The sequence below is a fragment of the Camelus ferus genome, chromosome 36 (assembly GCF_009834535.1).
Source record: "Camelus ferus isolate YT-003-E chromosome 36, BCGSAC_Cfer_1.0, whole genome shotgun sequence".
Taxonomy (NCBI): Eukaryota; Metazoa; Chordata; class Mammalia; order Artiodactyla; family Camelidae; genus Camelus; species Camelus ferus.
In genome coordinates this window covers 1,503,958-1,576,046 of record NC_045731.1, presented here as the reverse complement: position 1 = coordinate 1,576,046, position 72,089 = coordinate 1,503,958, and positions in this window count along the sequence as shown.

Sequence of the window (72,089 nt, the reverse complement as noted above, 5' to 3'; positions counted from 1 at the left end):
TTACACTGTAAAACCCTGTTGGAGCTAGTACCAACCTATATATGTATGGAGTGTAGATTGCAACTGAAAAGAAACTTTGCGTTCTCAACAAGCTAAGTGAAGGATGGCTTTCACACACAATTATCTCTCAGAACTGAGCATGTGGAGAGACGTTCGTTCATGTAGCACAAAATAAACGGGTTGCAGGGGAAACTTGTTCCTTGGTTTCTCATTCTGTTTCCTAGTCCCGGTTTGAAGTTCCTGCAGTTTTCACTGTAAAATCGAGTTGGAGCTAGTACCTCCCCATATATATGTATGGAGTGTATTTTGCAACTGACAAGAATCTTTGTGTTCCCAACAAGCTAGTTGAAGTGCGGCTTTAACACACAGTTATCTGTCAGAACTGAGCATGTGGAGACACGTTCGTTCATCTAGGAAAAAGGGAACGGTTTACAGGAGAAACTTTTACTCTTGGTTCTGCGAATGTTTCCTAGTGCCGTTTTCAAGTTCCTGCAGTTTTCACTGTAAAACCTGTTTGAGCTAGTACCTCCCCATATATATGTATGGAGTGCAGTTTGCAACTGAAAAGAAACTTTGTGTTCCCAAAAAGCTAGGTGAAGGTCGTCTTCCACACACAATTATCTCTCAGAACTGAGCATGTGGAGAGACGTTCATTCATCTAGCACAAAGGGAGCAGGTTGCAGGGAAAAGAATTGTCTGGTTTCTCAATCTGTTTTCTAGTTCCGTTTTGAAGTTCCTGCAGTTTTCACTGTAAACCCGAGTTGGAGCTAGTACATCCCCTTATATATGTATGGATTGTGGTTTGCAACTGAATAGAAACTTTGTTTTCCCAACAAGCTAGGTGAAGGACGGCTTTCACACACACTTATCTCTCAAATCTAAGCATCTGGAGAGACGTATATTCATCTAGCACAAAGGGAACGGGTTGCAAGGGAAACTTTTACTCTGGTTTCTCAGTGTGTTTCCTAGTGTCCGTTGGAGGTTCCTGCAGTTTTCTCTGTAAAACCGAGTTGGAGCTAGTAACAACCCATATATATTTATGGAGTGTATTTTGCAACTGAGAAGTATCTTTGTGTTCCCAACAAGCTAGGTGAAGGACGGCTTTCACACACACTTACCTCTCAGACCTGAGCATGTGGAGAGACATTCGTTCACCTAGCACAAAGTAAACGGGTTGCATGAGAAATTGTTTCTCTGGGTTCTGAGTCTGTTTCTTAGTGCCGGTTTGAAGTTCCTGCAGTTTTCACTGTAGAACCCATTTGGAACTAGTACAAACCCATATATATGTATGGATTGTAGATTGCAACTGAAAAGAATCTTTGCGTTCTCAACAAGCTAGGTGAAGGATGGCTTTCACCCACAATTATCTCTCAGAACTGAACATGTGGAGAGACGTTCGTTCACGTAGCACAAAGGAAACCGGTTGCAGGAGAAACTTTTACTTTGGTTTCTCACTCTGTTTCCTAGTGCAAGTTTGAAGTTCCTGCAGTTTTCACTTTAAAAAAGGGTTGGAGCTATTACTTCCCCATATATATGTATGGAGTGTAGTTTCCAACTGAATAGAAACTTTGCATTCTGAACAAGCTTGGTGAAGGATTGCTTTCACACACAATTATCTCTCAGAACTTAGCATGTGGAGAGACGTTCGCTCATGTAGCACAAAGGGAACGGGTTGCAGGTGAAACTTGTACCCTGGTTTCTCAGTCAGTTTCCTAGTGCCGGTTTGACGTTCCTGCAGTTTTCACTTAAAACCCAGTTGGAGATGGTACCTGCCCAAATATATATATGGAGTGTTTTTTACAACTGAAAAGGAACTTTGTCTTCCCAAGAAGCTAGGTGAAGTACGGCTTTAACACACACTTATTTCTCAGAACTGAGCATGTGGATAGACGTTCATTCATTCAGCACAATTGGAACGGGTATCAGGGGAAACTTTTACTCTGGGTTCTCAGTCTGTTTCCTAGAGCCGGTTTGAAGTTCCTGCAGTTTTCACTTTAAATCGAGTTGGAGCTTGTACATCCCCATATAAATTTATGGAGTGTATTTTGCAACTGAAAAGAAACTTTGTGTTCCCAACAAGCTACGTGAAGTGCGGCTTTCACACACACATATCTCTCAGAAATTAGCATGTGGAGAGACATTCGTTCACCTAGGAAAAATGGAACGGTTTACAGGAGAAACTTTTACTCTTGGTTCTGAGAATGTTTCCTAGTGCCGGTTTCAAGATCCTGCAGTTTTCAATGTAAAACAGAATTGGAGCTAGTACCTCCCCATATATATTTATGGAATGTAGTTTGCAACTGAAAAGAAACTTTGTTTTCCCAACAAGCTAGGTGAAGGACGGCTTTCACACACACTTATCTCTCAAACTGAGCATGTGGAGAGACTTTCATTCATCTACCACAAAGGGAACCGTATGCAGGTGAAACTATTCTTTGTTTTATCAATCTGTTTCCTAGTGCCAGTTTGAAGTTCCTGCAGTTTTCATTGTAAACGTGAGTTGGAGCTAGTACCTCCCCTTATATATGTATGGATTGTGGTTTGCAACTGAATAGAAACTTTGTGTTCCCAACAAGCTATGTGAAGTACGGCTTTCACACACATATATCTCTCAGATCTGAGCTTCTGGAGAGACGTTCATTCATCTAGCACAAAGGGAACGGGTTGCAGGGGAAACTTTTACTCTGGTTTCCCAGTGTGTTTCCTAGTGACCGTTGGAAGTTCCTGCAGTTTTCTCTGTAAAACTGAGTTGGAGCTAGTACCTACCCATATATATTTATGGAGTGTAGTTTGCAACTGAGAAGTATCTTTGTGTTCCCAACAAGCTAGGAGGAGGACGGCTTTAACACACACTTATCTCTCAGAACTCAGCATGTGGAGAGATGTTCGTTCATCCAGCACAATGGCAACGGATAGCAGGGGAAACTGTTACTCTGGGTTCTCAGTCTGTTTCCTAGAACCGGTCAGAAATTCCTGCAGTTTTCAGTGTAAAACCGAGTTGGAGCTAGTACCTCCCCATATATAAGTATGGAGTGTATTTTGCAACTGAAAAGAAACTTTGTGTTCCCAACAAGCTAGGTGAAGGATGGCTTTCACACACACTTATCTCTCAGAACTGAACATGTGGAGAGACGTTCGTTCACCTAGCACAAAGTGAACGGGTTTCATGAGAAACTGTTTCTCTGGGTTCTGAGTCTGTTTCCTAGTGCCGGTTTGAAGTTCCTGCAGTTTACACTGTAAAACCCAGTTGGAGCTAGTACCAACCATATATATGTATGGAGTGTAGATTGCAACTGAAAAGAAACTTTGCGTTCTCAACAAGCTAAGTGAAGGATGGCTTTCACACACAATTATCTCTCAGAACTGAGCATGTGGAGAGACGTTCGTTCATGTAGCACAAAATAAACGGGTTGCAGGGGAAACTTGTTCCTTGGTTTCTCAGTCTGTTTCCTAGTGCCGGTTTGAAGTTCCTGCAGTTTTCACTGTAAAATCGAGTTGGAGCTAGTACCTCCCCATATATATGTATGGAGTGTATTTTGCAACTGACAAGAATCTTTGTGTTCCCAACAAGCTAGTTGAAGTGCGGCTTTAACACACAGTTATCTGTCAGAACTGAGCATGTGGAGACACGTTCGTTCATCTAGGAAAAAGGGAACGGTTTACAGGAGAAACTTTTACTCTTGGTTCTGCGAATGTTTCCTAGTGCCGTTTTCAAGTTCCTGCAGTTTTCACTGTAAAATCTGTTTGAGCTAGTACCTCCCCATATATATGAATGGAGTGCAGTTTGCAACTGAAAAGAAACTTTGTGTTCCCAAAAAGCTAGGTGAAGGTCGTCTTCCACACACAATTATCTCTCAGAACTGAGCATGTGGAGAGACGTTCATTCATCTAGCACAAAGGGAGCAGGTTGCAGGGAAAAGAATTGTCTGGTTTCTCAATCTGTTTTCTAGTTCCGTTTTGAAGTTCCTGCAGTTTTCACTGTAAACCCGAGTTGGAGCTAGTACATCCCCTTATATATGTATGGATTGTGGTTTGCAACTGAATAGAAACTATGTTTTCCCAACAAGCTAGGTAAAGGACGGCTTTCAAACACACTTATCTCTCAAATCTAAGCATCTGGAGAGACGTATATTCATCTAGCACAAAGGGAACGGGTTGCAAGGGAAACTTTTACTCTGGTTTCTCAGTGTGTTTCCTAGTGTCCGTTGGAGGTTCCTGCAGTTTTCTCTGTAAAACCGAGTTGGAGCTAGTAACAACCCATATATATTTATGGAGTGTATTTTGCAACTGAGAAGTATCTTTGTGTTCCCAACAAGCTAGGTGAAGGACGGCTTTCACACACACTTACCTCTCAGACCTGAGCATGTGGAGAGACGTTCGTTCACCTAGCACAAAGTAAACGGGTTGCATGAGAAATTGTTTCTCTGGGTTCTGAGTCTGTTTCTTAGTGCCGGTTTGAAGTTCCTGCAGTTTTCACTGTAGAACCCATTTGGAACTAGTACAAACCCATATATATATATGGATTGTAGATTGCAACTGAAAAGAATCTTTGCGTTCTCAACAAGCTAGATGAAGGATGGCTTTCACCCACAATTATCTCTCAGAACTGAACATGTGGAGAGACGTTCGTTCACGTAGCACAAAGGAAACCGGTTGCAGGAGAAACTTTTACTTTGGTTTCTCACTCTGTTTCCTAGTGCAAGTTTGAAGTTCCTGCAGTTTTCACTTTAAAAAAGGGTTGGAGCTATTACTTCCCCATATATATGTATGGAGTGTAGTTTCCAACTGAATAGAAACTTTGCATTCTGAACAAGCTTGGTGAAGGATTGCTTTCACACACAATTATCTCTCAGAACTTAGCATGTGGAGAGACGTTCGCTCATGTAGCACAAAGGGAACGGGTTGCAGGTGAAACTTGTACCCTGGTTTCTCAGTCAGTTTCCTAGTGCCGGTTTGACGTTCCTGCAGTTTTCACTTAAAACCCAGTTGGAGATGGTACCTGCCCAAATATATATATGGAGTGTTTTTTACAACTGAAAAGGAACTTTGTCTTCCCAAGAAGCTAGGTGAAGTACGGCTTTAACACACACTTATTTCTCAGAACTGAGCATGTGGATAGACGTTCATTCATTCAGCACAATTGGAACGGGTATCAGGGGAAACTTTTACTCTGGGTTCTCAGTCTGTTTCCTAGAGCCGGTTTGAAGTTCCTGCAGTTTTCACTTTAAAATCGAGTTGGAGCTTGTACATCCCCATATAAATTTATGGAGTGTATTTTGCAACTGAAAAGAAACTTTGTGTTCCCAACAAGCTACGTGAAGTGCGGCTTTCACACACACATATCTCTCAGAAATTAGCATGTGGAGAGACATTCGTTCACCTAGGAAAAATGGAACGGTTTACAGGAGAAACTTTTACTCTTGGTTCTGAGAATGTTTCCTAGTGCCGGTTTCAAGATCCTGCAGTTTTCAATGTAAAACCGAATTGGAGCTAGTACCTCCCCATATATATTTATGGAATGTAGTTTGCAACTGAAAAGAAACTTTGTTTTCCCAACAAGCTAGGTGAAGGACGGCTTTCACACACACTTATCTCTCAAACTGAGCATGTGGAGAGACTTTCATTCATCTACCACAAAGGGAACCGTATGCAGGTGAAACTATTCTTTGTTTTATCAATCTGTTTCCTAGTGCCAGTTTGAAGTTTCTGCAGTTTTCATTGTAAACGTGAGTTGGAGCTAGTACTTCCCCTTATATATGTATGGATTGTGGTTTGCAACTGAATAGAAACTTTGTGTTCCCAACAAGCTATGTGAAGTACGGCTTTCACACACATATATCTCTCAGATCTGAGCTTCTGGAGAGACGTTCATTCATCTAGCACAAAGGGAACGGGTTGCAGGGGAAACTTTTACTCTGGTTTCCCAGTGTGTTTCCTAGTGACCGTTGGAAGTTCCTGCAGTTTTCTCTGTAAAACTGAGTTGGAGCTAGTACCTACCCATATATATTTATGGAGTGTAGTTTGCAACTGAGAAATATCTTTGTGTTCCCAACAAGCTAGGTGAAGGACGGCTTTAACACACACTTATCTCTCAGAACTGAGCATGTGGGGAGATGTTCGTTCATCCAGCACAATGGGAACGGATAGCAGGGGAAACTGTTACTCTGGGTTCTCAGTCTGTTTCCTAGAACCGGTCAGAAATACCTGCAGTTTTCAGTGTAAAACCGAGTTGGAGCTAGTACCTCCCCATATATAAGTATGGAGTGTATTTTGCAACTGAAAAGAAACTTTGTGTTCCCAACAAGCTAGGTGAAGGATGGCTTTCACACACACTTATCTCTCAGAACTGAACATGTGGAGAGACGTTCGTTCACCTAGCACAAAGTGAACGGGTTTCATGAGAAACTGTTTCTCTGGGTTCTGAGTCTGTTTCCTAGTGCCGGTTTGAAGTTCCTGCAGTTTACACTGTAAAACCCAGTTGGAGCTAGTACCAACCATATATATGTATGGAGTGTAGATTGCAACTGAAAAGAAACTTTGCGTTCTCAACAAGCTAAGTGAAGGATGGCTTTCACACACAATTATCTCTCAGAACTGAGCATGTGGAGAGACGTTCGTTCATGTAGCACAAAATAAACGGGTTGCAGGGGAAACTTGTTCCTTGGTTTCTCAGTCTGTTTCCTAGTGCCGGTTTGAAGTTCCTGCAGTTTTCACTGTAAAATCGAGTTGGAGCTTGTACCTCCCCATATATATTTATGGAGTGTATTTTGCAACTGACAAGAATCTTTGTGTTCCCAACAAGCTAGTTGAAGTGCGGCTTTAACACACAGTTATCTGTCAGAACTGAGCATGTGGAGACACGTTCGTTCATCTAGGAAAAAGGGAACGGTTTACAGGAGAAACTTTTACTCTTGGTTCTGCGAATGTTTCCTAGTGCCGTTTTCAAGTTCCTGCAGTTTTCACTGTAAAACCTGTTTGAGCTAGTACCTCCCCATATATATGTATGGAGTGCAGTTTGCAACTGAAAAGAAACTTTGTGTTCCCAAAAAGCTAGGTGAAGGTCGTCTTCCACACACAATTATCTCTCAGAACTGAGCATGTGGAGAGACGTTCATTCATCTAGCACAAAGGGAGCAGGTTGCAGGGAAAAGAATTGTCTGGTTTCTCAATCTGTTTTCTAGTTCCGTTTTGAAGTTCCTGCAGTTTTCACTGTAAACCCGAGTTGGAGATAGTACATCCCCTTATATATGTATGGATTGTGGTTTGCAACTGAATAGAATCTTTGTTTTCCCAACAAGCTAGGTGAAGGACGGCTTTCACACACACTTATCTCTCAAATCTAAGCATCTGGAGAGACGTATATTCATCTAGCACAAAGGGAACGGGTTGCAAGGGAAACTTTTACTCTGGTTTCTCAGTGTGTTTCCTAGTGTCCGTTGGAGGTTTCTGCAGTTTTCTCTGTAAAACCGGGTTGGAGCTAGTAACAACCCATATATATTTATGGAGTGTATTTTGCAACTGAGAAGTATCTTTGTGTTCCCAACAAGCTAGGTGAAGGACGGCTTTCACACACACTTACCTCTCAGAACTGAGCATGTGGAGAGACGTTCGTTCACCTAGCACAAAGTAAACGGGTTGCATGAGAAATTGTTTCTCTGGGTTCTGAGTCTGTTTCTTAGTGCCGGTTTGAAGTTCCTGCAGTTTTCACTGTAGAACCCATTTGGAACTAGTACAAACCCATATATATGTATGGATTGTAGATTGCAACTGAAAAGAATCTTTGCGTTCTCAACAAGCTAGGTGAAGGATGGCTTTCACCCACAATTATCTCTCAGAACTGAACATGTGGAGAGACGTTTGTTCACGTAGCACAAAGGAAACCGGTTGCAGGAGAAACTTTTACTTTGGTTTCTCACTCTGTTTCCTAGTGCAAGTTTGAAGTTCCTGCAGTTTTCACTTTAAAAAAGGGTTGGAGCTATTACTTCCCCATATATATGTATGGAGTGTAGTTTCCAACTGAATAGAAACTTTGCATTCTGAACAAGCTTGGTGAAGGATTGCTTTCACACACAATTATCTCTCAGAACTTAGCATGTGGAGAGACGTTCGCTCATGTAGCACAAAGGGAACGGGTTGCAGGTGAAACTTGTACCCTGGTTTCTCAGTCAGTTTCCTAGTGCCGGTTTGACGTTCCTGCAGTTTTCACTTAAAACCCAGTTGGAGATGGTACCTGCCCAAATATATATATGGAGTGTTTTTTACAACTGAAAAGGAACTTTGTCTTCCCAAGAAGCTAGGTGAAGTACGGCTTTAACACACACTTATCTCTCAGAACTGAGCATGTGGATAGACGTTCATTCATTCAGCACAATTGGAACGGGTATCAGGGGAAACTTTTACTCTGGGTTCTCAGTCTGTTTCCTAGAGCCGGTTTGAAGTTCCTGCAGTTTTCACTTTAAAATCGAGTTGGAGCTTGTACATCCCCATATAAATTTATGGAGTGTATTTTGCAACTGAAAAGAAACTTTGTGTTCCCAACAAGCTACGTGAAGTGCGGCTTTCACACACACATATCTCTCAGAAATTAGCATGTGGAGAGACATTCGTTCACCTAGGAAAAATGGAACGGTTTACAGGAGAAACTTTTACTCTTGGTTCTGAGAATGTTTCCTAGTGCCGGTTTCAAGATCCTGCAGTTTTCAATGTAAAACCGAATTGGAGCTAGTACCTCCCCATATATATTTATGGAATGTAGTTTGCAACTGAAAAGAAACTTTGTTTTCCCAACAAGCTAGGTGAAGGACGGCTTTCACACACACTTATCTCTCAAACTGAGCATGTGGAGAGACTTTCATTCATCTACCACAAAGGGAACCGTATGCAGGTGAAACTATTCTTTGTTTTATCAATCTGTTTCCTAGTGCCAGTTTGAAGTTCCTGCAGTTTTCATTGTAAACGTGAGTTGGAGCTAGTACCTCCCCTTATATATATATGGATTGTGGTTTGCAACTGAATAGAAACTTTGTGTTCCCAACAAGCTATGTGAAGTACGGCTTTCACACACATATATCTCTCAGATCTGAGCTTCTGGAGAGACGTTCATTCATCTAGCACAAAGGGAACGGGTTGCAGGGGAAACTTTTACTCTGGTTTCCCAGTGTGTTTCCTAGTGACCGTTGGAAGTTCCTGCAGTTTTCTCTGTAAAACTGAGTTGGAGCTAGTACCTACCCATATATATTTATGGAGTGTAGTTTGCAACTGAGAAGTATCTTTGTGTTCCCAACAAGCTAGGTGAAGGACGGCTTTAACACACACTTATCTCTCAGAACTCAGCATGTGGAGAGATTTTCGTTCATCCAGCACAATGGCAACGGATAGCAGGGGAAACTGTTACTCTGGGTTCTCAGTCTGTTTCCTAGAACCGGTCAGAAATTCCAGCAGTTTTCAGTGTAAAACCGAGTTGGAGCTAGTACCTCCCCATATATAAGTATGGAGTGTATTTTGCAACTGAAAAGAAACTTTGTGTTCCCAACAAGCTAGGTGAAGAATGGCTTTCACACACACTTATCTCTCAGAACTGAGCATGTGGAGAGACGTTCGTTCACCTAGGAATAAGGGAACGGTTTTCAGGAGAAACTATTACTCTGGGTTCTGAGTATGTTTCCTAGTGCCGGTTTCAATTTCCTGCAATTTTCTCTTTAAAACCGAATTGGAGCTAGTATCTCCCCATATATATTTATGGAGTGGATTTTGCAACTGAAAAGTAACTTTGTGTTCCCAACAAGCTATGTGAAGTACGGCTTTCACACACATATATCTCTCAGATCTGAGCATCTGGAGAGACGTTCATTCATCTAGCACAAAGGGAACGGGTTGCATGGGAAACTTTTACTCTGGTTTCCCAGTGTGTTTCCTAGTGACCGTTGGAAGTTCCTGCAGTTTTCTCTGTAAAACTGAGTTGGAGCTAGTACCTACCCATATATATTTATGGAGTGTAGTTTGCAACTGAGAAGTATCTTTGTGTTCCCAACAAGCTAGGTGAAGGACGGCTTTCACACACACTTACCTCTCAGACCTGAGCATGTGGAGAGACGTTCGTTCACCTAGCACAAAGTAAACGGGTTGCATGAGAAATTGTTTCTCTGGGTTCTGAGTCTGTTTCTTAGTGCCGGTTTGAAGTTCCTGCAGTTTTCACTGTAGAACCCATTTGGAACTAGTACAAACCCATATATATGTATGGATTGTAGATTGCAACTGAAAAGAATCTTTGCGTTCTCAACAAGCTAGGTGAAGGATGGCTTTCACCCACAATTATCTCTCAGAACTGAACATGTGGAGAGACGTTCGTTCACGTAGCACAAAGGAAACCGGTTGCAGGAGAAACTTTTACTTTGGTTTCTCACTCTGTTTCCTAGTGCAAGTTTGAAGTTCCTGCAGTTTTCACTTTAAAATAGGGTTGGAGCTATTACTTCCCCATATATATGTATGGAGTGTAGTTTCCAACTGAATAGAAACTTTGCATTCTGAACAAGCTTGGTGAAGGATTGCTTTCACACACAATTATCTCTCAGAACTTAGCATGTGGAGAGACGTTCGCTCATGTAGCACAAAGGGAACGGGTTGCAGGTGAAACTTGTACCCTGGTTTCTCAGTCAGTTTCCTAGTGCCGGTTTGACGTTCCTGCAGTTTTCACTTAAAACCCAGTTGGAGATGGTACCTGCCCAAATATATATATGGAGTGTTTTTTTACAACTGAAAAGGAACTTTGTCTTCCCAAGAAGCTAGGTGAAGTACGGCTTTAACACACACTTATCTCTCAGAACTGAGCATGTGGATAGACGTTCATTCATTCAGCACAATTGGAACGGGTATCAGGGGAAACTTTTACTCTGGGTTCTCAGTCTGTTTCCTAGAGCCGGTTTGAAGTTCCTGCAGTTTTCAGTTTAAAATCGAGTTGGAGCTTGTACATCCCCATATAAATTTATGGAGTGTATTTTGCAACTGAAAAGAAACTTTGTGTTCCCAACAAGCTACGTGAAGTGCGGCTTTCACACACACATATCTCTCAGAAATTAGCATGTGGAGAGACATTCGTTCACCTAGGAAAAATGGAACGGTTTACAGGAGAAACTTTTACTCTTGGTTCTGAGAATGTATCCTAGTGCCGGTTTCAAGATCCTGCAGTTTTCAATGTAAAACCGAATTGGAGCTAGTACCTCCCCATATATATTTATGGAATGTAGTTTGCAACTGAAAAGAAACTTTGTTTTCCCAACAAGCTAGGTGAAGGACGGCTTTCACACACACTTATCTCTCAAACTCAGCATGTGGAGAGACTTTCATTCATCTACCACAAAGGGAACCGTATGCAGGTGAAACTATTCTTTGTTTTATCAATCTGTTTCCTAGTGCCAGTTTGAAGTTCCTGCAGTTTTCATTGTAAACGTGAGTTGGAGCTAGTACCTCCCCTTATATATGTATGGATTGTGGTTTGCAACTGAATAGAAACTTTGTGTTCCCAACAAGCTATGTGAAGTACGGCTTTCACACACATATATCTCTCAGATCTGAGCTTCTGGAGAGACGTTCATTCATCTAGCACAAAGGGAACGGGTTGCAGGGGAAGCTATTACTCTGGTTTCCCAGTGTGTTTCCTAGTGACCGTTGGAAGTTCCTGCAGTTTTCTCTGTAAAACTGAGTTGGAGCTAGTACCTACCCATATATATTTATGGAGTGTAGTTTGCAACTGAGAAGTATCTTTGTGTTCCCAACAAGCTAGGTGAAGGACGGCTTTAACACACACTTATCTCTCAGAACTCAGCATGTGGAGAGATGTTCGTTCATCCAGCACAATGGCAACGGATAGCAGGGGAAACTGTTACTCTGGGTTCTCAGTCTGTTTCCTAGAACCGGTCAGAAATTCCAGCAGTTTTCAGTGTAAAACCGAGTTGGAGCTAGTACCTCCCCATATATAAGTATGGAGTGTATTTTGCAACTGAAAAGAAACTTTGTGTTCCCAACAAGCTAGGTGAAGAATGGCTTTCACACACACTTATCTCTCAGAACTGAGCATGTGGAGAGACGTTCGTTCACCTAGGAATAAGGGAACGGTTTTCAGGAGAAACTATTACTCTGGGTTCTGAGTATGTTTCCTAGTGCCGGTTTCAATTTCCTGCAATTTTCTCTTTAAAACCGAATTGGAGCTAGTATCTCCCCATATATATTTATGGAGTGGATTTTGCAACTGAAAAGTAACTTTGTGTTCCCAACAAGCTATGTGAAGTACGGCTTTCACACACATATATCTCTCAGATCTGAGCATCTGGAGAGACGTTCATTCATCTAGCACAAAGGGAACGGGTTGCAGGGGAAACTTTTACTCTGGTTTCCCAGTGTGTTTCCTAGTGACCGTTGGAAGTTCCTGCAGTTTTCTCTGTAAAACTGAGTTGGAGCTAGTACCTACCCATATATATTTATGGAGTGTAGTTTGCAACTGAGAAGTATCTTTGTGTTCCCAACAAGCTAGGTGAAGGATGGCTTTAACACACACTTATCTCTCAGAACTCAGCATGTGGAGAGATGTTCGTTCATCCAGCACAATGGGAACGGATAGCAGGGGAAACATTTACTCTGGGTTCTCAGTCTGTTTCCTAGAGCCAGTTTGAAGTTCCTGCATTTTTCACTTTAAAATCGAGTTGGAGCTTGTACATCCCCATATAAATTTATGGAGTGTATTTTGCAACTGAAAAGAAACTTTGTGTTCCCAACAAGCTACGTGAAGTGTGGCTTTCACACACACATATCTCTCAGAAATTAGCATGTGGAGAGACATTCGTTCACCTAGGAAAAATGGAACGGTTTACAGGAGAAACTTTTACTCTTGGTTCTGAGAATGTTTCCTAGTGCCGGTTTCAAGATCCTGCAGTTTTCAATGTAAAACCGAATTGGAGCTAGTACCTCCCCATATATATTTATGGAATGTAGTTTGCAACTGAAAAGAAACTTTGTTTTCCCAACAAGCTAGGTGAAGGACGGCTTTCACACACACTTATCTCTCAAACTGAGCATGTGGAGAGACTTTCATTCATCTACCACAAAGGGAACCGTATGCTGGTGAAACTATTCTTTGTTTTATCAATCTGTTTCCTAGTGCCAGTTTGAAGTTCCTGCAGTTTTCATTGTAAACGTGAGTTGGAGCTAGTACCTCCCCTTATATATGTATGGATTGTGGTTTGCAACTGAATAGAAACTTTGTGTTCCCAACAAGCTATGTGAAGTACGGCTTTCACACACATATATCTCTCAGATCTGAGCTTCTGGAGAGACGTTCATTCATCTAGCACAAAGGGAACGGGTTGCAGGGGAAACTTTTACTCTGGTTTCCCAGTGTGTTTCCTAGTGACCGTTGGAAGTTCCTGCAGTTTTCTCTGTAAAACTGAGTTGGAGCTAGTACCTACCCATATATATTTATGGAGTGTAGTTTGCAACTGAGAAGTATCTTTGTGTTCCCAACAAGCTAGGAGGAGGACGGCTTTAACACACACTTATCTCTCAGAACTCAGCATGTGGAGAGATGTTCGTTCATCCAGCACAATGGCAACGGATAGCAGGGGAAACTGTTACTCTGGGTTCTCAGTCTGTTTCCTAGAACCGGTCAGAAATTCCAGCAGTTTTCAGTGTAAAACCGAGTTGGAGCTAGTACCTCCCCATATATAAGTATGGAGTGTATTTTGCAACTGAAAAGAAACTTTGTGTTCCCAACAAGCTAGGTGAAGAATGGCTTTCACACACACTTATCTCTCAGAACTGAGCATGTGGAGAGACGTTCGTTCACCTAGGAATAAGGGAACGGTTTTCAGGAGAAACTATTACTCTGGGTTCTGAGTATGTTTCCTAGTGCCGGTTTCAATTTCCTGCAATTTTCTCTTTAAAACCGAATTGGAGCTAGTATCTCCCCATATATATTTATGGAGTGGATTTTGCAACTGAAAAGTAACTTTGTGTTCCCAACAAGCTATGTGAAGTACGGCTTTCACACACATATATCTCTCAGATCTGAGCATCTGGAGAGACGTTCATTCATCTAGCACAAAGGGAACGGGTTGCAGGGGAAACTTTTACTCTGGTTTCCCAGTGTGTTTCCTAGTGACCGTTGGAAGTTCCTGCAGTTTTCTCTGTAAAACTGAGTTGGAGCTAGTACCTACCCATATATATTTATGGAGTGTAGTTTGCAACTGAGAAGTATCTTTGTGTTCCCAACAAGCTAGGTGAAGGATGGCTTTAACACACACTTATCTCTCAGAACTCAGCATGTGGAGAGATGTTCGTTCATCCAGCACAATGGGAACGGATAGCAGGGGAAACATTTACTCTGGGTTCTCAGTCTGTTTCCTAGAGCCAGTTTGAAGTTCCTGCATTTTTCACTTTAAAATCGAGTTGGAGCTTGTACATCCCCATATAAATTTATGGAGTGTATTTTGCAACTGAAAAGAAACTTTGTGTTCCCAACAAGCTACGTGAAGTGTGGCTTTCACACACACATATCTCTCAGAAATTAGCATGTGGAGAGACATTCGTTCACCTAGGAAAAATGGAACGGTTTACAGGAGAAACTTTTACTCTTGGTTCTGAGAATGTTTCCTAGTGCCGGTTTCAAGATCCTGCAGTTTTCAATGTAAAACCGAATTGGAGCTAGAACCTCCCCATATATATTTATGGAATGTAGTTTGCAACTGAAAAGAAACTTTGTTTTCCCAACAAGCTAGGTGAAGGACGGCTTTCACACACACTTATCTCTCAAACTGAGCATGTGGAGAGACTTTCATTCATCTACCACAAAGGGAACCGTATGCTGGTGAAACTATTCTTTGTTTTATCAATCTGTTTCCTAGTGCCAGTTTGAAGTTCCTGCAGTTTTCATTGTAAACGTGAGTTGGAGCTAGTACCTCCCCTTATATATGTATGGATTGTGGTTTGCAACTGAATAGAAACTTTGTGTTCCCAACAAGCTATGTGAAGTACGGCTTTCACACACATATATCTCTCAGATCTGAGCTTCTGGAGAGACGTTCATTCATCTAGCACAAAGGGAACGGGTTGCAGGGGAAACTTTTACTCTGGTTTCCCAGTGTGTTTCCTAGTGACCGTTGGAAGTTCCTGCAGTTTTCTCTGTAAAACTGAGTTGGAGCTAGTACCTACCCATATATATTTATGGAGTGTAGTTTGCAACTGAGAAGTATCTTTGTGTTCCCAACAAGCTAGGAGGAGGACGGCTTTAACACACACTTATCTCTCAGAACTCAGCATGTGGAGAGATGTTCGTTCATCCAGCACAATGGCAACGGATAGCAGGGGAAACTGTTACTCTGGGTTCTCAGTCTGTTTCCTAGAACCGGTCAGAAATTCCTGCAGTTTTCAGTGTAAAACCGAGTTGGAGCTAGTACCTCCCCATATATAAGTATGGAGTGTATTTTGCAACTGAAAGAAACTTTGTGTTCCCAACAAGCTAGGTGAAGGATGGCTTTCACACACACTTATCTCTCAGAACTGAACATGTGGAGAGACGTTCGTTCACCTAGCACAAAGTGAACGGGTTTCATGAGAAACTGTTTCTCTGGGTTCTGAGTCTGTTTCCTAGTGCCGGTTTGAAGTTCCTGCAGTTTACACTGTAAAACCCAGTTGGAGCTAGTACCAACCATATATATGTATGGAGTGTAGATTGCAACTGAAAAGAAACTTTGCGTTCTCAACAAGCTAAGTGAAGGATGGCTTTCACACACAATTATCTCTCAGAACTGAGCATGTGGAGAGACGTTCGTTCATGTAGCACAAAATAAACGGGTTGCAGGGGAAACTTGTTCCTTGGTTTCTCAGTCTGTTTCCTAGTGCCGGTTTGAAGTTCCTGCAGTTTTCACTGTAAATCGAGTTGGAGCTAGTACCTCCCCATATATATGTATGGAGTGTATTTTGCAACTGACAAGAATCTTTGTGTTCCCAACAAGCTAGTTGAAGTGCGGCTTTAACACACAGTTATCTGTCAGAACTGAGCATGTGGAGACACGTTCGTTCATCTAGGAAAAAGGGAACGGTTTACAGGAGAAACTTTTACTCTTGGTTCTGCGAATGTTTCCTAGTGCCGTTTTCAAGTTCCTGCAGTTTTCACTGTAAAACCTGTTTGAGCTAGTACCTCCCCATATATATGAATGGAGTGCAGTTTGCAACTGAAAAGAAACTTTGTGATCCCAAAAAGCTAGGTGAAGGTCGTCTTCCACACACAATTATCTCTCAGAACTGAGCATGTGGAGAGACGTTCATTCATCTAGCACAAAGGGAGCAGGTTGCAGGGAAAAGAATTGTCTGGTTTCTCAATCTGTTTTCTAGTTCCGTTTTGAAGTTCCTGCAGTTTTCACTGTAAACCCGAGTTGGAGCTAGTACATCCCCTTATATATGTATGGATTGTGGTTTGCAACTGAATAGAAACTATGTTTTCCCAACAAGCTAGGTGAAGGACGGCTTTCACACACACTTATCTCTCAAACTGAGCATGTGGAGAGACTTTCATTCATCTACCACAAAGGGAACCGTATGCAGGTGAAACTATTCTTTGTTTTATCAATCTGTTTCCTAGTGCCAGTTTGAAGTTCCTGCAGTTTTCATTGTAAACGTGAGTTGGAGCTAGTACCTCCCCTTATATATGTATGGATTGTGGTTTGCAACTGAATAGAAACTTTGTGTTCCCAACAAGCTATGTGAAGTACGGCTTTCACACACATATATCTCTCAGATCTGAGCTTCTGGAGAGACGTACATTCATCTAGCAAAAAGGGAACGGGTTGCAGGGGAAACTTTTACTCTGGTTTCCCAGTGTGTTTCCTAGTGACCGTTGGAAGTTCCTGCAGTTTTCTCTGTAAAACTGAGTTGGAGCTAGTACCTACCCATATATATTTATGGAGTGTAGTTTGCAACTGAGAAATATCTTTGTGTTCCCAACAAGCTAGGTGAAGGACGGCTTTAACACACACTTATCTCTCAGAACTCAGCATGTAGAGAGATGTTCGTTCATCCAGCACAATGGGAACGGATAGCAGGGGAAACTGTTACTCTGGGTTCTCAGTCTGTTTCCTAGAACCGGTCAGAAATTCCAGCAGTTTTCAGTGTAAAACCGAGTTGGAGCTAGTACCTCCCCATATATAAGTATGGAGTGTATTTTGCAACTGAAAAGAAACTTTGTGTTCCCAACAAGCTAGGTGAAGAATGGCTTTCACACACACTTATCTCTCAGAACTGAGCATGTGGAGAGACGTTCGTTCACCTAGGAATAAGGGAACGGTTTTCAGGAGAAACTATTACTCTGGGTTCTCAGTATGTTTCCTAGTGCCGGTTTCAATTTCCTGCAATTTTCTCTTTAAAACCGAATTGGAGCTAGTATCTCCCCATATATATTTATGGAGTGGATTTTGCAACTGAAAAGTAACTTTGTGTTCCCAACAAGCTATGTGAAGTACGGCTTTCACACACATATATCTCTCAGATCTGAGCATCTGGAGAGACGTTCATTCATCTAGCACAAAGGGAACGGGTTGCAGGGGAAACTTTTACTCTGGTTTCCCAGTGTGTTTCCTAGTGACCGTTGGAAGTTCCTGCAGTTTTCTCTGTAAAACTGAGTTGGAGCTAGTACCTACCCATATATATTTATGGAGTGTAGTTTGCAACTGAGAAGTATCTTTGTGTTCCCAACAAGCTACGTGAAGGACGGCTTTAACACACACTTATCTCTCAGAACTCAGCATGTGGAGAGATGTTCGTTCATCCAGCACAATGGGAACGGATAGCAGGGGAAACTGTTACTCTGCGTTCTCAGTCTGTTTCCTAGAACCGGTCAGAAATTCCTGCAGTTTTCAGTGTAAAACCGAGTTGGAGCTAGTACCTCCCCATATATAAGTATGGAGTGTATTTTGCAACTGAAAAGAAACTTTGTGTTCCCAACAAGCTAGGTGAAGAATGGCTTTCACACACACTTATCTCTCAGAACTGAACATGTGGAGAGACGTTCGTTCACCTAGCACAAAGTGAACGGGTTTCATGAGAAAATGTTTCTCTGGGTTCTGAGTCTGTTTCCTAGTGCCGGTTTGAAGTTCCTGCAGTTTACACTGTAAAACCCAGTTGGAGCTAGTACCAACCATATATATGTATGGATTGTAGATTGCAACTGAAAAGAAACTTTGCGTTCTCAACAAGCTAAGTGAAGGATGGCTTTCACACACAATTATCTCTCAGAACTGAGCATGTGGAGAGACGTTCGTTCATGTAGCACAAAATAAACAGGTTGCAGGGGAAACTTGTTCCTTGGTTTCTCAGTCTGTTTCCTAGTGCCAGTTTGAAGTTCCTGCAGTTTTCACTGTAAAATCGAGTTGGAGCTAGTACCTCCCCATATATATGTATGGAGTGTATTTTGCAACTGACAAGAATCTTTGTGTTCCCAACAAGCTAGTTGAAGTGCGGCTTTAACACACAGTTATCTGTCAGAACTGAGCATGTGGAGACACGTTGGTTCATCTAGGAAAAAGGGAACGGTTTACAGGAGAAACTTTTACTCTTGGTTCTGCGAATGTTTCCTAGTGCCGTTTTCAAGTTCCTGCAGTTTTCACTGTAAAACCTGTTTGAGCTAGTACCTCCCCATATATATGAATGGAGTGCAGTTTGCAACTGAAAAGAAACTTTGTGTTCCCAAAAAGCTAGGTGAAGGTCGTCTTCCACACACACTTATCTCTCAGAACTGAGCATGTGGAGAGACGTTCATTCATCTAGCACAAAGGGAGCAGGTTGCAGGGAAAAGAATTGTCTGGTTTCTCAATCTGTTTTCTAGTTCCGTTTTGAAGTTCCTGCAGTTTTCACTGTAAAGCCGAGTTGGAGCTAGTACATCCCCTTATATATGTATGGATTGTGGTTTGCAACTGAATAGAAACTTTGTTTTCCCAACAAGCTAGGTGAAGGACGGCTTTCACACACACTTATCTCTCAGATCTGAGCATCTGGAGAGACGTATATTCATCTAGCACAAAGGGAACGGGTTGCAAGGGAAACTTTTACTCTGGTTTCTCAGTTTGTTTCCTAGTGTCCGTTGGAGGTTCCTGCAGTTTTGTCTGTAAAACCGAGTTGGAGCTAGTACCTACCCATATATATTTATGGAGTGTATTTTGCAACTGAGAAGTATCTTTGTGTTCCCAACAAGCTATGTGAAGGACGGCTTTCACACACACTTACCTCTCAGACCTGAGCATGTGGAGAGATGCTCGTTCACCTAGCACAAAGTAAACGGGTTGCATGAGAAACTGTTTCTCTGGGTTCTGAGTCTGTTTCTTAATGCCGGTTTGAAGTTCCTGCAGTTTTCACTGTAGAACCCATTTGGAACTAGTACCAACCCATAAATATGTATGGATTGTTGATTGCAACTGAAAAGAATCTTTGCGTTCTCAACAAGCTAGGTGAAGAATGGCTTTCACACACAATTATCTCTCAGAACTGAGCATGTGGAGAGACGTTCGTTCATGTAGAACAAAGGGAACTGGTTGCAGGGGAAAATTGTATCCTGGTTTCTCAGTGTGTTTCCTAGTGCCGGTTTTAAGTTCCTGCAGTTTTCACTGTAAAACCGAGTTGGAGCTAGTACCTCCCCATATATATGTATGGATTGTATTTTGCAACTGAAAAGAAACTTCGTGTTCCCAGCAAGCTAGTTGAAGTACGGCTTTCACACACACTTATCTCTCAGAACTGAGCATGTGGAGAGATTTTCGTTAACGTAGCACAAAGGAAACCGGTTGCAGGGGAAATTTTACTTTGGTGTCTCACTCTGTTTCCTAGTGCAAGTTTGAAGTTCCTGCAGTTTTCTCTTTAAAAAAGGGTTGGAGCTATTACTTCCCCGTATATATTTATGGAGTGTAGTTTCCAACTGAATAGTAACTTTGCATTCTGAACAAGCCTGGTGAAGGATTGCTTTCACACACAATTATCTCTCAGAACTTAGCATGTGAAGAAACGTTCGTTCATGTAGCACAAAGGGAACGGGTTGCAGGGGAAACTTGTACCCTGGTTACTCAGTCAGTTTCCTAGTGCCGGTTTGATGTTCCTGCAGTTTTCACTTAAAACCCAGTTGGAGATGGTACCTGCCCAAATATATATATGGAGTGTTTTTTACAACTGAAAAGGAACATTGTCTTCCCAAGAAGCTAGTTGAAGTACGGCTTTAACACACACTTATCTCTCAGAACTGAGCATGTGGAGAGACGTTCATTCATCTAGCACAAAGGGAACGGGTTGCAGGTGAAACATATACTCTGGTTTCCCAGTGTGTTTCCTAGTGACCGTTGGAAGTTCCTGCATTTTTCTCTGTAAAACTGTGTAGGAGCTAGTACCTACCCATATATATTTATGGAGTGTAGTTTGCAACTGAGAAGTATCTTTGTGTTCCCAACAAGCTAGTTGAAGGACGGCTTTAACACACACTTATCTCTCAGAACTCAGCATGTGGAGAGATGTTCGTTCATCCAGCACAATGGGAACGGATAGCAGGGGAAACTGTTACTCTGGGTTCTCAGTCTGTTTCCTAGAACCGGTCAGAAATTCCAGCAGTTTTCAGTGTAAAACCGAGTTGGAGCTAGTACCTCCCCATATATAAGTATGGAGTGTATTTTGCAACTGAAAAGAAACTTTGTGTTCCCAACAAGCTAGGTGAAGGACGGCTTTCACACACAGTTATGTCTCAGAACTGAGCATATGGAGATACGTTCATTCATCTAGCACAAAGGGAACGAGTTGCAGGGGAAACTTTTACTCTGGTTCCTAGTGTGTTTCCTAGTCTCCGTTGGAAGTTCCTGCAGTTTTCTCTGTAAATCGGAGTTGGAGCTAGTACCTACTCATATATATTTATGGAGTGTAATTTGCAAATGAGAAGTATCTTTTTGTTCCCAACAAGCTAGGTGAAGGACGGCTTTCACACACACTTAACTTTCAGACCAGAGCATGTGGAGAGACGTTCGTACACCTAGCACAAAGTGAACGGGTTTCATGAGAAACTGTTTCTCTGGGTTCTGAGTCTGTTTCCTAGTGCCGGTTTGAAGTTACTGCAGTTTACACTGTAAAACACAGTTGGAGCTAGTACCTCCCCATATATATGTATGGAGTGTATTTTGCAACTGAAAAGAATCTTTGTGTTCCCAACAAGCTAGGTGAAGTGCAGCTTTCACACACAGTTAATTCTCAGAACTGAGCATGTGGAGAGACGTTCGTTCATCTAGGACAAAGGAACGGTTTACAGGAGAAACTTTTACTCTTGGTTCTGAGAAAGTTTCCTAGTGCCGTTTTCAAATTCCTGCAGTTTACACTGTAAAACTTGTTTGAGCTAGTACCTCCCGATATATATTTATGCAGTGCAGTTTGCAACTGAAAGAAACTTTGTGTTCCCAACAAGCTATGTGAAGGACGGCTTTCACAAACACTTATCTCTCAGATCTGAGCATCTGGAGAGACTATCATTCATCTAGCACAAAGGGAACGGCTTGCAGGGGAAACTTTAACTCTGGTTTCTCAGTGTGTTTCCTAGTGTCCGTTGGAAGTTCCTGCAGTTTTCTCTGTAAAACCGAGTTTGAGCTAGTACCTACCCATATATATTTATGGATTGTCATTTGTAACTGAGAAGTATTTTTGTGTTCCCAACAAGCTAGGTGAAGGACGGCTTTCACACACAATTTTCTCTCAGAATTGAGCATGTGGAGAGATGTTCGTTCACATAGCACTAATTGAACGGGTTGCAGGAGAAACTGTTTCTCTGGGTACTGAGTCTGTTTCCTAGTGCCGGATTGAAGTTCCTACAGTTTTCCCTGTAAAACCCAGTTATAGCTAGTACCACCACATATATATGTATATGGAGTGTAGTTTGCAACTGAAAAGAAAATTTGCGTTCTCAAGAAGCTAGGTGAAATATGGCTTTCACACACAATTATCTCTCAGAACTGAGCATGTGGAGAGACGTTCGTTCATGTAGCACAAATGGAAATGTTTGCAGGGAAACTTGTACCCTGGAACCTCAGTCAGTTTCCTAGTGCCTGTTTGAAGTTCCTGCAGTTTTCACTGTAAAACCCAGTTGGAGCTAGTACCTGCCCATATATATGTATAGATTGTAGTTAGCAACTGAAAAGAAACTTTGTGTTCCCAAGAAGCTAGTTGAAGACCGGCTTTCACACACACTTTTCTCTCAGAAATGAGCATGTGGAGAGACGTACGTTCATCCAGCACAATGGGAACGGGTAGCAGGGGAAAATGTTACTCTGGGTTCACAGTCTTTTTCCTAGAGCCCGTTTGAAGTTCCTGCAGTTTTCACTCTAAAACCGATTTGGAGCTAGTACCTCCCCACATATAAATATGGAGTGTATTTTGCAACTTAAAAGAAACATTGTGATCCCAACAAGCAAGGTGAAGTGCGGCTTTCACACACAATTATCTCTCAGACCTGAGCATGTGGAAAGACGTTCGTTCACCTATGACAAATGGACGGTTTACATGAGAAATTTTTACTCTGGGTTCTGAGACTGTTTCCTAGTGCCGGACTGAAGTTCCTGCAGTTTTCACAGTAAAATCCAGTTGGAGCTAGTACCTCACCATATATAAGTAAGGAGTGTAGTTTGCAACTGAAAAGAAACTTTGTGTTCCTAAGTAGCTAGGTGAAGTTCGGCATTCACACACACTTATCTCTCAGAACTGAGCAAGTGGAGAGACTTTCGTTCATCCAGCAAAATTGGAACGATTAGCGGGGGAAAGTTTTACTCCCGGTTCTCAGTCTGTTTCCTAGAGCCGATTTGAAATTCCTGCAGTTTTAACTGTAAATCCGAGTTGGAGCTAGTACCTCCCCATATATATGTATGGAGTGTTGTTTGCAACTGAAAAGAAACTTTGTGTTCCCAACAAGCTAGGTGAAGGAATACTTTCACACAAACTTATCTCTCAGAAGTGAGCATGTGGATAGACGTTCGTTCATCTAGCACAAATGGAACGGTTTGAAGAGAAAATTTTACTCAGCATTCTCAGTTTGTTTCCTAGTCCCGGATTGAAATTCCTTCTATTTTCACTATAAAACCGATTTGAGCTTGTACCTCCGCATGTATATGTATGGAGTGTGTTTTGCAACTGAAAAGAATCTTTGCGTTCTCAACAAGCTAAATGAAGAATGGCTTTCACACACAATTATCTCTCAGAACTGAGCATGTGGAGAGACGTTCGTTCATGTAGCACAAAATAAACGGGTTGCAGGGGAAACTTGTCCCTGGTTTCTCAGTCTGTTTCCTAGTGCTGGTTTGAAGTTCCTGCAGTTTTCACTGTAAAATTTAGTTGGAGCTAGTAACTACCCATATATATGTATGGAGTGTAGTTTGCAACTGAAAAGAATCTTTGTGTTCCCAACAAGCTAGGTGAAGTGCGGCTTTCACACACAGTTATCTGTCAGAACTGAGCATGTGGAGACACGTTCATTCATCTAGGAAAAAGGGAACGGTTTACAGGAGAAACTTTTACTCTTGGTTCTGCGAATGTTTCCTAGTGCCGTTTTCAAGTTCCTGCAGTTTTCACTGTAAAACCTGTTTGAGCTAATACCTCCCGATATATATGTATGCAGTGCAGTTTGCAACTGAAAGAAACTTTGTGTTCCCAACAAGCTAGGTGAAGGACGGCTTTCACACACACTTATCTCTCAGAACTGAGCCTGTGGAGAGACGTTCATTCATCTAGCAAAATGGGAGAAATTTGCAGGTAAAAGTATTGTCTGGTTTCTCAATCAGTTTTCTAGTGCCGGTTTGAAGTTCCTGCAGTTTTCACAGTAAACCCGAGTTGGAGCTAGTACATCCCCTTATATATGTATGGATTGTGGTTTGCAAGTGATAAGAAAATTTTTGTTTCCAACAAGCTAGGTGAAGGACGGCTTTCACACCAACTTATCTCTCAGATCTGAACATCTGGAGAGACATTCATTCATCTAGCACAAAGGGAACGGGTTGCAGTGGAAACTTTTACTCTGGTTTCTCAGTGTGTTTCCTAGTGTCCGTTGGAAGTTCCTGCAGTTTTCTCTGTAAAATCGAGTTGGAATTTGTACCTACCCATATATATTAATGGAATGTAATTTGCAACTGAGAAGTATCTTTGTGTTCCCAACAAGCTAGGTGAAGGACGGCTTTCACAAACACTTTTTTCTCAGAATTGAGCATGTGGAGAGACTTTCGTTCACCTAGCACAAAGTGAACGGGTTGCAGGAAAACTGTATCTCTGGGTTCTGCGTCTGTTTCCTAGTGCCGGTTTGACGTTCCTACAGTTTTCACTGTAGAACACAGTTGGAGCTAGTACCACCCCATATATATGTATGGAGTGTAGTTTCCAACTGAAAAGAAACTTTGTGTTCTCAACAAGCTAGGTGAAGGATGGCTTTCACACACACTTATCTCTCCGAACTGAGCATGTGGAGAGACTTTCGTTCACCTAGGAGAAAGGGACGTTTTACAGGAGAAAGTTTACTCTGGGTTCTGAGACTGTTCCAAGTGCCGGATTGAAGTTCCTGCAGTTTTTACTGTAAAACCGAGTTGGAAATAGTACCTCCCCATATATATGTATGGAGTGTAGTTTGCAACTGAAAAGTAAGTATGTGTTCCCTACAAGATAGGTGAAGGACGGCTTTCACACACACTTATCTCTCAGAACTGAGCGTGTGGAGAGACATTCATTCATCTAGAAAAAGGGAGATGTTTGCAGGAAAAAGTATTGTCTGGTATCTCAATCTGTTTTCTATTGCCGGTTTGAAGTTCCTGCTGTTTTCGCTGTAAACCCGAGTTGGAACTAGTACATCCCCTTATATATGTATGGATTGTGGTTTGCAACTTAAAAGAAACTTTGTGTTCCCAACATGCTAGTTGAAGTACGGCTTTGACACACATTTAACTCTCAGATCTGAGCATCTGGAGAGTCGTTCATTCATCAAGCACAAAGGGAACGGTTTGCAGGGGAAACTTTTACTCTGGTATCTCAGTGTGTTTCCTAGTGTCCGATGGAAGTTATTGCAGTTTTCTCTGTAAAACCGAGTGGAGCTAGTACCTACCCATATATATTTATGGAGTGTAGTTTGCAACTGAGAAGTATCTTTGTGTTCCCTACAAGCTAGGTGAAGGACGGCTTTCACACACACATATCACTCAGAATTGAGCATGTGGAGAGACGTTCGTTCACCTAGCAAAAAATGAACGGGTTGCAGGAGAAACTATTTCTCTGTGTTCTGAGTCTGTTTCCTAGTGCCGGTTTGAAGTTCCTGCAGTTTTCACTGTAAAACCCAGTTGGAGCTAGCAGCACCCCATATATATTTATGGAGTGTAATTTGCAACTGAAAAGAATCTTTGCGTTCTCAAAAAGCTAGGTGAAGGATGGCTTTCACACACACTTATGTCTCAGAAATGAGCAAGTGGAGAGACTTTCGTTCATCCAGCAAAATGGGAACGGGTAGCAGTTGAAAGTGTTACTACGGGTTCTCAGACTTTTTCCTAGTGCCGGTTTGAAGTTCCTGCAGTTTTCACTGTAAATCATAGTTGGAGCTAGTACCTCCCCATATATATGTATGGAGTGTATTTTGCAACTGAAAAGAATCTTTGTGTTCCCAACAAGCTAGGTGAAGTGCGGCTTTCACACACAGTTATCTCTCAGAACTGAGCATGTGGAGAGACTTTTGTTCATCTAGGACAAAGGGAAAGGTTTACAGGAGGAACTTTTACTCTTGGTTCTGAGAATGTTTCCTAGTGCCGTTTTTAAGTTCCTGCAGTTTTCACTGTAAAACCTGTTTGAGCTAGTGCCTCCCGATATATATGTTTGGAGTGCAGATTGCAACTGAAAAGAAACTTTTTGTTCCCAAAAAGCTAGGTGAAGGACGGCTTTCACACACACTTATCTCTCAGAATTGAGCATGTGGAGAGACGTTCATTCATCTAGCACAAAGGGAGAAGTTTGCAAGAAAAAGTATTTTCTGGTTTCTCTATCTGTTTTCTAGTGCCGGTTTGAAGTTCCTGCAGTTTTCACTGTAAACCCTAGATGGAGCTAGTACATCCCCTTATATATGTATGGATTGTTGTTTGCAACTGAATAGAAACTTTGTGTTCCCAACAAGCTAGGTGAAGAACGGCTTTCACACACATTTATCTCTCAGGACTGAGCATGTGGAGAGACGTTCGTTCACCTAGGAGAATGGGACGATTTACAGGAGAAATTTTTGCTCTGGGTTCTGAGAATGTTTCCTAGTGCCGGATTGAAATTCCTGCAGTTTTCTCTGTAAAACCGAGTTGGAGCTAGTACCTCCCCATATATATGTATGAAGTGTAGTTTGCAACTGAAAAGAAACTTTGTGTTCCCAACATGCTTGGTGCTGTACGGCATTCACACACACTTGTCTCTCAGAACTGAACATGTGGAGTGACATTCATTCATCTAGCAAAAAGGGATCGGGGTGCAGGGGAAACTATTCTCTGGTTTATCAATCTGTTTCCTAGTGCCGGTGTGAAGTTCCTGCAGTTTTAATTGTAAACGCGAGTTGGATCTAGTACCTCCCATTATATATGTATGGATTGTGGTTTGCAACTGAATAGAAACTTTGTGTTCCCAACAAGCTAGTGGAAGTACGGTTTTCACACACATTTATCTCTCAGATCTGAGCATCTGGAGAGACGTTCATTCATCTAGCACAAAGGGGACGTTTTGCAGGGGAAACTTTAAATCTGCTTTCTCAGTATGTTTCCTAGTGTCCGTTTGAAGTTCCTGCAGTTTTCTCTGTAAAACCGAGTTGGAGCTAGTACCTACCCATATATATTTATGGATTGTAGTTTGCAACTGAGAAGTATCTTTGTGTTCCCAACAAGCTAGGTGAAGTACGGCTTTCACAGACACTTTTCTCTCAGAATTGAGCATGTGGAAACACATTCGTTCACCTAGCACAAATTGGAAGAATTGCAGGAGAAATTGTTTCTCTGGGTTTTGAGTCTATTTCCTAGTGCCGTTTTGAAGTTCCTGCAGTTTTCACTGTAATACCCAGTTGGAGCTAGTACCACCCCATATATATGTAAGGAGTGTAGTTTGCAACTGAAAAGAAGCTTTGCGTTCTCAACAAGCTAGGTGAAGGATGGCTTTCACACACAATTATCTCTCAGAACTGAGCATGTGGAGAGACTTTCTTTCATGTAGCACAATGGGAACGGGTTGCAGTGGAAACTGTGTCTCTGGGTTCTCAGTCTGTTTCGTAGATCCGGTTTGAAGTTCCTGCAGTTTTCACTGTAAAACCAAGTTGTAGCTGGTGCCACCCCTTATATATGTATTTATTGTATTTTGCAACTGAAAAGAAATTTGTGTTCCCAACAAGCTGGTTGAAGTGCGTCTATTACACACAGTTATCTCTCTGACCTGAGCATGTGGAGAGAGTTTCTTTCACCTAGGACAAAGGGAACGGTTTACAGGAAAAACTTTTACTCTTGGTTCTGAGAATGTTTCCTAGTGCCGGTTTCAAGTTCTTGCAGTTTTCACTGTAAAACCGATTTGAGCTTGTACCTCCCCGTATATAAGTATGGAGTGCAGTTTGCAACTGAAAAGAAACTTTATGTTCCCAAAAAGCTAGGTGAAGGTCGTCTTCCACACACACATCTCTCAGAACTTAGCATGTGGAGAGACGTTCATTCAGATAGCACAAAGGGAACGGGTTGCAGGGGAAATTATTGTCTGGTTTCTCAATCTGTTTTCTAGTGCCGTGTAGAATTTCCTGCAGTTTTCACTGTAAACCCGAGTTGGAACTAGTAGCTCCGTTATATATTTATGGATTGTGGTTTGCAACTGAATAGAAACTTTGTGTTCCCAACAAGCTAGGTGAAGGACGGCTTTCACACACACATATCTCTCAGATCTGAGCATCTGGAGAGACGTACATTCATCTGGCACATAGGGAACGGGTTGCAGGGGAAACTTTTAGTCTGGTTTCTCAGTGTGTTTCCTAGTGTCCGTTGGAAGTTCCTGCAGTTTTCTCTGTAAAAAATAGTTGGAGCTAGTACCTGCCCATATATATGTATGGAGTGTAGTTTGCAACTGACAAGTATCTTTGTGTTACCAACAAGCAATTTGAAGGACGGCTTTCACACACATTTATCTCTCAGAATTGAGCATGTGAAGAGACGTCCGTTCACCTAGCACATAGTGAACAGTTTGCAGGAGAAACTGTTTCTCTGGGTTCTGAGTCTGTTTCCTACTGCCGGTTTGAAGTTCCTGCAGTTTTCACTGTAAAACCCATTTGGAACTAGTACCAACCCATATATATGTATGGAGTGTTGTTTGCAACTGAAAAGAAACTTTGCGTTCTCAACAAGCTAGGTGAAGAATGGCTTTCACACACTAATAACTATCAGAACTGAGCATGTGTATAGACTTTCGTTCATGTAGCACAAATGGAACGGGTTGCAGGTGAAACTTGTACCCTGGTTTCTCAGTTTCCTAGTGCCTGTTTGAAGTTCCTGCAGTTTACACTGTAAAACACAGTTGAAGCTAGTCCCTGCCCATTTATATATATGGATTGTAGTTTGCAACTGAAAAGAATCTTTGTGTTCCTAAGAAGCTAGGTGAAGAACGGCTTTCACACACATTTATCTCTCAGAACTGAGCATGTGGAGAGACGTTCTTTCACCTAGGAGAATGGGACGATTTATAGGAGAAATTTTTGCTCTGGGTTCTGAGAATGTTTCCTAGTGCCGGATTGAAATTCCTGCAGTTTTCTCTGTAAAACCGAGTTGGAGCTAGTACCTCCCCATATATATGTATGAAGTGTAGTTTGCAACTGAAAAGAAACTTTGTGTTCCCAACAAGCTTGGTGATGTACGGCATTCACACACACTTATCTCTCAGAACTTAGCATGTGGAGTGACATTCATTCATCTAGCAAAAAGGGAACGGGGTGCAGGGGAAAGTAATTTCTGATTTATCAATTTGTTTCCTAGTGCCGGTTTGATGTACCTGCAGTTTTCACTGAAAACCAGGTTTGGAGCTAGTACCTCCCCTTATATATGTATGGATTTTGTTTTGCAACTTAATAGAAACTTTGTGTTCCCAAAATGCTAGTTGAAGTACGGCTTTCACACACATTTATCTCTCAGATCTGAGCATCTGGGGGGACGTTCATTCATCTAGCACAAAGGGGACGTTTTGCTGTGGAAACTTTTAATCTGGTTTCTCAGGGTGTTTCCTAGTGTCCGTTGGAAGTTATTGCAGTTTCCTGTGTAAAACTGAGTTGGAGCTAGTACCTACCTATATATATTTATGGAGTGTAATTTGCAACTGAGAAGTATCTTTGTTTTCCCAACAAGCTAGGTGAAGGACGGCTTTCACACACACTTATCACTCAGAATTGAGCATGTGGAGAGACGTTCATTTACCTAGCACAAAGTGAACGGTTTTCAGGAGAAACTGTTTCTCTGGGTTCTGAGACTGTTTCCTAGTGCCGGACTGAAGTTCCAGCAGTTTTCACTGTAAAACACAGTTGGAGTTGTTACCTCCCCATATATAAGTAAGGAGTGTAGTTTGCAACTGAAAAGTAACTTTGTTTTCCCAACAAGCTTGTGAAGGGCGGCTTTCACACACATTTATCTCTCAGAAGTGAGCATGTGGATAAACCTTCGTTCATCTAGCACAAAGGGAACGGTTTGAAGAGAAAATTTTACTCAGCATTCTCAGTCTGTTTCCTAGTCCCGGATTGAAATTCCTGCAATTTTCACTGTAAAACCGATTTGAGATTGTACCTCCGCATGTATATGAATGGATTGTGTTTTGCAACTGAAAAGAAACTTAGTGTTCCCAGCAAGCTAGTTAAAGGACGGCTTTCACACACAATTATCTCTCAGAACTGAGCATGTGGAAAGATTTTCGTTCACGTAGCACAAATGGAACTGGTTGCAGGAGAAAATTTTACTTTGGTTTTTCACTCTGTTTCCTAGTGCAAGTTTGAAGTTCCAGCAATTTTCACTTTAAAACAGATTTGAAGCTATTACCTCCCCTTATATATGTATGGAGTGTAGTTTGGAACTGAATAGAAACTTTGTGTTCCCAACAAGCTATGTGAAGGACGGCTTTCACACACACTTATCTCTCAGATCTGAGCATCTGGAGAGACGTTCATTCATCTAGCACAAAGGGAACGGCTTGTAGGGGAAACATTTACTCTGGTTTCTCAGTGTGTTTCCTAGTGTCCGTTGGAAGTTCCTGCAGTTTTCTCTGTAAAACCGAGTTGGAGCTAGTACCTACCCATATATATTTATGGATTGTAGTTTGCAACTGAGAAGAATCTTTGTGTTCCCAACAAGCTAGGTGAAAGACGGCTTTCACACACAAATTTCTCTCAGATTTGAGCATGTGGAGAGATGTTCGTTCACCTAGCACTAAGTGAACGGGTTGCAGGAGAAACTGTTTCTCTGGGTTCTGAGACTGTTGCCTAGTGCCGGACTGAAGTTCCAGCAGTTTTCACTGTAAAACACAGTTGGAGTTGTTACCTCCCCATATATAAGTAAGGAGTGTAGTTTGCAACTGAAAAGTAACTTTGTTTTCCCAACAAGCTGGTGAAGGGCGGCTTTCACACACATTTATCTCTCAGAAGTGAGCATGTGGATAAACCTTCGTTCATCTAGCACAAAGGGAACGGTTTGAAGAGAAAATTTTACTCAGCATTCTCAGTCTGTTTCCTAGTCCCGGATTGAAATTCCTGCAATTTTCACTGTAAAACCGATTTGAGATTGTACCTCCGCATGTATATGAATGGATTGTGTTTTGCAACTGAAAAGAAACTTAGTGTTCCCAGCAAGCTAGTTAAAGGACGGCTTTCACACACAATTATCTCTCAGAACTGAGCATGTGGAAAGATTTTCGTTCACGTAGCACAAATGGAACTGGTTGCAGGAGAAAATTTTACTTTGGTTTTTCACTCTGTTTCCTAGTGCAAGTTTGAAGTTCCAGCAATTTTCACTTTAAAACAGATTTGAAGCTATTACCTCCCCTTATATATGTATGGAGTGTAGTTTGCAACTGAATAGAAACTTTGTGTTCCCAACAAGCTATGTGAAGGACGGCTTTCACACACACTTATCTCTCAGATCTGAGCATCTGGAGAGACGTTCATTCATCTAGCACAAAGGGAACGGCTTGTAGGGGAAACATTTACTCTGGTTTCTCAGTGTGTTTCCTAGTGTCCGTTGGAAGTTCCTGCAGTTTTCTCTGTAAAACCGAGTTGGAGCTAGTACCTACCCATATATATTTATGGATTGTAGTTTGCAACTGAGAAATATCTTTGTGTTCCCAACAAGCTAGGTGAAAGACGGCTTTCACACACAAATTTCTCTCAGATTTGAGCATGTGGAGAGATGTTCGTTCACCTAGCACTAAGTGAACGGGTTGCAGGAGAAACTGTTTCTCTGGGTTCTGAGTCTGTTTCCTAGTGCCGGGTTGAAGTTCCTACAATTTTCCCTGTAAAGCCCAGTTATAGCTAGTACCACCCCATATATATGTATATGGAGTGTAGTTTGCAACTGAAAAGAAAATTTGCGTTCTCAAGAAGCTAGGTGAAATATGGCTTTCGCACACAATTATCTCTCAGAACTGAGCATGTGGAGAGACGTTCGTTCATGTAGCACAAATGGAAAGGTTTGCAGGGAAACTTGTACCCTGGAACCTCAGTCAGTTTCCTAGTGCCTGTTTGAAGTTCCTGCAGTTTTCACTGTAAAACACAGTTGGAGCTAGTACCTGCCCATATATATGTATAGATTGTAGTTAGCAACTGAAAAGAAAATTTGTGTTCCCAAGAAGCTAGGTGAAGACCGGCTTTCACACACACTTTGCTCTCAGAAATGAGCATGTGGAGAGACGTATGTTCATCCAGCACAATGGGAACGAGTAGCAGGGGAAAATGTTACTCTGGGTTCACAGTCTTTTTCCTAGAGCCGGTTTGAAATTCCTGCAGTTTTCACTCTAAAACCGATTTGGAGCTAGTACCTCCCCACATATAAATATGGAGTGTATTTTGCAACTTAAAAGAAAGTTTGTGATCCCAACAAGCAAGGTGAAGTACTGCTTTCACACACAATTATCTCTCAGACCTGAACATGTGGAAAGACGTTCGTTCACCTAGGACAAATGGACGGTTTACATGAGAAACTTTTACTCTGGTTTCTGAGACAGTTTCCTAGTGCCGGACTAAAGTTCCTGCAGTTTTCACTGTAAAATCCAGTTGGAGCTAGTACCTCCCCATATATAATTAAGGAGTGTAGTTTGCAACTGAAAAGAAACTTTGTGATCCTAAGTAGCTAGGTGAAGTTCGGCATTCACACACACTTATCTCTCAGAACTGAGCAAGTGGAGAGACTTTCGTTCATCCAGCAAAATTGGAACGTTTAGCAGGGGAAAGTGTTACTCCCGGTTCTCAGTCTGTTTCCTAGAGCCGATTTTAAGTTCCTGAAGTTTTAACTGTAAATCCGAGTTGGAGCTAGTACCTCCCCATATATATGTATGGAGTGTTGCTTGCAACTGTAAAGAAACTTTGTGTTCCCAACAAGCTAAGTGAAGGACGGCTTTCACACACACTTACTTCTCAGAACTGAGCATGTGGAGAGACGTTCGTTCACCTAGCACAAATTAAACGTTTTGCAGGAGAAACTGTTTCTCTGGGTTCTGAGTCTGTTTCCTAGTGCCGGGTTGATGTTCCTACAGTTTTCCCTGTAAAACCCAGTTATAGCTAGTACCACCCCATATATATGTATATGAAGTGTAGTTTGCCACTGAAAAAAAATTTGCGTTCTCAAGAAGCTAGGTGAAATATGGCTTTCACACACAATTATCTCTCAGAACTGAGCATGTGGAGAGACGTTCGTTCATGTAGCACAAATGGAAAGGTTTGCAGGGAAACTTGTACCCTGGAACCTCAGTCAGTTTCCTAGTGCCTGTTTGATGTTCCTGCAGTTTTCACTGTAAAACCCAGTTGGAGCTAGTACCTGCCCATATATATGTATAGATTGTAGTTAGCAACTGAAAAGAAACTATGTGTTCCCAAGAAGCTAGGTGAAGAATGGCTTTCACACACACTTTTCTCTCAGAAATGAGCATGTGGAGAGACGTACGTTCATCCAGCACAATGGGAACGGGTAGCAGGGGATAATGTTACTCTGGGTTCACAGTATTTTTCCTAGAGCCGGTTTGAAGTTCCTGCAGTTTTCACTGTAAAACCGATTTGGAGATAGTACCTCCCCACTTATAAATATGGAGTGTATTTTGCAAATTAAAAGAAAGTTTGTGATCCCAACAAGCAAAGTGATGTGCGGCTTTCACACACACTTATCTCTCAGAACTGAGCATGTGGAGTGAATTTCGTCACCTAGGACAAAGGGAACGGTTTACAGGAGAAACATTTACTCTGGGTTCTGAGTCTGTTTCCTAGTGCCGGTTTTAAGTTCCTGCAGTTTTCATTGTAAAACCGAGTTGGAGCTAGTACCTCCCCATATATATTTATGGATTGTTGTTTGCAACTGAAAAGAAACTTTGTTTTCCCACAAGCTAGGTGAAGGAATACATTCACACACACTTATCTCTCAGAAGTTAGCATGTGGATAGACGTTCGTTCATCTAGCACAAATGGAACGGTTTGAAGGGAAAATTTTACTCAGCATTCTCAGTCTGTTTCCTAGTCCCGGATTGAAATTCCTGCTATTTTCACTATAAAACCGATTTGAGCTTGTACCTCCGCATGTATGTGTATGGAGTGTGTTTTGCAACTGAAAAGAAACTTTGTGTTCCCAGCAAGCTAGGTGAAGGACGGCTTTCACACACACTTATTTCTCAGAACTGAGCATGTGGAGAGACTTTCATTCATCTAGCACAAAGGGAACGGGTTGCAGGGGAAACTTTTACTCTGGTTACTAGTGTGTTTCCTAGTGTCCGTTGGAAGTTCCTGCAGTTTTCACTGTAAAATCTGTTTGAGCTAGAACCTCCCCATATATATGAATTGAGTGCATTTGCACTGAAAAGAAACTTTGTTTTCCCAAAAAGCTAGTTGAAGGACGTCTTCCACACACACTTATCTCTCAGAACTGAGCATGTGGAGAGACGTTCATTCATCTAGCACAAAGGGAGCAAGTTGCAGGAAAAAGAATTGTCTGGTTTCTCAATCTGTTTTCTAGTTCCGGTTTGAAGTTCCTGCAGTTTTCACTGTAAACCCGAGTTGGAGCTAGTACATCCCCTTATATATGTATGGATTGTGGTTTGCAAATGAATAGAAACTTTGTTTTCCCAACAAGCTAGGTGAAGGACGGCTTTCACACACACTTATCTCTCAGATCTGAGCATCTGGAGAGACGTATATTCATCTAGCACAAAGGGAACGGGTTGCAGGGGAAACTTTTATTCTGGTTTCTCAGTGTGTTTCCTAGGGTCCGTTGGAGGTTCCTGCAGTTTTCTCTGTAAAACCGAGTTGGAGATAGTACCTACCCATATATATTTATGGAGTGTATTTTGCAACTGAGAAGTATCTTTGTGTTCCCAACAAGCTAGATGAAGGACGGCTTTCACACACACTTATCTCTCAGACCTGAGCATGTGGAGAGACGTTCGTTCACCTAGCACAAATTGAACGGGTTGCATGGGAAACTGTTTCTCTGGGTTCTGAGTCTGTTTCCTAGTGCCGGTTTGAAGTTCCTGCAGTTTACACTGTAAAATCCAGTTGGAGCTAGTACCAACCATATATATGTATGGAGTGTAGATTGCAACTGAAAAGAAACTTTGCGTTCTCAACAAGCTAAGTGAAGGATGGCTTTCACACACAATTATCTCTCAGAACTGAGCATGTGGAGAGACGTTCGTTCATGTAGCACAAAATAAACGGGTTGCAGGGGAAACTTGTTCCCTGGTTTCTCAGTCTGTTTCCTAGTGCCGGTTTGAAGTTCCTGCAGTTTTCAATGTAAACCCGAATTGGAGCTAGTACCTCCCCATATATATGCATGGAGTGTATTTTGCAGCTGAAAAGAATCTTTGTGTTCCCAACAAGCTAGGTGAAGTGCGGCTTTAACACACATATATCTCTCAGAACTGAGCATGTGGAGAGAAGTTCGTTCATCTAGGAAAAAGGGAACGGTTTACAGGAGAAACTTTTATTCTTGGTTCTGCAAATGTTTCCTAGTGCTGTTTTCAAGTTCCTGCAGTTTTCACTGTAAAACCTGTTTGAGCTTGAACCTCCCCATATATATGAATTGAGTGCAGTTGCACTGAAAAAAAACTTTGTTTTCCCAAAAATCTAGTTGAAGGACGTCTTCCACACACACTTATCTCTCAGAACTGAGCATGTGGAGAGACGTTCATTCATCTAGCACAAAGGGAGCAAGTTGCAGGAAAAAGAATTGTCTGGTTTCTCAATCTGTTTTCTAGTTCCGGTTTGAAGTTCCTGCAGTTTTCACTGTAAACCCGAGTTGGAGCTAGTACATCCCCTTATATATGTATGGATTGTGGTTTGCAAATGAATAGAAACTTTGTTTTCCCAACAAGCTAGGTGAAGGACGGCTTTCACACACACTTATCTCTCAGAGCTGAGCATCTGGAGAGACGTATATTCATCTAGCACAAAGGGAACGGGTTGCAGGGGAAACTTTTATTCTGGTTTCTCAGTGTGTTTCCTAGTGTCCGTTGGAGGTTCCTGCAGTTTTCTCTGTAAAACCGAGTTGGAGATAGTACCTACCCATATATATTTATGGAGTGTATTTTGCAACTGAGAAGTATCTTTGTGTTCCCAACAAGCTAGGTGAAGGACGGCTTTCACACACACTTACTTCTCAGAAATGAGCATGTGGAGAGACGTTCGTTCACCTAGCACAAATAAACGGTTTGCAGGAGAAACTGTTTCTCTGGGTTCTGAGTCTGTTTCCTAGTGCCGGGTTGAAGTTCCTACAGTTTTCCCTGTAAAACCCAGTTATAGCTAGTACCACCCCATATATATGTATATGAAGTGTAGTTTGCCACTGAAAAGAAAATTTGCGTTCTCAAGAAGCTAGGTGAAATATGGTTTTCACACACAATTATCTCTCAGACCTGATCATGTGGAGAGACGTTCGTTCACCTAGCACAAAGTGAACGGGTTGCATGGGAAACTGTTTCTCTGGGTTCTGAGTCTGTTTCCTAGTGCCGGTTTGAAGTTCCTGCAGTTTACACTGTAAAATCCAGTTGGAGCTAGTACCAACCATATATATGTATGGAATGTAGATTGCAACTGAAAAGAAAGTTTGCGTTCTCAACAAGCTAAGTGAAGGATGGCTTTCACACACAATTATCTCTCAGAACTGAGCATGTGGTGAGACGTTCGTTCATGTAGCACAAAATAAACGGGTTGCAGGGGAAACTTGTTCCCTGGTTTCTCAGTCTGTTTCCTAGTGCCGGTTTGAAGTTCCTGCAGTTTTCAATGTAAACCCGAGTTGGAGCTAGTACCTCCCCATATATATGCATGGAGTGTATTTTGCAACTGAAAAGAATCTTTGTGTTCCCAACAAGCTAGGTGAAGTGCGGCTTTAACACACATATATCTCTCAGAACTGAGCATGTGGAGAGAAGTTCGTTCATCTAGGAAAAAGGGAACGGTTTACAGGAGAAACTTTTACTCTTGGTTCTGCGAATGTTTCCTAGTGCTGTTTTCAAGTTCCTGCAGTTTTCACTGTAAAACCTGTTTGAGCTAGAACCTCCCCATATATATGAATTGAGTGCAGTTGCAACTGAAAAGAAACTTTGTTTTCCCAAAAAGCTAGTTGAAGGACGTCTTCCACACACACTTATCTCTCAGAACTGAGCATGTGGAGAGACGTTCATTCATATAGCACAAAGGGAGCAAGTTGCAGGAAAAAGAATTGTCTGGTTTCTCAATCTGTTTTCTAGTTCCGGTTTGAAGTTCCTGCAGTTTTCACTGTAAACCCGAGTTGGAGCTAGTACATCCCCTTATATATGTATGGATTGTGGTTTGCAAATGAATAGAAACTTTGTTTTCCCAACAAGCTAGGTGAAGGACGGCTTTCACACACACTTATCTCTCAGATCTGAGCATCTGGAGAGACGTATATTCATCTAGCACAAAGGGAACGGGTTGCAGGGGAAACTTTTATTCTGGTTTCTCAGTGTGTTTCCTAGTGTCCGTTGGAGGTTCCTGCAGTTTTCTCTGTAAAACCGAGTTGGAGATAGTACCTACCCATATATATTTATGGAGTGTATTTTGCAACTGAGAAGTATCTTTGTGTTCCCAACAAGCTAGGTGAAGGACGGCTTTCACACACACTTATCTCTCAGAACTGAGCATGTGGAGAGACGTTCGTTCACCTAGCACAAATAAACGGTTTGCAGGAGAAACTGTTTCTCTGGGTTCTGAGTCTGTTTCCTAGTGCCGGGTTGAAGTTCCTACAGTTTTCCCTGTAAAACCCAGTTATAGCTAGTACCACCCCATATATATGTATATGAAGTGTAGTTTGCCACTGAAAAGATAATTTGCGTTCTCAAGAAGCTAGGTGAAATATGGCTTTCACACACACTTATCTCTCAGAACTGAGCATGTGGAGAGACGTTCGTTCATGTAGCACAAATGGAAAGGTTTGCAGGGAAACTTGTACCCTGGAACCTCAGTCAGTTTCCTAGTGCCTGTTTGAAGTTCCTGCAGTTTTCACTGTAAAACCCAGTTGGAGCTAGTACCTGCCCATATATATGTATAGATTGTAGTTAGCAACTGAAAAGAAACTTTGTGTTCCCAAGAAGCTAGGTGAAGAATGGCTTTCACACACACTTTTCTCTCAGAAATGAGCATGTGGAGAGACGTATGTTCATCCAGCACAATGGGAACGGGTAGCAGGGAAAATGTTACTCTGGGTTCACAGTCTTTTTCCTAGAGCCGGTTTGAAGTTCCTGCATTTTTCACTGTAAAACCGATTTGGAGCTAGTACCTCCCCACATATAAATATGGAGTGTATTTTGCAACTTAAAAGAAAGTTTGTGATCCCAACAAGCAAGGTGAAGTGCGGCTTACACACACAATTATCTCTCAGACCTGAGCATGTGGAAAGACGTTCGTTCACCTAGGACAAATGGACGGTTTACATGAGAAACTTTTACTCTGGGTTCTGAGACTGTTTCCTAGTGCCGGACTGAAGTTCCTGCAGTTTTCACTGTAAAATCCAGTTGGAGCTAGTACCTCCCCATATATAAGTAAGGAGTGTAGTTTGCAACTGAAAAGAAACTTTGTGTTCCTAAGTAGCTAGGTGAAGTTTGGCATTCACACACACTTATCTCTCACAACTGAGCAAATGGAGAAACGTTCGTTCATCCAGCAAAATTGGAACGTTTAGCAGGGGAAAGTGTTACTCCCGGTTCTCAGTCTGTTTCCTAGAGCCGATTTGAAGTTCCTGTAGTTTTAACTGTAAATCCGTGTTGGAGCTTGTACCTCCCCATATATATGTATGGAGTGTTGTTTGCAACTGAAAAGAAACTTTGTCTTCCCAACAAGCTAGGTGAAGGGGGGCTTTCACACACACTTATCTCTCAGAACTGAGCATGTGGAGAGACGTTCGTTCATGTAGCACAAATGGAAAGGTTTGCAGGGAAACTTGTACCCTGGAACCTCAGTCAGTTTCCTAGTGCCTGTTTGAAGTTCCTGCAGTTTTCACTGTAAAACCCAGTTGGAGCTAGTACCTGCCCATATATATGTATAGATTGTAGTTAGCAACTGAAAAGAAACTTTGTGTTCCCAAGAAGCTAGGTGAAGAAAGGCTTTCACACACACTTTTCTCTCAGAAATGAGCATGTGGAGAGACGTACGTTCATCCAGCACAATGGGAACGGGTAGCAGGGGAAAATGTAACTCTGGGTTCACAGTCTTTTTCCTAGAGCCGGTTTGAAGTTCCTGCATTTTTCACTGTAAAACCGATTTGGAGCTAGTACCTCCCCACATATAAATATGGAGTGTATTTTGCAACTTAAAAGAAAGTTTGTGATCCCAACAAGCAAGGTGAAGTGCGGCTTACACACACAATTATCTCTCAGACCTGAGCATGTGGAAAGACGTTCGTTCACCCAGGACAAATGGATGGTATACATGAGAAACTTTTACTCTGGGTTCTGAGACTGTTTCCTAGTGCTGGACTGAAGTTCCTACAGTTTTCACTGTAAAATCCATTTGGAGCTAGTACCTCCCCATATATAAGTAAGGAGTGTAGTTTGCAACTGAAAAGAAACTTTGTGTTCCTAAGTAGCTAGGTGAAGTTCGGCATTCACACACACTTATCTCTCAGAACTGAGCAAGTGGAGAAACGTTCGTTCATCCAGCAAAATTGGAACGTTTACCAGGGGAAAGTGTTTCTCCCGGTTCTCAGTCTATTTCCTAGAGCCGATTTGAAGTTCCTGCAGTTTTAACTGTAAATCCGTGTTGGAGCTTGTACCTCCCCATATATATGTATGGAGTGTTGTTTGCAACTGAAAAGAAAGTTTGTGTTCCCAACAAGCTTGTTGAAGGGCGGCTTTCACACACACTTATCTCTCAGAACTGAGCATGTGGAGAGACGTTCGTTCATGTAGCACAAATGGAAAGGTTTGCAGGGAAACTTGTACCCTGGAACCTCAGTCAGTTTCCTAGTGCCTGTTTGAAGTTCCTGCAGTTTTCACTGTAAAACCCAGTTGGAGCTAGTACCTGCCCATATATATGTATAGATTGTAGTTAGCAACTGAATAGAAACTTTGTGTTCCCAAGAAGCTAGGTGAAGAACGGCTTTCACACACACTTTTCTCTCAGAAATGAGCATGTGGAGAGACGTACGTTCATCCAGCACAATGGGAACGGGTAGCAGGGGAAAATGTTACTCTGGGTTCACAGTATTTTTCCTAGAGCCGGTTTGAAGTTCCTGCAGTTTTCACTGTAAAACCGATTTGGAGCTAGTACCTCCCCACATATAAATATGGAGTGTATTTTGCAACTTAAAAGAAAGTTTGTTATCCCAACAAGCAAGGTGAAGTGCGGCTTTCACACACACTTATCTCTCAGAACTGAGCATGTGGAGTGAAGTTCGTCACCTAGGACAAAGGGAACAGTTTACAGGAGAAACTTTTACTCTTGGTTCTGCGAATGTTTCCTAGTGCTGTTTTCAAGTTCCTGCAGTTTTCACTGTAAAACCTGTTTGAGCTAGAACCTCCCCATATATATGAATTGAGTGCAGTTGCAACTGAAAAGAAACTTTGTTTTCCCAAAAAGCTAGTTGAAGGACGTCTTCCACACACACTTATCTCTCAGAACTGAGCATGTGGAGAGACGTTCATTCATCTAGCACAAAGGGAGCAAGTTGCAGGAAAAAGAATTGTCTGGTTTCTCAATCTGTTTTCTAGTTCCGGTTTGAAGTTCCTGCAGTTTTCTCTGTAAACCCGAGTTGGAGCTAGTACATCCCCTTATATATGTATGGATTGTGGTTTGCAAATGAATAGAAACTTTGTTTTCCCAACAAGCTAGGTGAAGGACGGCTTTCACACACACTTATCTCTCAGAGCTGAGCATCTGGAGAGACGTATATTCATCTAGCACAAAGGGAACGGGTTGCAGGGGAAACTTTTATTCTGGTTTCTCAGTGTGTTTCCTAGTGTCCGTTGGAGGTTCCTGCAGTTTTCTCTGTAAAACCGAGTTGGAGATAGTACCTACCCATATATATTTATGGAGTGTATTTTTCAACTGAGAAGTATCTTTGTGTTCCCAACAAGCTAGGTGAAGGACGGCTTTCACACACACTTACTTCTCAGAAATGAGCATGTGGAGAGACGTTCGTTCACCTAGCACAAATAAACGGTTTGCAGGAGAAACTGTTTCTCTGGGTTCTGAGTCTGTTTCCTAGTGCCGGGTTGAAGTTCCTACAGTTTTCCCTGTAAAACCCAGTTATAGCTAGTACCACCCCATATATATGTATATGAAGTGTAGTTTGCAACTGAAAAGAAAATTTGCGTTCTCAAGAAGCTAGGTGAAATATGGTTTTCACACACAATTATCTCTCAGACCTGATCATGTGGAGAGACGTTCGTTCACCTAGCACAAAGTGAACGGGTTGCATGGGAAACTGTTTCTCTGGGTTCTGAGTCTGTTTCCTAGTGCCGGTTTGAAGTTCCTGCAGTTTACACTGTAAAATCCAGTTGGAGCTAGTACCAACCATATATATGTATGGAATGTAGATTGCAACTGAAAAGAAACTTTGCGTTCTCAACAAGCTAAGTGAAGGATGGCTTTCACACACAATTATCTCTCAGAACTGAGCATGTGGTGAGACGTTCGTTCATGTAGCACAAAATAAACGGGTTGCAGGGGAAACTTGTTCCCTGGTTTCTCAGTCTGTTTCCTAGTGCCGGTTTGAAGTTCCTGCAGTTTTCAATGTAAACCCGAGTTGGAGCTAGTACCTCCCCATATATATGCATGGAGTGTATTTTGCAACTGAAAAGAATCTTTGTGTTCCCAACAAGCTAGGTGAAGTGCGGCTTTAACACACATATATCTCTCAGAACTGAGCATGTGGAGAGAAGTTCGTTCATCTAGGAAAAAGGGAACGGTTTACAGGAGAAACTTTTACTCTTGGTTCTGCGAATGTTTCCTAGTGCTGTTTTCAAGTTCCTGCAGTTTTCACTGTAAAACCTGTTTGAGCTAGAACCTCCCCATATATATGAATTGAGTGCAGTTGCAACTGAAAAGAAACTTTGTTTTCCCAAAAAGCTAGTTGAAGGACGTCTTCCACACACACTTATCTCTCAGAACTGAGCATGTGGAGAGACGTTCATTCATCTAGCACAAAGGGAGCAAGTTGCAGGAAAAAGAATTGTCTGGTTTCTCAATCTGTTTTCTAGTTCCGGTTTGAAGTTCCTGCAGTTTTCACTGTAAACCCGAGTTGGAGCTAGTACATCCCCTTATATATGTATGGATTGTGGTTTGCAAATGAATAGAAACTTTGTTTTCCCAACAAGCTAGGTGAAGGACGGCTTTCACACACACTTATCTCTCAGATCTGAGCATCTGGAGAGACGTATATTCATCTAGCACAAAGGGAACGGGTTGCAGGGGAAACTTTTATTCTGGTTTCTCAGTGTGTTTCCTAGTGTCCGTTGGAGGTTCCTGCAGTTTTCTCTGTAAAACCGAGTTGGAGATAGTACCTACCCATATATATTTATGGAGTGTATTTTGCAACTGAGAAGTATCTTTGTGTTCCCAACAAGCTAGGTGAAGGACGGCTTTCACACACACTTATCTCTCAGAACTGAGCATGTGGAGAGACGTTCGTTCACCTAGCACAAATAAACGGTTTGCAGGAGAAACTGTTTCTCTGGGTTCTGAGTCTGTTTCCTAGTGCCGGGTTGAAGTTCCTACAGTTTTCCCTGTAAAACCCAGTTATAGCTAGTACCACCCCATATATATGTATATGAAGTGTAGTTTGCCACTGAAAAGAAAATTTGCGTTCTCAAGAAGCTAGGTGAAATATGGCTTTCACACACACTTATCTCTCAGAAATGAGCATGTGGAGAGACGTACATTCATCCAGCACAATGGGAACGGGTAGCAGGGGAAAATGTAACTCTGGGTTCACAGTCTTTTTCCTAGAGCCGGTTTGAAGTTCCTGCAGTTTTCACTGTAAAACCGATTTGGAGCTAGTACCTCCCCACATATAAATATGGAGTGTATTTTGCAACTTAAAAGAAAGTTTGTGATCCCAACAAGCAAGGTGAAGTGCGGCTTACACACACAATTATCTCTCAGACCTGAGCATGTGGAAAGACGTTCGTTCACCTAGGACAAATGGATGGTATACATGAGAAACTTTTACTCTGGGTTCTGAGACTGTTTCCTAGTGCCGGACTGAAGTTCCTGCAGTTTTCACTGTAAAATCCATTTGGAGCTAGTACCTCCCCATATATAAGTAAGGAGTGTAGTTTGCAACTGAAAAGAAACTTTGTGTTCCTAAGTAGCTATGTGAAGTTCGGCATTCACACACACTTATCTCTCAGAACTGAGCAAGTGGAGAAACGTTCGTTCATCCAGCAAAATTGGAACGTTTACCAGGGGAAAGTGTTACTCCCGGTTCTCAGTCTGTTTCCTAGAGCCGATTTGAAGTTCCTGCAGTTTTAACTGTAAATCCGTGTTGGAGCTAGTACCTCCCCATATATATGTATGGAGTGTTGTTTGCAACTGAAAAGAAACTTTGTGTTCCCAACAATCTTTTTGAAGGGCGGCTTTCACACACACTTATCTCTCAGAATTGAGCATGTGGAGAGACGTTCGTTCATGTAGCACAAATGGAAAGGTTTGCAGGGAAACTTGTACCCTGGAACCTCAGTCAGTTTCCTAGTGCCTGTTTGAAGTTCCTGCAGTTTTCACTGTAAAACCCAGTTGGAGCTAGTACCTGCCCATATATATGTATAGATTGTAGTTAGCAACTGAATAGAAACTTTGTGTTCCCAAGAAGCTAGGTGAAGAACGGCATTCACACACACTTTTCTCTCAGAAATGAGCATGTGGAGAGACGTACGTTCATCCAGCACAATGGGAACGGGTAGCAGGGGAAAATGTTACTCTGGGTTCACAGTATTTTTCCTAGAGCCGGTTTGAAGTTCCTGCAGTTTTCACTGTAAAACCGATTTGGAGCTAGTACCTCCCCACATATAAATATGGAGTGTATTTTGCAACTTAAAAGAAAGTTTGTGATCCCAACAAGCAAGGTGAAGTGCGGCTTTCACACACACTTATCTCTCAGAACTGAGCATGTGGAGTGAAGTTCGTCACCTAGGACAAAAGGAACGGTTTACAGGAGAAACATTTACTCTGGGTTCTGAGTCTGTTTCCTAGTGCCGGTTTTAAGTTCCTGCAGTTTTCATTGTAAAACCGAGTTGGAGCTAGTACCTCCCCATATATATTTATGGATTGTTGTTTGCAACTGAAAAGAAACTTTGTTTTCCCAACAAGCTAGGTGAAGGAATACATTCACACACACTTATCTCTCAGAAGTGAGCATGTGGATAGACGTTCGTTCAACTAGCACAAATGGAACGGTTTGAAGGGAAAATTTTACTCAGCATTCTCAGTCTGTTTCCTAGTCCCGGATTGAAATTCCTGCTATTTTCACTATAAAACCGATTTGAGCTTGTACCTCCGCATGTATGTGTATGGAGTGTGTTTTGCAACTGAAAAGAAACTTTGTGTTCCCAGCAAGCTAGGTGAAGGACGTCTTCCACACACACTTATCTCTCAGATCTGAGCATGTGTAGAGACGTTCATTCATCTAGCACAAAGGGAGCAAGTTGCAGGAAAAAAAATTGTCTGGTTTCTCAATCTGTTTTCTAGTTCCGGTTTGAAGTTCCTGCAGTTTTCACTGTAAACCCGAGTTGGAGCTAGTACATCCCCTTATATATGTATGGATTGTGGTTTGCAAATGAATAGAAACTTTGTTTTCCCAACAATCTAGGTGAAGGACGGCTTTCACACACACTTATCTCTCAGATCTGAGCATCTGGAGAGACGTATATTCATCTAGCACAAAGGGATCGGGTTGCAGGGGAAACTTTTATTCTGGTTTCTCAGCGTGTTTCCTAGTGTCCGTTGGAGGTTCCTGCAGTTTTCTCTGTAAAACCGAGTTGGAGATAGTACCTACCCATATATATTTATGGAGTGTATTTTGCAACTGAGAAGTATCTTTGTGTTCCCAACAAGCTAGGTGAAGGACGGCTTTCACACACACTTACTTCTCAGAACTGAGCATGTGGAGAGACGTTCGTTCACCTAGCACAAATAAACGGTTTGCAGGAGAAACTGTTTCTCTGGGTTCTGAGTCTGTTTCCTAGTGCCGGGTTGAAGTTCCTACAGTTTTCCCTGTAAAACCCAGTTATAGCTAGTACCACCCCATATATATGTATATGAAGTGTAGTTTGCCACTGAAAAGAAAATTTGCGTTCTCAAGAATCTAGGTGAAATATGGCTTTCACACACAATTATCTCTCAGAACTGAGCATGTGGAGAGACGTTCGTTCATGTAGCACAAATGGAAAGGTTTGCAGTGAAACTTGTACCCTGGAACCTCAGTCAGTTTCCTAGTGCCTGTTTGAAGTTCCTGCAGTTTTCACTGTAAAACCCAGTTGGAGCTAGTACCTGCCCATATATATGTATAGATTGTAGTTAGCAACTGAAAAGAAACTTTGTGTTCCCAAGAAGCTAGGTGAAGAATGGCTTTCACACACACTTTTCTCTCAGAAATGAGCATGTGGAGAGACGTACGTTCATCCAGCACAATGGGAACGGGTAGCAGGGGAAAATGTTACTCTGGGTTCACAGTCTTTTTCCTAGAGCCGGTTTGAAGTTCCTGCATTTTTCACTGTAAAACCGATTTGGAGCTAGTACCTCCCCACATATAAATATGGAGTGTATTTTGCAACTTAAAAGAAAGTTTGTGATCCCAACAAGCAAGGTGAAGTGCGGCTTACACACACAATTATCTCTCAGACCTGAGCATGTTGAAAGACGTTCATTCACGTAGGACAAATGGACGGTTTACATGAGAAACTTTTACTCTGGGTTCTGAGACTGTTTCCTAGTGCCGGACTGAAGTTCCTGCAGTTTTCACAGTAAAATCCAGTTGGAGCTAGTACCTCCCCATATATAAGTAAGGAGTGTAGTTTACAACTGAAAAGAATCTTTGTGTTCCTAAGTAGCTAGGTGAAGTTCGGCATTCACACACACTTATCTCTCAGAACTGAGCAAGTGGAGAGACGTTCGTTCATCCAGCAAAATTGGAACGTTTAGCAGGGGAAAGTGTTACTCCCGGTTCTCAGTCTGTTTCCTAGAGCCGATTTGAAGTTCCTGCAGTTTTAACTGTAAATCCGTGTTGGAGCTAGTACCTCCCCATATATATGTATGGAGTGTTGTTTGCAACTGAAAAGAAACTTTGTGTTCCCAACAAGCTAGGTGAAGGGCGGCTTTCACACACACTTATCTCTCAGAACTGAGCATGTGGAGTGAAGTTCGTCACCTTGGACAAAGGGAACGATTTACAGGAGAAACTTTTACTCTGGGTTCTGAGTCTGTTTCCTAGTGCCGGTTTGAAGTTCCTGCAGATTTCATTGTAAAACCGAGTTGGAGCTACTACCTTCCCATATATATTTATGGATTGTTGTTGGCAACTGAAAAGAAAATTTGTTTTCCCCACAAGCTAGGTGAAGGAATACTTTCACACACACTTATCTCTCAGAAGTGAGCATGTGGATAGACGTTCGTTCATGTAGCACAAATGGAACGGTTTGAAGAGAAAATTTTACTCAGCATTCTCAGTCTGCTTCCTAGACCCGGATTGAAATTCCTGCTATTTTCACTATAAAACCTATTTGAGCTTGTATCTCCGCATGTATATGTATGGAGTTTGTTTTGCAACTGAAAAGAAACTTTGTATTCCCAGCAAGCTAGGTGAAGGACGGCTTTCACACACACTTATTTCTCAGAACTGAGCATGTGGAGAGACGTTCATTCATCTAGCACAAAGGGAAAGGGTTGCAGGGGAAACTTTTACTCTGGTTCCTAGTGTGTTTCCTAGTGTCCGTTGGAAGTTCCTGCAGTTTTCTCTGTAAATCCGAGTTGGAGCTAGTACCTACTCATATATATTTATGGAGTGTAGTTTGCAAATGAGAAGTATCTTTTTGTTCCCAACAAGCTAGGTGAAGGACGGCTTTCACACACACTTAACTCTCAGACCTGAGCATGTGGAGAGACCTTCGTTCACCTAGCACAAAATGAACGGGTGGCAAGAGAAACTGTTTCTCTGGGTTCTGAGTCTGTTTCCTAGTGCCGGTTTGAAGTTCCTGCAGTTTACACTGTAAAACCCATTTGGAGCTAGTACCAACCATATATATGTATGGAGTGTAGATTGCAACTGAAAAGAAACTTTGCGTTCTCAACAAGCTAATTGAAGGATGGCTTTCACACACAATTATCTCTCAGAACTGAGCATGTGGAGAGACGTTCGTTCATGTAGAAAAAAGGGAACGGGTTGCAGGGGAAAATTGTATCCTGGTTTCTCAGTGTGTTTCCTAGTGCCGGTTTGAAGTTCCTGCAGTTTTCACTGTAAAACCGAGTTGGAGCTAGTACCTCCCCATATATATGTATGGAGTGTGTTTTTCAACTGAAAATAATCTTTGTGTTCCCAACAAGCTAGGTGAAGTGCGGCTTTCACACACAGTTATCTCTCAGAACTGATCATGTGGAGAGACGTTCGTTCATCTAGGACAAATTGAACGGTTTACAGGAGAAACATTTACTCTTGGTTCTGAGAAAGTTTCCTAGTGCCGTTTTCAAGTTCCTGCAGTTTTCACTGTAAAACCTGTTTGAGCTAGTACCTCCCGATATATTTGTTTGCAGTGCAGTTTGCAACTGAAAGAAACTTTGTGTTCCCAACAAGCTAGGTGAAGGACGGCTTTCACACACACTTATCTCTCAGAACTGATTCTGTGGAGAGACGTTCATTCATCTAGCAAAAAGGGAAAAATTTGCAGGAAAAAGTATTGTCTGGTTTCTCAATCAGTTTTCTAGTGCCGGTTTGAAGTTTCTGCAGTTTTCACTGTAAACCCGAGTTGGAGCTAGTACATCCCCTTATATATGTATGGATTGTGGTTTGCAACTGAATAGAAACTTTGTGTTTCCAGCAAGCTAGGTAAAGGACGGCTTTCACACAAACTTATCTCTCAGATCTGAGCATCTGGATAGACATTCATTCATCTAGCACAAAGGGAACGGGTAGCAGTGGAAACTTTTACTCTGGTTTATCAGTGTGTTTCCTAGTGTCCGTTGGAAGTTCCTGCAGTTTTCTCTGTAAAACCGAGTTGGAACTTGTACCTACCCATATATATTTATGGAATGTAGTTTGCAACTGAGAAGTATCTTTGTGTTCCCAACAAGCTAGGTGAAGGACGGCTTTCACAAACACTTTTTTCTCAGAATTGAGCATGTGGAGAGACGTTCGTTCACCTAGCACAAAGTGAACGGTTTGCAGGAAAACTGTTTCTCTGGGTTCTGTGTCTGTTTCCTAGTGCCGGTTTGACGTTACTACAGTTTTCACTGTAGAACACCGTTGGAGCTAGTACCACCCCATATATATGTATGGAGTGTAGTTTCCAACTGAAAAGAAACTTTGTGTTCTCAACAAGCTAGGTGAAGGATGGCTTTCACACACACTTATCTCTCCGAACTGAGCATGTGGAGAGACTTTCGTTCACCTAGGAGAAAGGGACGTTTTACAGCAGAAATTTTACTCTGGGTTCTGAGACTGTTCCAAGTGCCGGATTGAAGTTCCTGCAGTTTTTACTGTAAAACAGAGTTGGAACTAGTATCTCCCCATGTATATGTATGGAGTGTAGTTTGCAACTGACAAGAAAGTATGTGTTCCCATCAAGCTAGGTGAAGGACGGCTTTCACACACACTTATCTCTCAGAACTGAGCCTGTGGAGAGACGTTCATTCATCTAGAAAAATGGAGAAGTTTGCAGGAAAAAGTATTGTCTGGTTTCTCAATCTGTTTTCTATTGCCGGTTTGAAGTTCCTGCAGTTTTCACTGTAAACCCGAGTTGGAGCTAGTACATCCCCTTATATATGTATGGACTGTAGTTTGCAACTTAAAAGAAAATTTGTGTTCCCAACATGCTAGTTAAAGTTCGGCTTTCACACACATTTATCTCTCAGATCTGAGCATCTGGAGAGTCGTTCATTCATCAAGCACATAGGGAACGGTTTGCAGGGGTAACTTTTACTCTGGTTTCTCAGTGTGTTTCCTAGTGTCCGATGGAAGTTATTGCAGTTTTCTCTGTAAAACCGAGTTGGAGCTAGTACCTACCCATATATATTTATGGAGTGTAGTTTGCAACTCAGAAGTATCTTTGTGTTCCCTACAAGCTAGTTGAAGGACGGCTTTCACACACACTTATCACTCAGAATTGAGCATGTGGAGAAGCGTTCGTTCACCTAGCAAAAAATGAACGGGTTGCAGGAGAAACTGTTTCTCTGTGTTCTGAGTCTGTTTCCTAGTGCCGGTTTGAAGTTCCTGCACTTTTCACTGTAAAACCCAGTTGGAGCTAGCACCACCCCATATATATTTATGGAGTGTAATTTGCAACTGAAAAGAAACTTTGCGTTCTCAACAAGCTAGGTGAAAGATGGCTTTCACACACACTTATCTCTCAGAAATGAGCAAGTGGAGAGACTTTCGTTCATCCAGCTCAATGGGAACGGGTAGCAGTTGAAAGTGTTACTCCGGGTTCTCAGTCTTTTTCCCTTGTGCTGGTTTGAAGTTCCTGCAGTTTTCACTGTAAAACATAGTTGGAGCTAGTACCTCCCCATATATATGTATGGAGTGTATTTTGCAACTGAAAAGAATCTTTGTGTTCCCAACAAGCTAGGTGAAGTACGGATTTCACACACAGTTATCTCTCAGAACTGAGCATGTGGAGAGACTTTCGTTCATCTAGGACAAAGGGAACGGTTTACAGGAGAAACTTTTACTCTTGGTTCTGAGAATGTTTCCTAGTGCCGTTTTAAATTTCCTGCAGTTTTCACTGTAAAACCTGTTTGAGCTAGTGCCTCCCGATATATATGTATGGATTGCAGTTTGCAACTGAAAAGAAACTTTTTGTTCCCAACCAGCTAGGTGAAGGACGGCTTTCACACACAATTATCTCTCAGAACTGAGCATGTTGAGAGACGTTCATTCATCTAGCACAAAGGGAGAAGTTTGCAGGAAAAAGTATTTTCTGGTTTCTCTATGTGTTTTCTAGTGCCGATTTGAAGTTCCTGCAGTTTTCACTTTAAACCCGAGTTGGAGCTAGTACATCCCCTTATATATGTATGGATTGTTGTTTGCAACTGAATAGAAACTTTGTGTTCCCAACAAGCTAGGTGAAGGACGGCTTTCACACAAACTTATCTCTCAGAACTGAACATCTGGAGAGACGTTCATTCATCTAGCACAAATGGAACTTGTTGCCTTGGAAACTTTTACTCTGGTTTCTCAGTGTGTTTCCTAGTGTCCGTTGGAAGTTCCCGCAGTTTTCTCTGTAAAACCGAGTTGGAATTTGTACCTACCCATATATATTTATGGAGTGTAGTTTGCAAATGAGAAGTATCTTTGTGTTCCCAACAATCTAGGTGAAGGACGGCTTTCACAAACACTTTTCTCTCAGAATTGAGCATGTGGAGAGACGTTCGTTCACCTAGCACAAAGTGAACTGGTTGCAGGAAAACTGTTTCTCTGGGTTCTGAGTCTGTTTCTTATTGCCGTTTTGACGTTCCTGCAGTTTTCACTGTAGAACCCAGTTGGAGCTTGTACCACCCCATATATATGTATGGAGTGTAGTTTCCAACTGAAAAGAAACTTTGTGTTCTCAACAAGCTGGGTGAAGTTTGGCTTTCACACACACATATCTCTCAGAACTGAGCATGTGGAGAGACTTTCGTTCACTTAGGAGAAAGGGACGTTTTACAGGAGAAACTTTTACTCTGTTTCTGAGACTGTTTCCAAGTGCCGGATTGAATTTCCTGCAGTTTTTACTGTAAAACCGAGTTGGAACAAGTACCTCCCCATATATATGTATGGAGTGTAGTTAGCAACTGGAAAGATACTTTGTGTTCCCTACAAGCTTGGTGATATACAGCATTAACACACAGTTATCTCTCAGAACTGATCATGTGGAGAGACGTTAAATCATCTAGCACAAACGGAGCGGTTTGCAGGGGAAAGTACTTTCTGGTTTCTTAATCTGTTTTCTAGTGCCGGTTTGATGTTCCTGCAGTTTTCACCGTAAACCAGTGTTGAAGCTAGTACATCCCCTTATATATGTATGGATTGTGTTTTGCAACTTAATAGAAACTTTGTGTTCCCAACATGCTAGTTGAAGTTCAGCTTTCACACACATTTATCTCTCAGATCTGAGCATTTGGGGAGTCGTTCATTCATCAAGCACAAAGGGAATGGTTTGCAGGTGAAACATTTTCTCTGGTTTCTCAGTGTGTTCCTAGTGTCCGTTGGAAGTTATTACAGTTTTCTCTGTAAAACCGAGTTGGAGCTAGTACCTACCCATATATATTTATGGAGTGTAGTTTGCAACTGAGAAGTATCTTTGTGTTCCATTCTAGCTAGTTGAAGGACGGCTTTCACACACACTTATCACTCAGAATTGAGCATGTGGAGAGACGTTCGTTCACCTAGCAAAAAATGAACGGGTTGCAGGAGAAACTGTTTCTCTATGTTCTGAGTCAGTTTCCTAGTGCCGGTTTGAAGTTCCTGCAGTTTTCACTGTAAAACCCATTTGGAGCTAGTACCTCCCCATATATAATTAAGGAGTGTAGTTTGCCACTGTAAAGTAACTTTGTGTTTTCAAGTAGCTAGGTGAAGGACGGCTTTCACACACACTTTTCTCTCAGAAATGAGCAAGTGGAGAGACTTTCGTTCATCCAGCACAATGTGAACGGGTAGCAGTGGAAAGTGTTACTCCGGGTTCTCAGTCTGTTTCCTAGAGCTGGTTTGAAGTTCCTGCAATTTTCACTGTAAATCCGAGTTGGAGCTAGTACCTCCCCATATATATATATGGAGTGTAGTTTGCAACTGAAAAGTAACATTGTGTTCCCAACAAGCTAGTTGAAGGGCGGCTTTAACACACACTTATCTCTCAGAACTGAGCATGTGGAGAGACGTTCGTTCACCTTGGACAAAGGGAACGGTTTACAGGAGAAACTTTAATTCTGGGTTCTGAGACTGTTTCCTAGTGCTGGTTTGAAGTTCCTGCAGTTTTCTTTGTAAAACCGAGTTGGAGCTAATACCTCCTCATATATATTTATTGATTGTAGTTTGCAACTGAAAAGAAACTTTGCTTTCCCAACAAGCTTGGTTAAGTACGGCTTTCACACACACTTATCTCTCAGAAGTGAGCATGTGGAGAGACGTTCGTTCACCTTGGACAAAGGGAACGGTTTACAGGATAAACTTTAATTCTGGGTTCTGAGACTGTTTCCTAGTGCCGGTTTGAAGTTCCTGCAGTTTTCTTTGTAAAACCGATTTGGAGCTAATACTTCCTCATATATATTTATGGATTGTAGTTTGCAACTGAAAAGAAATTTTGCTTTCCCAACAAGCTAGGTTAAGGACGGCTTTCACACACACTTATCTCTCAGAAGTGAGCATTTGGATAGACCTTCGTTCATCTAGCACAAAGGGAAGAGTTTGAAGAGAAAATTTTACACAGCATTCTCAGTCTGTTTCCTAGTCCCGGATTGAAATTCCTGCTATTTTCACTGTAAAACCGATTTGAGATTGTACCTCCACATGTATATGTATGGAGTGTGTTTTGCAACTGAAAAGAAACTTTGGGTTCCCAGCAAGCTAGGTGAAGGACGGCTTTCACACACACTTATCTCTCAGAACTGAGATTGTGGAGAGATTTTCGTTCACGTAGCACAAAGTAAACGGGTTGCAGGAGAAACTTTTTCTTTGATTTCTCAATCTGTTTCCTACTGCAAGTGTGAAGTTCCTGCAGTTTTCACTTTAAAAAAGGGTTGGAGCTATTACTTCCCCATATATATGTATGGATGTAGTTTGCAACTGAATAGAAACTTTGCGTTCTCAACAAGCTTGGTGAAGGATGGCTTTCACACACTATTATCTCTCAGAAATTAGCATGTGGAGAGACGTTCGTTCATGTAGCACAAAGGGAACGGGTTGCAGGGGAAACTTGTAACCTGGTTTTTCAGTCAGTTTCCTAGTGCCGGTTTGAAGTTCCTGCAGTTTTCACTTAAAACCCAGTTGGAGATGGTACCTGCCCATATGTATGTATGGAGTGTTTTTTACTACTGAAAAGAAACTTTGTGTTCCCAAGTAGCTAGGTGAAGTACGGCTTTCACACACACTTATCTCTCAGAACTGAGCATGTGGATAGACGTTCGTTCATCCAGCACAATTGGAACGGGTATCAGGGGAAACTGTTACTCTGGGTTCTCAGTCTGTTTCCTAGAGCCGGTTTGAATTTCCTGCAGTTTTCACTTTAAAACCGAGTTGGAGCTTGTACCTCCCCATATAAATTTATGGAGTGTAATTTGCAACTGAAAAGAAACTTTGTGTTCCCAACAAGCTAGGTGAAGGACGGCTTTCACACACACTTATCTCTCAGAAATGAGCATGTGGATAGACTTTCGTTCATGTAGCACAAATGGAAAGGTTTGCAGGGAAACTTGTACCCTGGAACCTCAGTCAGTTTCCTAGTGCCTGTTTGAAGTTCCTGCAGTTTTCACTGTAAAACCTAGATGGAGCTAGTACCTGCCCATATATATGTATAGATTGTAGTTAGCAACTGAAAAGAAACTTTGTGTTCCCAAGAAGCTAGGTGAAGAACGGCTTTCACACACACTTTTCTCTCAGAAATGAGCATGTGGAGAGACGTACGTTCATCCAGCACAATGGGAACGGGTAGCAGGGGATAATGTTACTCTGGGTTCACAGTCTTTTTCCTAGAGCCGGTTTGAAGTTCCTGCAGTTTTCACTGTAAAACCGATTTGGAGCTAGTACCTCCCCACATATAAATATGGAGTGTATTTTGCAACTTAAAAGAAACTTTGTGATCCCAACAAGCAAGGTGAAGTGCGGCTTTCACACAAAATTATCTCTCAGACCTGAGCATGTGGAAAGACTTTCGTTCACCTAGGACAAATGGACGGTTTACATGAGAAACTTTTACTCTGGGTTCTGAGACTGTTTCCTAGTGCCGGACTGAAATTCCTGCAGTTTTCACAGTAAAATCCAGTTGGAGCTAGTACCTCCCCATATATAAAGTAAGGAGTGTAGTTTACAACTGAAAAGAATCTTTGTGTTCCTAAGTAGCTAGGTGAAGTTCGGCATTCACACACACTTATCTCTCAGAACTGAGCAAGTGGAGAGACGTTCGTTCATCCAGCAAAATTGGAAAGTTTAGCAGGGGAAAGTGTTACTCCCGGTTCTCAGTCTGTTTCCTAGAGCCGATTTGAAGTTCCTGCAGTTTTAACTGTAAATCCGTGTTGGAGCTAGTACCTCCCCATATATATGTATGGAGTGTTGTTTGCAACTGAAAAGAAACTTTGTGTTCCCAACAAGCTAGGTGAAGGGCGGCTTTCACACACACTTATCTCTCAGAACTGAGCATGTGGAGTGAAGTTCGTCACCTTGGACAAAGGGAACGATTTACAGGAGAAACTTTTACTCTGGGTTCTGAGTCTGTTTCCTAGTGCCGGTTTGAAGTTCCTGCAGATTTCATTGTAAAACCGAGTTGGAGCTAATACCTTCCCATATATATTTATGGATTGTTGTTGGCAACTGAAAAGAAAATTTGTTTTCCCCACAAGCTAGGTGAAGGAATACTTTCACACACACTTATCTCTCAGAAGTGAGCATGTGGATAGACGTTCGTTCATGTAGCACAAATGGAACGGTTTGAAGAGAAAATTTTACTCAGCATTCTCAGTCTGCTTCCTAGACCCGGATTGAAATTCCTGCTATTTTCACTATAAAACCTATTTGAGCTTGTATCTCCGCATGTATATGTATGGAGTTTGTTTTGCAACTGAAAAGAAACTTTATGTTCCCAGCAAGCTAGGTGAAGGACGGCTTTCACACACACTTATTTCTCAGAACTGAGCATGTGGAGAGACGTTCATTCATCTAGCACAAAGGGAAAGGGTTGCAGGGGAAATTTTTACTCTGGTTCCTAGTGTGTTTCCTAGTGTCCGTTGGAAGTTCCTGCAGTTTTCTCTGTAAATCCGAGTTGGAGCTAGTACCTACTCATATATATTTATGGAGTGTAGTTTGCAAATGAGAAGTATCTTTTTGTTCCCAACAAGCTAGGTGAAGGACGGCTTTCACACACACTTAACTCTCAGACCTGAGCATGTGGAGAGACCTTCGTTCACCTAGCACAAAGTTAATGGGTTGCAAGAGAAAGTGTTTCTCTGGGTTCTGAGTCTGTTTCCTAGTGCCGGTTTGAAGTTCCTGCAGTTTACACTGTAAAACCCATTTGGAGCTAGTACCAACCATATATATGTATGGAGTGTACATTGCAACTGAAAAGAAACTTTGGGTTCTCAACAAGCTAAGTGAAGGATGGCTTTCACACACAATTATCTCTCAGAACTGAGCATGTGGAGAGACGTTCGTTCATGTAGCACAAAATAAACGGGTTGCAGTGGAAACTTGTTCCCTGGTTTGTCAGTCTGTTTCCTAGTGCCGGTTTGAAGTTCCTGCAGTTTTCACTGTAAAATCGAGTTGGAGCTAGTACCTCCCCATATATATGTATGGAGTGTATTTTGCAACTGAAAAGAATCTTTGTGTTCCCAACAAGCTAGGTGAAGTGCGGCTTTAACACACAGTTATCTCTCAGAACTGAGCATGTGGAGAGACGTTCGTTCATCTAGGAAAAAGGGAACGATTTACAGGAGAAATTTTACTCTTGGTTCTGCGAATGTTTCCTAGTGCCGTTTTCAAGTTCCTGCAGTTTTCACTGTAAAACCTGTTTCAGCTAGTACCTACCCATATATATGAATGGAGTGCAGTTTGCAACTGAAAAGAAACTTTGTGTTCCCAAAAAGCTAGGTGAAGGACGTCTTCCACCCACACTTATCTCTCAGAACTGAGCATGTGGAGAGACGTTCATTCATCTAGCACAAAGGGAGCAGGTTGCAGGAAAAAGAATTGTCTGGTTTCTCAATCTGTTTTCTAGTTCCGGTTTGAAGTTCCTGCAGTTTTCACTGTAAACCCGAGTTGGATCTAGTACATCCCCTTATATATGTATGGATTGTGGTTTGCAACTGAATAGAAACTTTGTTTTCCCAACAAGCTAGGTGAAGGACGGCTTTCACACACACTTATCTCTCAGATCTGAGCATCTGGAGAGACGTATATTCATCTAGCACAAAGGGAACGGGTTGCAGGGGAAACTTTTATTCTGGTTTCTCAGTGTGTTTCCTAGTGTCCGTTGGATGTTCCTTCAATTTTCTCTGTAAAACCGAGTTGGAGCTAGTACATACCCATATATATTTATGGAGTGTATTTTGCAACTCAGAAGTATCTTTGTGTTCCCAACAAGCTAGGTGAAGGACGGCTTTCACACACACTTACTTCTCAGACCTGAGCATGTGGAGAGACGTTCGTTCACCTAGCACAAAATAAACGGGTTGCAGGAGAAACTGTTTCTCTGGGTTCTGAGACTGTTTCTTAGTGCCGGTAAAAGTTCCTGCAGTTTTCACTGTAGAACCCATTTGGAGCTAGTACCAACCCATATATATGTATGGATTGTAGATTGCAACTGAAAAGAAACTTTGAGTTCTCAACAAGCTAGGTGAAGGATGGCTTTCACACACAATTATCTCTCAGAACTGAGCATGTGGAGAGACGTTCATTCATGTAGATAAAAGGGAACGGGTTGCAGGGGAAAATTGTATCCTGGTTTCTCAGTGTGTTTCCTAGTGCCGTTTTGAAGTTCCTGCAGTTTTCACTTTAAAACCGAGTTGGAGCTAGTACCTCCCCATATATATGTATGGAGTGTATTTTGCAACTGAAAATAATCTTTGTGTTCCCAACAAGCTAGGTGAAGTGCGGCTTTCACACACAGTTATCTCTCAGAACTGAGCATGTGGAGAGACGTTCGTTCATCTAGGACAAAGGGAACGGTTTACAGGAGAAACTTTTACTCTTGGTTCTGAGAAAGTTTCCTAGTGCCTTTTTCAAGTTCCTGCAGTTTTCACTGTAAAACCTGTTTGAGCTAGTACCTCCCGATATATTTGTTTGCAGTGCAGTTTGCAACTGAAAGAAACTTTGTGTTCCCAACAAGCTAGGTGAAGGACGGCTTTCACACACACTTATCTCTCAGAACTGATTCTGTGGAGAGACGTTCATTCATCTAGCAAAAAGGGAGAAATTTGCAGGAAAAAGTATTGTCTGGTTTCTCAATCAGTTTTCTAGTGCCGGTTTGAAGTTTCTACAGTTTTCACTGTAAACCCGAGTTGGAGCTAGTACATCCCCTTATATATGTATGGATTGTGGTTTGCAACTGAATAGAAACTTTGTGTTTCCAGCAAGCTAGGTAAAGGACGGCTTTCACACAAACTTATCTCTCAGATCTGAGCATCTGGATAGACATTCATTCATCTAGCACAAAGGGAACGGGTAGCAGTGGAAACTTTTACTCTGGTTTATCAGTGTGTTTCCTAGTGTCCGTTGGAAGTTCCTGCAGTTTTCTCTGTAAAACCGAGTTGGAACTTGTACCTACCCATATATATTTATGGAATGTAGTTTGCAACTGAGAAGTATCTTTGTGTTCCCAACAATCTAGGTGAAGGACGGCTTTCACAAACACTTTTTTCTCAGAATTGAGCATGTGGAGAGACGTTCGTTCACCTAGCACAAAGTGAACGGTTTGCAGGAAAACTGTTTCTCTGGGTTCTGTGTCTGTTTCCTAGTGCCGGTTTGACGTTACTACAGTTTTCACTGTAGAACACCGTTGGAGCTAGTACCACCCCATATATATGTATGGAGTGTAGTTTCCAACTGAAAAGAAACTTTGTGTTCTCAACAAGCTAGGTGAAGGATGGCTTTCACACACACTTATCTCTCCGAACTGAGCATGTGGAGAGACTTTCGTTCACCTAGGAGAAAGGGACGTTTTACAGCAGAAATTTTACTCTGGGTTCTGAGACTGTTCCAAGTGCCGGATTGAAGTTCCTGCAGTTTTTACTGTAAAACAGAGTTGGAACTAGTATCTCCCCATATATATGTATGGAGTGTAGTTTGCAACTGACAAGAAAGTATGTGTTCCCATCAAGCTAGGTGAAGGACGGCTTTCACACACACTTATCTCTCAGAACTGAGCCTGTGGAGAGACGTTCATTCATCTAGAAAAAGGGAGAAGTATGCAGGAAAAAGTATTGTCTGGTTTCTCAATCTGTTTTCTATTGCCGGTTTGAAGTTCCTGCAGTTTTCACTGTAAACCCGAGTTGGAGCTAGTACATCCCCTTATATATGTATGGACTGTAGTTTGCAATTTAAAAGAAAATTTGTGTTCCCAACATGCTAGTTAAAGTTCGGCTTTCACACACATTTATCTCTCAGATCTGAGCATCTGGAGAGTCGTTCATTCATCAAGCACATAGGGAACGGTTTGCAGGGGAAACTTTTACTCTGGTTTCTCAGTGTGTTTCCTAGTGTCCGATGGAAGTTATTGCAGTTTTCTCTGTAAAACCGAGTTGGAGCTAGTACCTACCCATATATATTTATGGAGTGTAGTTTGCAACTCAGAAGTATCTTTGTGTTCCCTACAAGCTAGTTGAAGGACGGCTTTCACACACACTTATCACTCAGAATTGAGCATGTGGAGAAGCGTTCGTTCACCTAGCAAAAATGAACGGGTTGCAGGAGAAACTGTTTCTCTGTGTTCTGAGTCTGTTTCCTAGTGCCGGTTTGAAGTTCCTGCACTTTTCACTGTAAAACCCAGTTGGAGCTAGCACCACCCCATATATATTTATGGAGTGTAATTTGCAACTGAAAAGAAACTTTGCGTTCTCAACAAGCTAGTTGAAAGATGGCTTTCACACACACTTATCTCTCAGAAATGAGCAAGTGGAGAGACTTTCGTTCATCCAGCACAATGGGAACGGGTAGCAGTTGAAAGTGTTACTCCGGGTTCTCAGTCTTTTTCCTAGTGCCGGTTTGAAGTTCCTGCAGTTTTCACTGTAAAACATAGTTGGAGCTAGTACCTCCCCATATATATGTATGGAGTGTATTTTGCAACTGAAAAGAATCTTTGTGTTCCCAACAAGCTAGGTGAAGTACGGATTTCACACACAGTTATCTCTCAGAACTGAGCATGTGGAGAGACTTTCGTTCATCTAGGACAAAGGGAACGGTTTACAGGAGAAACTTTTACTCTTGGTTCTGAGAATGTTTCCTAGTGCCGTTTTAAATTTCCTGCAGTTTTCACGGTAAAACCTGTTTGAGCTAGTGCCTCCCGATATATATGTATGGATTGCAGTTTGCAACTGAAAAGAAACTTTTTGTTCCCAACCAGCTAGGTGAAGGACGGCTTTCACACACAATTATCTCTCAGAACTGAGCATGTTGAGAGACGTTCATTCATCTAGCACAAAGGGAGAAGTTTGCAGGAAAAAGTATTTTCTGGTTTCTCTATCTGTTTTCTAGTGCCGGTTTGAAGTTCCTGCAGTTTTCACTGTAAACCCGAGTTGGAGCTAGTACATCCCCTTATATATGTATGGATTGTTGTTTGCAACTGAATAGAAACTTTGTGTTCCCAACAAGCTAGGTGAAGGACGGCTTTCACACAAACTTATCTCTCAGATCTGAACATCTGGAGAGACGTTCATTCATCTAGCGCAAATGGAACGTGTTACAGTGGAAACTTTTACTCTGGTTTCTCAGTGTGTTTCCTTGTGTCCGTTGGAAATTCCTGCAGTTTTCTCTGTAAAACCGAGTTGGAATTGGTACCTACCCATATATATTTATGGAGTGTAGTTTGCAAATGAGAAGTATCTTTGTGTTCCCAACAATCTAGGTGAAGGACGGCTTTCACAAACACTTTTCTCTCAGAATTGAGCATGTGGAGAGACGTTCGTTCACCTAGCACAAAGTGAACGGGTTGCAGGAAAACTGTTTCTCTGGGTTCTGAGTCTGTTTCTTATTGCCGTTTTGACGTTCCTGCAGTTTTCACTGTAGAACCCAGTTGGAGCTTGTACCACCCCATATATATGTATGGAGTGTAGTTTTCAACTGAAAAGAAACTTTGTGTTCTCAACAAGCTGGGTGAAGTTTGGCTTTCACACACACATATCTCTCAGAACTGAGCATGTGGAGAGACTTTCGTTCACCTAGGAGAAAGGGACGTTTTACAGGAGAAACTTTTACTCTGTTTTCTGAGACTGTTTCCAAGTGCCGGATTGAATTTCCTGCAGTTTTTACTGTAAAACCGAGTTGGAACAAGTACCTCCCCATATATATGTATGGAGTGTAGTTAGCAACTGGAAAGAAACTTTGTGTTCCCTACAAGCTTGGTGATCTACGGCATTAACACACACTTATTTCTCAGAACTGATCATGTGGAGAGACGTTAATTCATCTAGCACAAACGGAGCGGTTTGCAGGGGAAAGTATTTTCTGGTTTCTCAATCTGTTTTCTAGTGCCGGTTTGATGTTCCTGCAGTTTTCACCGTAAACCAGTGTTGAAGCTAGTACATCCCCTTATATATGTATGGATTGTGTTTTGCAACTTAATAGAAACTTTGTGTTCCCAACATGATAGTTGAAGTTCAGCTTTCACACACATTTATCTCTCAGATCTGAGCATTTGGGGAGTCGTTCATTCATCAAGCACAAAGGGAATGGTTTGCAGGTGAAACATTTACTCTGGTTTCTCAGTGTGTTTCCTAGTGTCCGTTGGAAGTTATTACAGTTTTCTCTGTAAAACCGAGTTGGAGCTAGTACCTACCCATATATATTTATGGAGTGTAGTTTGCAACTGAGAAGTATCTTTGTGTTCCATTCTAGCTAGTTGAAGGACGGCTTTCACACACACTTATCACTCAGAATTGAGCATGTGGAGAGACGTTCGTTCACCTAGCAAAAAATGAACGGGTTGCAGGAGAAACTGTTTCTCTATGTTCTGAGTCTGTTTCCTAGTGCCAGTTTGAAGTTCCTGCAGTTTTCACTGTAAAACCCAGTTGGAGCTAGCACCACCCCATATATATGTATGGAGTGTAATTTGCAACTGAAAAGAAACTTTGCGTTCTCAACAAGCTATGTGAAGGATGGCTTTCACACACAATTATCTCTCAGAACTGAGCATGTGGAGAGACTTTCATTCATCTACCACAACGGGAACCGTATGCAGGTGAAACTATTCTTTGTTTTATCAATCTGTTACCTAGTGCCAGTTTGAAGTTCCTGCAGTTTTCATTGTAAACGTGAGTTGGAGTTAGTACCTCCCCTTATATATGTATGGATTGTGGTTTGCAACTGAATAGAAACTTTGTGTTCCCAACAAGCTAGGTGAAGTACGGCTTTCACACACATATATCTCTCAGACCTGAGCTTCTGGAGAGACGTTCATTCATCTAGCAAAAAGGGAACGGGTTGCAGGGGAAACTTTTACTCTGGTTTCCCAGTGTGTTTCCTAGTGACCGTTGGAAGTTCCTGCAGTTTTCTCTTTAAAACTGAGTTGGAGCTAGTATCTACCCATATATATATATGGAGTGTAGTTTGCAAATGAGAACTATCTTTGTGTTCCCAAAAAGCTAGGTGAAGGACGGCTTTAACACACACTTATCTCTCAGAACTCAGCAGGTGGAGAGATGTTCGTTCATCCAGCACAATGGGAACGGATAGCAGGGGAAACTGTTTTTCTGGGTTCTCACTCTGTTTCCTAGAACCGGTCAGAAGTTCCTGCAGTTTTCTCTGTAAATCCGAGTTGGAGCTAGTACATACTCATATATATATATGGAGTGTAGTTTGCAAATGAGAAGTATCTTTTTGTTCCCAACAAGCTAGGTGAAGGACGGCTTTCACACACACTTAACTCTCAGACCTGAGCATGTGGAGAGACGTTCGTTCACCTAGCACAAATTGAACGGGTTGCATGAGAAACTGTTCCTCTGGGTTCTGAGTCTGTTTCCTAGTGCCGGTTTGAAGTTCCTGCAGTTTACACTGCAAAACCCAGTTAGAGCTAGTTCCAATCATATATATGTATGGAGTGTAGATTGCAACTGAAAAGAAACTTTGCGTTCTCAACAAGCTAAGTGAAGGATGGCTTTCACACACAATTATCTCTCAGAAATGAACATGTTGAGAGATGTTCGTTCATAAAGCACAAATTAAACGGGTTGCAGGGGAAACTTGTTCCCTGGTTTCTCCGTCTGTTTCCTAGTGCCGGTTTGAAGTTCCTTCAGTTTTCAATGTAAAATCGAGTTGGAGCTAGTACCTCCCCATATATATGTATGGAGTGTATTTTGCAACTGAAAAGAATCTTTGTGTTCACAACAAGCTAGGTGAAGTGCGGCTTTAACACACAGTTATCCCTCAGAACTGAGCATGTGGAGAGACGTTCGTTCATCTAGGAAAAATGGAACGGTTTACAGGAGAAACTTTTACTGTTGGTTCTGCGAATGTTTCCTAGTGCCGTTTTCAAGTTCCTGCAGTTTTCACTGTAAAACCTGTTTGAGCTAGTACCTCCCCATATATATGAATGGAGTGCAGTTTGCAACTGAAAAGAAACTTTGTGTTCCCAAAAGCTAGGTGAAGGACGTCTTCCACACACACTTACCTCTCAGACCTTAGCATGTGGAGAGACGTTCGTTCACCTAGCACAAACTAAACGGGTTGCATGAGAAACTGTTTCTCTGGGTTCTGAGTCTGTTTCTTAGTGCCGGTTTGAAGTTCCTGCAGTTTTCACTGTAGAACCCATTTGGAGCTAGTACCAACCCATATATATGTATGGATTGTAGATTGCAACTGAAAAGAAACTTTGCGTTCTCAACAAGCTAGTTGAAGGATGGCTTTCACACACAATTATCTCTCAGAACTGAGCATGTGGAGAGATGTTCGTTCACCTAGCACTAAGTGAACAGGTTGCAGGAGAAACTGTTTCTCTGGGTTCTGAGTCTGTTTCCTAGTGCCGGGTTGAAGTTCCTACAGTTTTCCCTGTAAAACCCAGTTATATGTAATACCACCCCATATATATGTATATGGAGTGTAGTTTGCAACTGAAAAGAAAATTTGCGTTCTGAAGAAGCTAGGTGAAATATGGCTTTCAAACACAATTATCTCTCAGAACTGAGCATGTGGAGAGACGTTCGTTCATGTAGCACAAATGGAAAGGTTTGCAGGGAAACTTGTACCCTGGAACCTCAGTCAGTTTCCTAGTGCCTGTTTGAAGTTCCTGCAGTTTTCACTGTAAAACCCAGTTGGAGCTAGTAACTGCCCATATATATGTATAGATTTTAGTTAGCAACTGAAAAGAATCTTTGTGTTCCCAAGAATCTAGGTGAAGAACTGTTTCACACACACTTTTCTCTCAGAAATGAGCATGTGGAGAGACGTACGTTCATCCAGCACAATGGGAACGGGTTGCAGGGGAATATGTTATTCTGGGTTCACAGTCTTTTTCCTAGATCCGGTTTGAAGTTCCTGCAGTTTTCACTGTAAAACCGATTTGGAGCTAGTAACTCCCAACATATAAATATGGAGTGTATTTTGCAACTTAAAATAAACTTTGTGATCCCAACAAGCAAGGTGAAGTGCGGCTTTCACACACAATTATCTCTCAGACCTGAGCATGTGGAAAGACGTTCGTTCACCTAGGCCAAATGGACGGTTTACATGAGAAACTTTTACTCTGGTTTCTGAGACTGTTTCCTAGTTCCGGACTGAAGTTCCTGCAGTTTTCACTGTAAAATCCAGTTGGAGCTAGTACCTCCCCATATATAATTAAGGAGTGTAGTTTGCAACTGAAAAGAATCTTTGTGTTCCTAATTAGCTAGGTGAAGTTCGGCATTCACACACACTTATCTCTCAGAACTGAGCAAGTGGAGAGACGTTAGTTCATCCAGCAAAATTTGAACGTTTAGCAGGGAAAAGTGTTACTCCCGGTTCTCAGTCTGTTTCCTAGAGCTGATTTTAAGTTCCTGAAGTTTTAACTGTAAATCCGAGTTGGAGCTAGTACCACCCCATATATATGTATGGAGTGTTGTTTGCAACTGAAAAGAAAATTTGTGTTCCCAACAAGCTAGGTGAAGGGCGGCTTTCACACATACTTATCTCTCAGAACTGAGCATGTGGAGTGAAGTTCGTCACCTAGGACAAAGGGAACGGGTAGCAGTGGAAACTTTTACTCTGCTTTCTCAGTGTGTTTCCTAGTGTCCGTTGGAAGTTCCTGCAGTTTTCTCTGTAAAACCGAGTTGGTACTTGTACCTACCCATATATAATTATGGAATGTAGTTTGCAACTGAGAAGTATCTTTGTGTTCCCAACAATCTAGGTGAAGGACGGCTTACACAAACACTTTTCTCTCAGAATTGAGCATGTGGAGAGACGTTCGTTCACCTAGCACAAAGTGAACTGTTTGCAGGAAAACTGTTTCTCTGGGTTCTGCGTCTGTTTCCTAGTGCCGGTTTGACGTTCCTACAGTTTTCACTGTAGAACACAGTTGGAGCTAGTACCACCCCATAAATATGTATGGAGTGTAGTTTCCAACTGAAAAGAAACTTTGTGTTCTCAACAAGCTAGGTGAAGGGTGGCTTTCACACACACTTATCTCTCCGAACTGAGCATATGGAGAGACTTTCGTTCACCTAGGAGAAAGGGACGTTTTACAGGAGAAATTTTACTCTGGGTTCTGAGACTTTTCCAAGTGCCGGATTGAAGTTCCTGCAGTTTTTACTGTAAAACCGAGTTGGAACTAGTACCTCCCCATATATATGTATGGAGTGTAGTTTGCAACTGACAAGAAAGTATGTGTTCCCAACAAGCTAGGTGAAGGATGGCTTTCACACACACTTATCTCTCAGAACTGAGCCTGTGGAGAAACATTCATTCATCTAGAAAAAGGGAGAAGGTTGCAGGAAAAAGTATTATCTGGTTTCTCAATCTGTTTTCTATTGCCGGTTTGAAGTTCCTGCAGGTTTCACTGTAAACCCGCGTTGGAGCTAGTACATCAACTTATATATGTATGGATTGTGGGTTGCAACTTAAAAGAAACTTTGTGTTCCCAACATGCTAGTTGAAGTTCGGCTTTCACACACATTTATCTCTCAGATCTGAGCATCTGGAGAGTCGTTCATTCATCAAGCACAAAGGGAACGGTTTGCAGGGGAAACTTTTACTCTGGTTTCTCAGTGTGTTTCCTAGTGTCCGATGGAAGTTATTGCAGTTTTCTCTGTAAAACCGAGTTGGAGCTAGTACCTACCTATATATATTTATGGAGTGTAGTTTGCAACTGAGAAGTATCTTTGTGTTCCCTACAAGCGAGATGAAGGACGGCTTTCACACACACTTATCACTCAGAATTGAGCATGTGGAGAGACGTTCGTTCACCTAGCAAAAAAAGAACGGGTTGCAGGAGAAACTGTTTCTCTGGGTTCTGAGTCTGTTTCCTAGTGCCGGTTTGAAGTTCCTGCAGTTTTCACTGTAAAACCCAGTTGGAGCTAGCACCACCCCATCTATATTTATGGAGTGTAATTTGCAACTGAAAAGAAACTTTGCGTTCTCAACAAGCTAAGTGAAGGATGGCTTTCACACACACTTATCTCTCAGAAATGAGCAAGTGGAGAGACTTTCGTTCATCCAGCACAATGGGAACGGGTAGCAGTTGAAAGTGTTACTCCGGGTTCTCAGACTTTTTCCTAGTGCCGGTTTGAAGTTCCTGCAGTTTTCACTGTAAAATATATTTGGAGCTAGTACCTCCCCATATATATGTATGGAGTGTATTTTGCAACTGAAAAGAATCTTTGTGTTCCCAACAAGCTAGGTGAAGTGTGGCTTTCACACACAGTTATCTCTCAGAACTGAGCATGTGGAGAGACTTTCGTTCATCTAGGACAAAGGGAAAGGTTTACAGGAGAAACTTTTACTCTTGGTTCTGAGAATGTTTCCTAGTGCCGTTTTTAAGTTCCTGCAGTTTTCACTGTAAAACCATTTTGAGCTAGTGCCTCCCGATATATATGTATGGAGTGCAGTTTGCAACTGAAAAGAAAATTTTTGTTCCCAACAAGCTAGTTGAAGGACGGCTTTCACACACACTTTTCTCTCAGAACTGAGCATGTTGAGAGACGTTCATTCATCTAGCACAAAGGGAGAAGGTTGCAGGAAAAAGTATTTTCTGGTTTCTCTATCTGTTTTTAGTGCCGGTTTGAAGTTCCTTCAGTTTTCACTGTAAACCCGAGTTGGAGCTAGTACATCCCCTTATATATGTATGGATTGTTGTTTGCAACTGAATAGAAACTTTGTGTTCCCAACAAGCTAGGTGAAGGACGGCTTTCACACAAACTTATCTCTCAGATCAGAGCATCTGGAGAGACGTTCATTCATCTAGCACAAATTGAACGGGTTGCAGTGGAAACTTTTACTCTGGTTTCTCAGTGTGTTTCCTAGTGTCCGTTGGAAGTTCCTGCAGTTTTCTCTGTAAAACCGAGTTGGTACTAGTACCTACCCATATATATTTTTGGAGTGTAGTTTGCAAATGAGAAGTATCTTTGTGTTCCCAACATTCTAGGTGAAGGACGGCTTTCACAAACACTTTTCTCTCAGAATTGAGCATGTGGAGAGATTTTCGTTCACCTAGCACAAAGTGAATGGGTTGCAGGAAAACTGTTTCTCTTGGTTCTGAGTCTGTTTCCTATTGCCAGTTAGACGTTCCTGCAGTTTTCAATGTAGAACCCAGTTGGAGCTTGTACCACCCCATATATATGTATGGAGTGTAGTTTCCAACTGAAAAGAAACTTTGTGTTCTCAACAAGCTTGGTGAAGAATGGCTTTCACACACACTTATCTATCAGAACTGAGCATGTGGAGAGATTTTCGTTCACCTAGGAGAAAGGGACGTTTTACAGGAGAAACTTTTGCTCTGGGTTCTGAGACTGTTTCCAAGTGCCGGATTGAAGTTCCTGCAGTTTTTACTGTAAAACAGAGTTGGAACAAGTACCTCCCCATATATATGTATGGAGTGTAGTTAGCAACTTGAAAGAAACTTTGTGTTCCCTACAAGCTTGGTGATGTACGGCTTTCACACACACATATCTCTTAGATCTGAGCATCTGAAGAGACGTTCATTCATCTAGCACATAGGGAACGGGTGGCAGGGGAATATTTTACTCTGGTTTCTCAGTGTGTTTCCTAGTGTTGGATGGAAGTTCCTGCAGTTTTCTCTGTAAAACAGAGTTGGAGCTAGTACCTACCCATATATATATATGGATTGTAGTTTGCAAATGAGAAGAATCTTTGTGTTCCCAACAAGCTAGTTGAAGGACGGCTTTAACCCACACTTATCTTTCTGAACTGAGAATGTAGAAAGACGTTCGTTCATCTAGCACAATGTAAACCGTTTACATGAAAAATTTTTTCTCTTGTTTCTCAGTCTTTTTCCTACTGCCGTTTTGAAGTACCTGCAGGTTTCACTGCAAAACGGATTTGGAGCTAGTACCACCCCATATATATATACGGAGTGTAGTTTGCAACTGAAAAGAAACTTTGCGTTCTCAACAAGCTAAGTGAAGGATGGTTTTCACACACACATATCTCTCAGAACTGAGCATGTGGAGAGACTTACTTTCATGTAACACAATGGGAACGGGATGCAGTTGAAACTTGTCCTCTGGATTCTCAGTCAGTTTCCTAGTGCCGGTTTGAAGTTCCAGCAATTTTCACTGTAAAACCGATTTGGAGCTACTACATCCTCATATATATTTATGGAGTGTAGTTTCCAACTGAGAAGAATCTTTGTGTTCCTAACGAGATAGGTGAAGGACGGCTTTCACACACACTTATCTCTCAGACCTGAGCATGTGGATAGACGTTCGTTCATCTAGCAGAAGGGGAACGTGTTGAAGGGAAAATTTATTTAGCATCTCAGTCTGGTTCTTAGTGCCGAATTGAAATTCCTGCTTTTTTCACTGTAAAACCGATTTGAGCTAGTACCTCCGCATGTATATGTATGGACTGTAATTTGCAACTGAAGAGAATCTTTGTGTTCCCAGCAAGCTAGTTGAAGGACTGCTTTCACTCACACATATCTCTCAGAAATGAGCATGTCGAGAGACTTTCTTTAAACTTGCTCTAAGGGAACGGGTTGCAGGAGAAACTTTTACTCTGGTTTCTCAGTCTGTTTCCTAGTGCCAGTTTGAAGTTCCTGCAGTTTTCACTATAAACCCGAGTTGGAGCTAATACTTCCCCATATATATATATGGAGTGTAGTTTGCAACTGAAAAGAATCTTTGAGTTCTCAACAAGCTAGGTGAAGGATGGCTTTCACACACATTTATCTCTCAGAACTGAGCATGTGGATAGACGTTCGATCATGTAGCACAAAGGGAAAGGGTTGCAGGGGAAACTTGTACCCTGGTTTCTCAGTCAGTTTCCTAGTGCCGGTTTGACGTTCCTGCAGTTTTCACTGTAATCCCAGTTGGAGCTAGTACCTGCCCATATATATGTATGGTGTGTAGTTTGCAACTGAAAAGAAACTTTGTGTTCCCAAGAAGCTAGGAGAAGTACGGCTTTCACACACACTTATCTCTCACAACTGTGCATGTGGAGAGACGTTCATTCATCTAGCACAAAGGGAACGGGTTGCAGTGGAAACATTTATTCTGGTTTCTCAGTGTGTTTACTAGTGTCCGTTGGAAGTTCCTGCAGTTTTCTCTGTAAAACCGAGTTGGAGCTAATACCTACCCATATATATTTATGGATTGTAGTTTTCAACTGAGAAGTATCTTTGTGTTCCCAACAAGCTAGATGAAGGACGGCTTTCACACACACTTATCACTCAGAATTGAGCATGTGGAGAGACGTTCGTTCACCTAGCACAAAGTGAACGGTTTGCAGGAGAAACTGTTTCTCTGGGTTCTGAGTCTGTTTCCTAGTGCCGGTTTGACGTTCCTGCAGTTTTCACTGTAGAACCCAGTTGGAGCTAGTACCACCCCATATATATGTATGGAGTGTAGTTTGCAACTGAAAAGTAACTTTGAGTTCTCAACAAGCTATGTGAAGGATGGCTTTCACACACAATTATCTCTCAGAACTGAGCATGTGGAGAGAAGTTCGTTCACCTAGGACAAATAGACGTTTTACAGGAGAAATTTTACTGTGGTTTCTGAGAATGTTTCCTAGTGCCGGACTGAAGTTCCTGCAGTTTTCACTGTAAAACCCATTTGGAGCTAGTACCTCCCCATATATAATTAAGGAATGTCATTTGCCACTGAAAAGTAACTTTGTGTTTTCAAGTAGCTTGGTGAAGGACGGCTTTCACACACACTTATCTCTCAGAAATGAGCAAGTGGAGGGACTTTCGTTCATCCAGCACAATGGGAACGGGTAGCAGTGGAAAGTGTTACTCCGGGTTCTCAGTCTGTTTCCTAGAGCTGGTTTGAAGTTCCTGCAGTTTTCACTGTAAATCCGAGTTGGAGCTAGTACCTCCCCATATATATATATGGAGTGTAGTTTGCATCTGAAAAGTAACATTGTGTTCCCAACAAGCTAGTTGAAGTGCGGCTTTAACACACACTTATCTCTCAGAACTGAGCATGTGGAGAGACGTTCGTTCACCTTGGACAAAGGGAACAGTTTACAGGAGAAACTTTAATTCTGGGTTCTGAGACTGTTTCCTAGTGCCGGTTTGAAGTTCCTGCAGTTTTCTTTGTAAAACCGAGTTGGAGCTAATAACTCCTCATATATATTTATGGATTGTAGTTTGCAACTGAAAAGAAACTTTGCTTTCCCAACAAGCTAGGTTAGGGATGGCTTTCACACACACTTATCTCTCAGAAGTGAGCATTTGGGTAGACCTTCGTTCATCTAGCACAAAGGGTAGAGTTTGAAGAGAAAATTTTACACAGCATTCTCAGTCTGTTTCCTAGTCCCGGATTGAAATTCCTGCTATTTTCACTGTAAAACCGATTTGAGATTGTACCTCCGCATGCATATGTATGGAGTGTGTTTTGCAACTGAAAAGAAACTTTGTGTTCCCAGCAAGCAAGGTGAAGGACGGCTTTCACACACACTTATCTCTCAGAACTGAGCATGTGGAGAGATTTTCGTTCACGTAGCACAAAGGAAACGGGTTGCAGGAGAAACTTTTACTTTGGTTTCTCACTCTGTTTCCTAGTGCAAGTTTGAAGTTCCTGCAGTTTTCACTTTAAAAAAGTGTTGGAGCTATTACTTCCCCATATATATGTACGGAGTGTAATTTGCAACTGAATAGAAACTTTGCGTTCTCAAGAAGCTTGGTGAAGGATGGCTTACACACAATTATCTCTCAGAACTTAGCATGTGGAGAGACGTTCGTTCATGTAGCACAAAGGGAACGGGTTGCAGGGGAAACTTGTACCCTGGTTTCTCAGTCAGTTTCCTAGTGCCGGTTTGACGTTCCTGCAGTTTTCACTTAAAACCCAGTTGGAGATGGTACCTGCCCATTTATATGTATGGAGTGTTTTTTACAACTGAAAAGAAACTTTGTGTTCCCAAGAAGCTAGGTGAAGTTCGGCTTTAACACACACTTATCTCTCAGAACTGAGCATGTGGATAGACGTTCGTTCATCCAGCACAATTGGAACGGGTATCAGGGGAAACTGTTACTCTGGGTTCTCAGGCTGTTTCCTAGATCTGGTTTGAAGTTCCTGCAGTTTTCACTTTAAAACCGATTTGGAGCTTGTACCTCCCCATATAAATTTATGGAGTATATTTTGCAACTGAAAAGAAACTTTGTGTTCCCAACAAGCTCCGTGAAGAGCGGCTTTCACACACACATATGTCTCAGAATTGAGCATGTGGAGAGACATTCGTTCACCTAGGACAAATGGAACGATTTACAGGAGAAACTTTTACTCTTTGTTCTGAGAATGTTTCCTAGTGCCGGTTTCAAGATCCTGCAGTTTTCACTGTAAAACCGAATTGGAGCTAGTACCTCCCCATATATATTTATGGAATGTAGTTTGCAACTGAAAAGAAACTTTGTTTCCCAACAAGCTAGGTGAAGGACGGCTTTCACACACACTTATCTCTCAGAACTGATCATGTGGAGAGACTTTCATTCATCTACCACAAAGGGAACCGTATGCATGTGAAACTATTCTTTGTTTTATCAATCTGTTTCCTAGTGCCAGTTTGAAGTTCCTGCAGTTTTCATTGTAAACGTGAGTTGGAGCTAGTACCTCCCCTTATATAAGTATGGATTGTGGTTTGCAACTGAATAGAAATTTTGTGTTCCCAACAAGCTAAGTGAAGTACGGCTTTCGCACACATATATCTCTCAGATCTGAGCTTCTGGAGAGACGTTCATTCATCTAGCACAAAGGGAACGGGTTGCAGGGGAAACTTTTACTCTGGTTTCCCAGTGTGTTTCCTAGTGACCGTTGGAAGTTCCTGCAGTTTTCTCTGTAAAACTGAGTTGGAGCTAGTACTTTCCCATATATTTATGGAGTGTAGTTTGCAACTGTGAAGTATCTTTGTGTTCCCAACAAGCTAGGTGAAGGACGGCTTTAACACACACTTATCTCTCAGAACTCAGCATGTGGAGAGATGTTCGTTCATCCAGCACAATTGGAACGGGTATCAGGGGAAACTGTTACTCTGGGTTCTCAGTCTGTTTCCTAGAACCGGTCAGAAATTCCTGCAGTTTTCAGTGTAAAACCGAGTTGGAGCTATTACCTCCCCATATATATGTATGGAATGTATTTTGCAACTGAAAAGAAATTTTGTGTTCCCAACAAGCTAGGTGAAGGACGGCTTTCACACACACTTATCTCTCAGAACCTAGCATGTGGAGAGACGTTCGTTCACCTAGGACTACGGGAACGGTTTTCAGGAGAAACTATTACTCTGGGTTCTGAGAATGTTTCCTAGTGCCGGTTTCAATTTCCTGCAGTTTTCACTGTAAAACCGAATTGGAGCTAGTATCTCCCCATATATATTTATGGAGTGGATTTTGCAACTGAAAAGTAACTTTGTGTTCCCAACAAGGTTGGTGAAGAATGGCTTTCACACACACTTATCTCTCAGAACTGAGCATGTGCAGAGACGTTCATTCATCTACCACAAAGGGAACAGGATGCAGGGGAAACTATACTCTGGTTTATCAATCTAATTCCTAGTGCCTGTTTGAAATTCCTGCAGTGTTAATTGTAAATGCGAGTTGGAGCTAGTACCTCCCCTTATATATGTATGGATTGTGGTTTGCAACTGAATAGA